This window comes from Pleurodeles waltl, chromosome 10, assembly GCF_031143425.1.
Source record: "Pleurodeles waltl isolate 20211129_DDA chromosome 10, aPleWal1.hap1.20221129, whole genome shotgun sequence".
NCBI classification, from domain to species: Eukaryota; Metazoa; Chordata; class Amphibia; order Caudata; family Salamandridae; genus Pleurodeles; species Pleurodeles waltl.
In genome coordinates this window covers 890,667,060-890,739,148 of record NC_090449.1, presented here as the reverse complement: position 1 = coordinate 890,739,148, position 72,089 = coordinate 890,667,060, and the positions used below count along the sequence as shown (strand labels likewise).

Here is a 72,089-nt window from a genome sequence, read left to right as displayed (position 1 = left end):
AATAGGAAGGGAACACCCCTTCCTATTTGCGAGTCGGAAATGCATTTTGCAAGTCGGTTCTGACTCGCAAAATGCATTTCTACATAGCAAAGTGGCTTTAGCGACCCGCAAACGGCAATTTTCACCGTTTGCGACTCGCTAAACCTTTGCTACATCTGGCCCTTAGGGCCATATGTACGAACACATTTTCCCATAGACACAGAATGGGTAAAACCCTTTGCTACATCCGGCCCATAATAACATGGATTATGACTGTGGAATAAAACTACATTTAACAAGGATGATCCCATTCCATGTGACAACCAATAGAAAACCGATCAATTCTCAGAACAACTGAAAGTTCTGGTGAACCTAAATATCTAGACATGGAATTTACAATAGTTTTAAATGATTTGGGAAACTGGCACTGGTATCCTAAGGGATGCTGTTTTATTTTACCCGACAAAGAAGGTATTTATGTTAAATACATATGTGTTGTTGTCACACTGATATATGAAAAAGTACACCTACTGTATTATATTGTTGGATTTATGGCCACAATTGGCTATATCAGATACCAGTTGACGTGCCAAACAATCAGGTGCCCTTGGATTTGGAACAGTGATTGGATAGAGGTCTTATCAATCGCCTAAATTAGTACATTTTTTGTATAATTACGTCTTCAGGAGCCATATTGATTCTTATAACCCTACTGGCAGTTGTATGTATATGGGTGCAACATCATTATATATGAAATAAAGTATCCCCTGCCATACATTCTAAGGATATTGCAAGTCACCAAGGAGTTCTGAGGTCAAAGGTTAAAGGCCATATAGACAAGCCAAATACTGAATTCCTTTATAAGGTTATGGACCACTGAGGTGACTTGCAATATTCTTATCATTTACGGCAGGATGTGTACTATATCCCCTTATAATGCGTGCTCACACCATCAGCCTTTTTCATAAACCACTTAATTCCTTGGGTCCAGGTTTTTCATATGTTTGCAAACATGATAAATGAAAAATGGAGTCACTAGTGAAAAAGTAAACATATCAAAAAAGTTTTTAGCAAATTTTTGACAAAAGATATTGCTGACAAAAGGTATTAGCAGTTGAATAGAAGTCTGTTTAAAAAAAAGGTGCAACAGAAACATGAAGACTCTAACTTTTCTATACTTTCCCAAGGACTGAAAAAAATAAAAATGTTGCCATAAATAACTTGGCACTGGAGAGAAAAAATAACGGAGCAGATGTAAGTAAAACAACCTTTTATTTTCATTGCTTTAAACAGCTGCTTTGTGACCTGAACTGCCTTTCATTTGGCTCTGGCAGCAGGCACTGTGACATCAGACGTCAACTGTAATAAGTTATTGTGGTTGACTTCTGACGTCTTTTTTTTATAATCGGCGACTGAGTGCATCAAAAGATGCAATTATAAAGAAATTAGACACAGGCGTTTATACAATGATTGTGTAATCCCATGTATTATGCAAGGGATTAAGTATTCCCTACATTATAAGGACATTGCAGGTCATCGAGGAACTCCATAGCCATATAGAGGAACAAGGCCGAAGGCTGAGTTTCCTCATACGGTTATGGAACTCAGAGGTGACTTGCAATATCCTCATCATGTATGCCAGGGGGTACTCTACCCCATATTATACATGGTCACACCATCACCTTTCCCACAAACCAGTTAAAACATTAGTGCGTAGCTCTTTCGTATGAATGAGCATGTTTGCAAACATGAAGAATAAAAATGAAACCTCTAATGCAATATTAAACACAGTAGTAATTTGTCGCAAACAGATGTCAGAAACAATTCAACACAAGTCTGTTTTCTTTTTAAAAAGATGCTGTAGCTCGAATGTGTAGAAACATGCAGAAGGATTCAAATTTTTCTTTAACTATCAAAGGACTGCCAAAAAATTAACATTTTTCTCTCTGTTTGTCATTTCTGGCTAAATAATAGAGCAGCAGAAAGAAAAGCAAGGTTCATTTTCATTGCTTTAAAAAGCTGCTTCAATTATGCTCCGTGACTTGACCTGCCTTTCACCTCGGCTGCTGGACTGGCACTGGGCATTTTGATGTCAGAAACCATCTGTAATAACCTTATAATAGTGGAGTTCTGATGTCTTTTCTTCATAATCAGTGACTTGGTGTGTCGCAAGTTGCTGATTATAAAGAAATTAGTGACTGCCATGTATATAGGGATTACAGAATCTCAAGTATTATGTAGAGATAACCCTAAACTCCTGCTCGCCAATCCACTGGAACCCTCTTAATTGTGCATTCACCGGACCCATTCAGTGATGCTAGCGCAGGTGTTTTAATAAAAATTATTAATGAGTGTTTGTCTATTTTGAATAATAAGTTTATGTATAAAATAAAATAACGTAGAAAAATAATGCACGCATTTGAAAATGTGATTACGAAGAATGGCCACCAATGTTAAAGAAATGTACTAATCAATGATTTAATACTTATGAAATGTTGAATATATGTTAGACTAATGTAGTAAAATGTCATTTTAAGGGTTATGAATTTAGCTTTAACTTTATTAATTGTAGGCCTTCACTTAGCGAGTGCCTTGGCCTATTTGCCAGGCCTCATGTAAAAGCTGTATTTCTAGGTGTTTAATAAAATGGCTGTCCTAGAGAGTTGAACTGTGAATTTCTGTTGTATTGTTTAGATGTGCTCATATCGGAAGCTTCTCATGAGATCCGACTGCTAGGAGATGATGTACTTGCTAATGCAACATTTTATATGTAATGTGTGTGAGACTGACTTTCCCAGGACAAGAACAATGAAGATACTGACTAGAGTAGAAGATGCAAAAATATTGTTACCTAACAAACCGGATGATGAGGAGATTGCAAGACAAACCAATCAACGACATGTGAACAAAGTAATATTAGAATTCATAGGTTTGGGATTTTAGTTTTATTGGACAGAGAGTGAACATACGATTAACTGACCAATAGGGATTTGGAGGATAGTTTTAACAGTTTTGACTTAACAGGATCACACGGAGAAGAGACAGACTTTTTCTGCCCTTATTTTTGCTCATATTGCGTATTGACAAGAGACGTGCTTAACTTTAATGCTTAGAGCCTTTGCGTGTTTTGAACTTTGATGCTGAATTCTGACGCCTTGCTGATTGACTGATGTCCTGAGGACGAAGACTGACTCTGCTTTGCTGATCCATACCGAGGATAGGTATTATAACCTAAATTGTGATTATCATGCATATTTGCTTTTTCTTTCTAGGTACCAACTGCGCTGTTTTGATGGAGCCATAGTTAGATGTTTTTCCAAAATTGTGTTACTAAGTTGTTTTGCATGAAGACCAACATGCTGATGCTAATCTGATGTTAATTAAGGATCCTCACTAATGAAATATGATAACAGGGACTAATGCTTGATGAATTTCTCTCCTAAGCTTCATGTATATAATTACATTGACACAGTTTACTTTGGTATTGATTTGCGCCATAACCTTAGAATGCATTGTTGTTCAAGCTTTAATTAGATTACATTTCTTACGCCGTTTTGGACAACCAGTATTGTTTCTGTATGTGTTTTATTTGATTTTAAGATTAATCTACATGACTTTAGCATTGTTAATATAGGGAACTAAAAATTCTAATTTTTAGTAAAAGGTGTGGTTATTCATGATCGAAAGGTCATGGTGTGCTACAATTACTGACTCCATTGATTATTGATGTTATTGATTACTGATGATTATTGATTATTGTATATTGATTATTGATTATGTACTGGAGCTATGGTAAGAACATCTTAATTGTGAGTCAAAAGGTTCATCGATCTATTCACGTCCCCTTGTAAGTTTACTTACTAAGGTCAGACGCGCTAACAGCAATGGGTTCTATCACCACAGAAAAACGGAGAGGTGATAATGACCATCCCTCCTGAATGCCCCTGTCCACCATAAAGGGAAAGGACAGCACTCCATTTACTCTGATGCTGGTCCATTTGGCCATGTATAAAACAGTAATGTATTCAATGAAAAGTGGAACACAGTTCATCCTACCCAGGACTTGAAACATAAAATGCCAGTGGACTGTGTTGAAAGCCTTTTCCAAGTCCACTGACATCCTGACATCAAGACAGCCCGACCTCACAATTCATCAACTCTTGCATGCGCTACCTGCAAATGTCGTGGGCAATAGTGGGTCCCCCTTCCCAGCATAGATGTTTTGGTCACTTTTAACCAGCAGGCGTATCACTCTGATTAGTCTGCTGCAAAGGATTTTTGTTAGGAATTCGGCCTCTATGTGAATTAAAGAAATATGGGGGTTTGAAGAGCAGTTGGTGGTTTGCCAGGTTTTAGTTTTACTGTAGCCCCATGCAAGTTTGCTGATATTTTGTGCCTAAGGTCTCTTCAAACAATGTCTTGAAGCATGGTATTGCTAGGGAGGCATATTTTTTTGATACGTTATAAACAAATTACATTTGGGACAAGTGTCTTGCCTACTGGTATTTCTGAAATGGCATGTTGAATCTCCTCTTCTGTCAAGGGAAAACACCCATAATGCAAACACAAAACGACTCTCGAAGGAGTAATTATACAATAAATCACTGTTAGGTATTGAACTCTATCCATCCTCAGTTTTCAGTTGATAAAGTGTGTATGATCACATCTCTGGGATCTTTCAAACTGCCCAAGGGTAATGTCTATGTGTGAATGTAGCAGGTGTGTTTCTAGAAGGCTAATGCGTTTGTCTAACTTATGTATTTCACGCTGCCTGTCCTTGGTTTTCCTGCTACAATAGGATGTAGCATGTCCCCTGATAACTGTCTTGAATCCTCTCAAAGAGTGCCAGGTGAGGAAACTGAATCAGTGTTCAGTTTGAAGTATCCACTGATTTTAGCCATCGGGAGGTCTGAGAGTTTTTCAACTGTCAGCCACCAAGTAGTAAGGCATCAGACACCTCTTAGGTCTTGTTATGTTCCACTGGATTCATTGTGGTCTTGAAAACCGACCCACCTTAACTGTGACGGATAGAGCACCCAACACCAGCTCAGCAATACTGTCAAGGCTGGCATTCTGCAGTCCAGTCAGGGCATAGACACTAAGTGCCTCATTACAACCTTGGCGGTACATGCCGCTGTGCTGACGGCCGCCAAAATACCGTGACCGCGGCGGTATACCACTACTGGTATTATGACCCACACAGAGAAATCCGCCACTACACAGACACCCACACAAGTCCGCCAGCCCAAAAGTCAGTGATAAACTGGCGGTACCAAAACCCACACCGTTATGCCAACAGGAATACGGCCACAGTATCAGGACCCACGAATCACCATGGCGGTCTTTCAACTGTGGTAAACCACTGGCAGTACACACCGCTGCCCTCAAAATACACATACACTAACAAAACTACACCACATTGGACAATTCAAACTACACACACATGACACACATACACACACCACCCACTCACACCACTATAAAACACACACCCACATTACCCACAACCCTTTCAATGAAAAAAAAAGATTGCCAACAGAGAGAGAGACAAGCCAGGAGCACCCACTCAATCTGAGCCACAGAACACAATCACCCATACACCATCCACGCACCTCACAGCACACACCCCAACACATCACCCCACACATCACCCCACACATTCTCACACATTTTACTCACACCACATCCATGGCACCCCAAAGACACCCCAGGTTTTCAGAGGAGGAGCTAAGGGTCATGGTGGAGGAAATCATCCGGGTAGAGCCACAGCTATTAGGATCACAGGTGCAGCAGACGTCCATTGCAAGGAAGATGGAGCTATGGCGGAGAGTCCTGGACAGGGTCAACGCCGTGGGACAGCAGCCCAGAACAATGGATGACATCAGGAAGAGTTGGAACGACCTACGGGGGAAGGTGCGTTCTGTGGTTGCAAGACACCAGGTAGCAGTACAGAAGACTGGCGGTGGACCCCCACCCCCTCCCCCACAACTAACAAAATGGGAGGAGCAAGTCTTGGCGATCATGCATCCTGAGGGCCTCGCAGAAGTAGCAGGAGGACTGGACTCTGGTAAGTCAAATCTTTACTACTATATCCCCCACCCTACCTGCATGCCATCACAAACTCCTATCCCTACCCTCACCCTCATCACACCACCACCTCAAATATACCCCACCATCACAACCCACCCATACCAATACCAAGCCCTGCATGCCACACCAATGCATGGACCCCCATCACAGACCTGTATGGACACCCATTACTAAAGCATGCACATTAGAGAAAATCACCTAGCCCACAAAACCACCACTCACACAAGGCAAAGCTGACAGGGCAATCACAACCATACAGGGAAACACACCCATGCACAAGATGGCACACGCAGATACAATAACACTGCATTTGCATACCCACAGAACCCCCACTCAACGCCACCGGAGAGGAGGTGCCACCAACATCCAGTCTCCCCAGAAAAGAGGCCCACAGTGATGACAGCAGCTATGCACGTCTAATTCACGATTACCAACCTGGCCCATCAGGGACCTCTGGACAGTCGGTTACCCTGCCACAGTCCCATACCACCACAGAGCCTCCCCCTCAGGAAACACCAGCACAGCACCCATCCAGCGGGCCCATGCACCTGTCCCCAGGGCACGTCAATCAGCAGTGTGTCCACCACTACAGGGACCCTAGGCAACCCCACAAACCCAAGGAAATCAGGGACCTGGGGTCAGTGGCAGTGGGCACACGGTTCAGGGGACAGAGGCACAGGACAACAGGGAAGCTGGGAGGACTGCTGTGCGACAGGGGGAGGACAGGACTAGGCAACCCACTCTCCATGAGGCACTTGCAGGGATCATGGGATCATACCAGCATTCCCAGGAGACCTTGGGCCAGATACTGGCCAAGTTGCAGGAGACCCAGCGGCTGCAGGAGGGACAGTACCTGGGGATCAAGGAGGACCTCAAACACATCCACACCATCCTGGGAACCATTGCAGGGGTGCTGGCTGACATGACCAACACCTTGAGGGAGGCAGTGGCACAACAACGGGCCCCTGACACTAGCCACACCGAAGATCAGCCCTCCACCTTCGCCGGCGCTAGTGGACAGGAGGCCCCGCCACAGGACCAACAGGCCACAAGCATCCCACGCCCTGCAGAAGGAGAAACACCCAGCAAACGGTCCCTGTGATCCAGGCAGAAGCCAGAGAACATAGCCAAGACCCCGCCAGGAAATAAGACTTGCCTGATTGTCACCCTTGCGTCCCACTCTGTCACCCTGTCCACTTTGAACTGCCATTGCTCCCCTTCCTATGCCCCATTGGACAATGCACCTGTGATACCAAGAGACTGGACTCTAACTGGACATTCCTCTACCATCACCCCAGCCCATTTCACATCCCCCTCTACTTATTAGCACTTTAATAAACACCCTTGGAACAAAAATAAATATGGAGTCTGTCAATTGATTGAAATATGAATTAGTACAACATTCTGAAAACATTGCAATTCATATGTACAGTAATTTATACATTGGTATGACCTGTAGTGGGCAGCAGAAAACATACCAGGAGCCAGAGTGGGGCACAGAGATCTGAAAGTAGAGATGCCAAAGGGTACAGTAAGTGGCCAAAGACATAGGGAAATCATGCTGCCATGTACAGTGTCCATCAGAAAACTGTAAACTAAAGTGAAGTTATAGTGTCTTACCTGTGTGTCACTGGAAGTACTGCTGTATAATATTACTTCTGTTGTCCACATCTTCATCCTCTGCCTCCTCTTCGTCACTGTCCACAGGCTCCACCGCTGCCACAAGACCATCTCCAGGCTCATCCTCCTGCAGAAAAGGTACCTGGCATCTCAAGGTCAGGTTGTACAACATGCAACATGCTACGATGACATGGCACACCTTCTTGGGTGAGTAGTACAGGGATCCACCAATCAGTGGGAGGCACTGGAACCTGGCCTTCAGGAGGCCGAAGGTTCTTTCAATTATCCGCCTTGTTCGCCCATGTGCCTCATTATAACGTTCCTCTGCCCTTGTCTTGGCATACCTCACTGGGTTCAGTAGCCATGAGAGGTTGGGGTAACCAAAGTCACCTGCAAATATCGAGGGATACCTGTTAGACACACACTCACCCTTAGGAACAACCCCATACCCATACACCAATATATATACTGGATGGGGACCTGGGGCTCACCTATTAGCCACTCCCGGTGCCTCTGGAGTTGAGCCATCACATATGGGATGCTGCTATTCCTCAAGATAAAGGTGTCATTCACAGAGCCAGGATACTTGGCATTCACATGGGAGATGTACTAGTCCGCCAAACACACCATCTGCACCTTTAGAGAGTGATAGCTTTTTCTATTCCTGAACACCTGTTCATTTCTCCGGGGGGGGGGAACAAATGCTACATATGTACCATCAATGGCACCAATGATGTTGGGGATATGTCCCAGGGCATAAAAGTCAGCTTTCACTGTGGCCAAATCCTCTACCTGGGGGAATACGATGTAACTGCGCATGTGTTTCAGCAGGGCAGACAACACTCTGGTCAGCACGTTTGAGAACATAGGCTATGACATCCCTGATGCCGTGGCCACTGTTGTTTGGAAGGAACCACTTGCCAGGAAATGGAGCACTGACAGGACCTGCACTGGGGGGGGGGGATACCTGTGGCGTGCCGGATAGCTGACATCAGGTCTGGCTCCAATTGGGCACACAGTTTTTGGACTGTGGCCTGATCAAGTCTGTAGGTTAGGATAATGTGTCTGTCCTCCATTGTCGCAAGGTCCACCAGGGGTCTCTACACTGTAGGATGTCTCCATCTCATATTCATCCTCAGCAGTTGAAGCATAGGGAGGTAAACGGTGAGCAGAGGGTCATATTCACACATCTATTGCAATAATGATGTATCTTTTCATTTACAGAACCAGTATGTGAATCCGAGAGTCAGTTGATGTGCCAATGTCTGCTGTGACGCAGTTAGGTGCCATCGCCTGTGCCCCTCTGAAATGGCGGCTGCCTGACCAGTGAGGAGGGACAAGTGGAAATTAGGTAATTCCGCTGGCGTTGTGCACCGTTGCATGTAACATCCTGGCTGGGAGCTATCTCAAGCCTATTGCATAGATGCCAGAGCAATGGAGGGTAAACAAGGGAAATGGCTTGTTATCGCTTCACAAGTACTGGAAAGAAACTACGATTTGGAAGCATGCTTTTGACTTTTTTCAATCTTATATAAAATAGATATGAATGCACTGGAATGTCAGATGTATCAGTCTGTACAGATATGTGCATGAATAACAATTTAAATGCCACAATTGTTTTTAATTTAATTCTTTCATTCACTACTCCTCCCAGTGTTGAGTATCAGAGAATCAGAGCACTTTACATCACATGCACACATTATACATTGGCAATAATTCATACATGTGTTACATTTGACAATGAGAGATGAGACCCTGGAATTATCTGCATGGGCAGTTTAAATTTTGCAGCAAGGTTGACTAAATTATGTGCCAAGAAAAGGGAAATTATTCCACATAATGTAGCACATTTAGTGCTAGTATCACCTTATTATTTTGGAATTTTTACACATTTTAGCCATCTGGGCAAAGGTTCCACCTCATTAGTACTACTTTGACATCCAAACACAGAAGTAAACAACAGAAAGGTGACCAGTCAACTTTTGCAAAGGACCCTTTCACTGCGCGGCAACATGTGTCGCTGCGCTTTTAATAACTTTTTACCTGTTTGAGCTAGAAACAATTTTTATTGAAATCTGCAGATTATGTGGCAGATGAGGGATTATGTTGCAAATGCTGACATGCATAATTATGTGGAAAATTCTGCATCTGCAAAATGGCATAATTCCATTGGCCCTTAAAGAGGGTTACAATGTGTAGGAGTCACACATTGTCAAAGTGCAAGCGCTCCAAGTGTAAATTGTATTGGTGATTGGTTTATCCATGAATGCCGTATTTGATTTACTAGTAAGTCCAAGTAAAGTGCATTATGTGTGTCCAGGGCCCGCAAATCAAATGCTACTAGTGGGCCTGCAGCAATGATTGTGCCATCCACATGAGTAGCCCTGTAAACATGTTTTGGACCTGCCACTGCAGTAGCTGTGTGTGCAGTTTTAAACTGCCATTTTGAGCTGGCAAGTGAACCCACTTGCTAGGCCCAAACCTTCCATTTACTACATGTGAGTTACCCCTAAAGTAGACCCAAAGCAGCCCCATGGGCAGAGTGCAGTGTATCTAAAAGGTAGGACATGTAGTGGTGTGTTTTACCTGTCCTAATAGTGAAATACTGCTAAATTTATTTTTCACTATTGCAAGGACTATCTCTCCAATAGAGTAGCATAGGAATTGCCTTGGAATATTTCCCATGGGGAGCATATAAAGATATGGAGTTTGGGGTCACTGAACTCACAATGTAAAAATACATCTTTTGGATAAGTTGTTTAACTGTGAGTTTGAAAATGCCACTTTTAGAAACTGGGCATTTTCTTGCTTGACCATTCTTTTCTCTTCCTATCTTCAGAGCACACGTCCGGGTCAGGATGAAAGTTGGGCTGTTTGTGCATTCACTCTAGATAGTCACGCAAACGGGGCTGACGACTGCCCTGCATATCCTGATGGCCCATCACCAGGCTGATTGGTCTTCCTGAGCTAGAGTGGTGGAAGGAGCTGACACTTGCACCTGAATAGGGCTGTGCCTGTCCTCACACTAAGCAGTCTCCAACACCCTGGAGTGTGTCCGGGGCCAGTGTAGGGAAAGGCAGGATCTTGTGCACTAGAAAGGCTTCTCTTTGAAGTCTGCCCGCTTCAAAGACAGAAATGGGTATAAGTACTGGACCTCTGAAACCACATAGTTAGAATCCTTCTGGACTGAGGAAATTCTGCCAGGAAGAAGAGCTGGATGCTGAAGGAGGAATTTAAACCCTGCCTGTTGCTTTTTTGTTCTGCCCTGCTGCTTGCTGCGTCTGTCCTGGGAGTGAAATGACTGGACTGGACTTTCCCGCTTTCAAAGGTTCTCCAAGGGCTTAGACTGAGCTTGCCTCCTGTCAAAGAGTCTTAGGGACATCAAAGACTTCATCTGGCTGACGAATCGACACAGCACCTGTCTCATGGCAGCAGAATCAATGCAGCATCTGTTTCACCATGGTCCCACCAACACAGCATGCCTGGACTTTCCACCCATCATCCCTGGGAGCCAATTTTTTATCATCCCCCACCACAGGAAGGAACTGAGGTGACATGTCCGGAAACTGACACATCGCCTTTCCTTCAAGGAAAGATTTTATGCATTACCTCCCCTGCCAGTAAGGAACTTGCGCATCGTCTCACCTGCGAGGAAAGAATCAACTCATCACCTCCCCAGTGAAGAACCAATGCATTGCTTTGCTTTTCTGTTGACTCACCTTCTCTGTGTGCCGCATTGTCTTTGTTTTTGACCACATCCCAGGTACTTTGTGCTAAAGAGATACATCCATTGATTACTATTTAAGACTTGCTTAAACTTTTAAAAATAGATATTTGGACTTGTGTATGTTGGATTTTTGTTGTTTTGGTCTTGTTTAACTCAGATAAATATTGGCTGTTTTTCTAAACTGGTGTGGAGTCCTTTTGTAGTGTTTTCACCATGTTACTGTGTGCGTGTATGCATGTGTGTGTAGAGATAATTTACACATTGCCTCTGAGATAAGTCAGACTGCTTGTGCCAAGCTACCAAGGGGGTAACCAGGGGTTATCTCAGCTGTGTGATTCCCCTACCCTGACTAGAGTTAGGTTCCGTTCTTGGACAGGGTGCAAACCACTGCCGACTAGAAACCCCATTTCTAAGTAATATTATTCCCTGAGATATAAAGGGCACACAAAGGCTACTTTAAGTATAGTGCTTTATTTCTGCTGTTTTACATTAAAGATTAATGCTTTGTCTCTAATTCTTTGCATATTAGGTTGAAGTGTTGTTTGATGGCAGAAACAACATGCAGGTCAATTGTCATCTGCATTCTATACATGGCCTAGGTTCCTATTACACAGGAAACAACATTATTGTCAATGAAATCACTCAAAAAAGTTACACGTCTACTACTAATAGCTAAGCCCAAGTTCTGTTTTTACTTACTACTCTGTGCTTGTGGAAGTGCTTAGTCTAATGTATTTATGTTACACTTGTCAACTTGTTTAACTTTTAATCAGTACCATAGATTTATGCTCATTTATTTGCCAACTTGTATAAATCACATGCTTGTTTCTTCTCTCATCCATGCTGCAATTGTGCATTTTTCCCTTCAAATAAGGGGTGTCTTGCATAATCCTTCTTGCTCCTCCATTACCAAAATATTTCAGGTTTGTGAAAAAGTATCCAAACCCATCACTCCACACCACAAAATGATTTCCAAACATTTGAATATATGTGCTTTAATTACTAGTTCCAGTCACTAATCGTTAAAGAGCAGCTTTCCTTGAAAGGAAGAGAAGTTGTTGTTTTTAGCTATGGAATTCGAGAGAGTTGGCTATGGCAGTGGTAAAGTGACCAAGTTGTTACCCTGTCTGGGTATGGCTGGTCATGTCCTTCTCACCCCTACCTACTGCAGGGATGCACCCCAGTTTGTGATGTAATGTATCATTGCACAATGACACAGGGTAGCTTTGCTTTTACAATGCTGTTAGGTCTGGCAGGCTGATGTAATACAGAGTATTGTATGAGATGGATGAGATGATAGATTGTGTGTGCTTGCATAGGGCTGTGCCCTTCAGGATGATGTTAGGGTGAGTCCAGTTTGTGATGTAATGTATCATTGCACAATGACACAGGGTAGCTTTGCTGTTACAATGCTGTTAGGTCTGGCAGGCTGATGTAATCCAGAGTATTGTATGAGATGTATGAGATGATAGAGTGTGTGTGCTTGCATAGGGCTGTGTCCTTCAGGATGATGTTAGAGTGAGTAGGCGAGCCCACAGGTCAGTATTATTGTAAACAAGTGGACCTCCACTGCACCATGAGGGCAGTGTAACATGTTTAGGATGTGCAAAGTTCTTATCCGCAAGAATAGTCTAATGTAGATTATGATCACTGGCCATTGTTTGTGGTGTATCTCATTGTTCCTACATCTCCACAAAACAGTATTTTGTCTATGCATACTAGCAATATTTCCTTGTGAAGGCCAATAGTTGGGACTGGAATTGCATGTGCCCTTTTCTTGTGGTTACCTTTATCACCATTGTCTTCTCTCCCTTGGACACTGGGCAGCTTACACTTATTTTTATGTGGAGCTGATACCTCCTACTGTGAAACTTATGGTCCATTCTCTGTGTGGGTATTCTGTGGTACTGCTTCCAGTGTGAGCTGTCTTTCAGTAGCACTGTGAATGTGAGGGTAGTTTAGTTATACTAATGACAACAATAGGATCATGAGAGATGTCTGCTTCTAAATGTGAAAATGGCAACCAAGTGGCGGGGGGAACTATGCAAATTGTAAAAACATAAATGCAGTGCCTCAAATGTTTTCTGACGGTCCCAAGGCTGAATTCCAGGGTTGCCATTACCTTTTTCGTCCACTACCCTGCACTTGCATTGACTTTATATTGTTCTTGTAATTATTTTTTCATCTACTTTTCTGTCCTCATCATTATTGTCCTACCTCTTTCTGTCCTTCTTTCTGCGCATTCTGTCTTTCTCTCTTGCTCTGGGCCATGGTCTGTGATAAATGAATCTAAATCTCATAAAATGAGTTCATGTGCATTCCACCGACACATTGAGTACTGGTTACAATTAAGTAAGCATAATTCATGTACAGAGTGCAGGCAGCTAAAGTAATCATGTCTACATGTAAATGTGCTGCACATGGAATAGTGCTAATGGTGGTGTGGGCTGGCAGCGGAGTTAGTTTGGCAAAAGCCAGAATTGTTTTACATGTAGCTTCCAAAACGTGAGTCTTCTACGTAAATCAGGACTGTTGGCATATTTAATTATTGTCCCTTGGGGTCATAATCCACTTTGAAAGCATGCTGGATAGTTTCCAAATAAGGCAAGGGTAGTGCTCACTTTGTGCCACATTCCTTGCCCACTGATCTGTCTGACAAGTTTCAGCACTATTGTCTATAGTTAGTAGGGTCGCCCTCTAGTTAATGTACCTACCTCAAAACTTTACATGTGGCTAATTCAACTCTGGAGTTCTAACAATAACAATTTTTCGCAATGGTGAAAATTTGAGGTGGCATTGCTATAATTGAAACAAATCTGCATGCTACACAGAGATCTGAGCACTAGTAGACTTTTAACTCAGACAGCTAAATGATCAGTTCAGGGATTTAAAAATCCCCAAATGTTTATCTTTTTTTTTTACTGAAGTTGACCACTTGATTCTTGGATGCAGAATTGTTTCTACTGTATTCTTTTACTACTTTTGTTTAGAACATTTTACTTTTTTTTTTAGGACATTGCAAGGTGTGGGATTAAAGCTGAAGGAATAGCACCCACTGAGAAGACACGGGCCACTTATGTATGCTCAACAAGTGCTGGCTGCCATGTACCTAAGGACCCTGGCTACACTAATACCTGCAGAAACACCCTCCTAACAGGTCCCTCAAACAAATACACAAGATAGTACATTTGTGTGTGTGTGTGTAGTTTGTGTTAGTGTCTAGACATGTGCTGGAGATTCTCTCTTAATTATTCACGCATATCAGAAGGTTTCAGAGACTATTTTGACAATGGCAATATAGACATTGATGGGAATGAAATTACAGAACAACTGCAAGCTATTTTAACGGCAATAAACAAACTACCAGTGACTTCAAGTGACTGTGAAATGAGTTTCAGCAGCATGAACTTGATAATGTTACTCACACAAAACTATCTTGGTATGCACATCTTTCTTCGCTAATATTTGTAGGTCTCATGGGCCCTCTGCTGCTCCTTTGGAATCCATTGCCATATTTTAACAGATGACTGACTGTTCATCACCATGTGGTTGCTACTCAGTCTAGGAAGTTGGGGCCAGATGTACGAAAATGCTATTTTGCATTTCTTAAATAGCGACTTCATAGAAATCGCTATTTAAGAAATGCAAAATGCATTGTACAAAGATACCAATTTCCTAATAGCGATTCCTACAAAGAAGGAATCGCTATTAAGAATTCCCATTGTATTTGAGCCAATGGGCAGTTTTTGCATTTCCCAAATAGCGATTTCTTATTAGGTAATCACTATTTAGGAAATACAAAACCAAGGATGGCAATTGGCAAAAGGACAAAAGTAGGGGTGCACCTGTAGAGCACATATATGGCCAAGGGGCGTGTATGTGCTCTATTGCAGTTAAAAAAAACACTTTTGGGTGCTTTTTTTTCAAATTGCACCGGGTTACCACTGACTTTAAGTCAAACAGTAATTGCATTTCCTAAATGCCCAAGTTGCATTTAGAAAATGCATGGTACATCAAAATAGGAATCACAAATAGGAAATCCCTGTTTGCGATTTCCTATTCTGAGAATCCTAAATTGTGATTTCTACAGGGTAGAAATTGTAATTTGCACTTCCTTCAATGATTTTGTGCATAGGAAATGCCCATTTGCACTTCTTAATGGCAAGAAAAAGTGATGTGGGCCATTAAGAAATGCAAACTGGCTTTGCACATCTGGCCCGTAGATCCTACTGCCCACCACAACAAAACATACCAGATGCATTGGAATTTTTAAAGTGATTTTGTTACCCATATATTAGGGATTCAATAATGTAAAAGGAATCACTTATTACTTTTTTCGTATGGTTAAACATCATGTGGCAATACATGTCTACAATGTCTGAATTCATATATTTGGAGAATATCCAGTTATACCTGTATCTATCTTAGGCAATAATGTTTGCCATGCTCACAATACCAAGTGCAGTGTGCATCTTTCATTTTTTTATAGTGGCCAATATGCTAAAATTGTAAGTGTATATAATGGTATATTTGGTAGGTTAATACATTTCATAGTTTTGATATTCACAATTGCATTGTTTAGCATCTTAATACAATGCGTGTACTGTGCTTTGTCTTGGTGCCAAGATTGCTATGCCTAGCTTGTAGAACTTATTGGCTTGTCTACTGTAATTAGTTAGGCACCAAACTTCATCCACATTTGGGATGCTAAATTAATCAGATGGGGAACTCAAGTCACATGTTTAAGTACTGCTTTCCTTTGTTAAATCTTGTAATACTCTCAAGTATACTCATGATAGACCTGCTAATAATATGTGAGGTTTTGAGATCTTGTGATAGCACTTCCTGTGAGATGGTGATGTCACTTCCTGTGATGCCACATGTGACGTCTCACACTGTGATGCCACTTGCATACTGCCTAACTTTGTTAGTCCCTCCACTTCTCTATTTAGGACTTGTATATTAGTATGCTGCATGCTAAAGAAGTGAAAGTCCACTGGCTTCTGAAAACCATACAACTTCTGAGGATGTCTTGTAGGTCAAAAGTTGTGTCTTATAGTTCATCCTGCTGCAATTTTTATGTTGGGTCTTCTGGCCCTAGCTAAATAACATAAATGATTCCACACTCGAGCAGGTGTCCAAAGCTCATCTGCACTTGTTTAATTTATGCACGAGTGGAGCCACTAAGCCCATCCTCACCCACTCCTTAAGGGGCCTGCTTCCAGAACTCAACAGTGATAACAGTAAATTCTCATTTATTCCCACGCTTTAGATTTTGCTCTGCTTCTGCTGAGCTTGTGAAATCTCCTGTAAACAAAAAAAATCTTATAAACTGTTGGAGCCTGCCCATTACTTACCTTCTCTTACCATTGGTTGGCTTTTATGTCACTCTAATTTCCTTGCTTCTCATTGGCCAGAGCCACCTCCCCACCTCAGCTTCCTCCTGGGCTTCGAGTCTTCATCGATGCCATGGACCATGGACAAAGTACAGCTTCCTGCCTGCAGCCAGTGTCCTTGCACTGGTCCCACGCTCCACCAGGTACTCTTTTTTACTTTTGGACATGCACTTATAGAGTGCATGCCCCTACAGTCCCTCTCCTTCACTGCACGCTCCTACTGCTGATGTTCTGTTTCACCACCCCTCTGTCTGTTCTGTAGAACCCATCCGCTGCCCTCCTTCCACTGTCCATTCTTTTTAACCCACCCCACGCTTCTGCCGCTGTACATTCTCTTTAAAGTAACCCTGCCCACTTTTCTTTTTAAACCACCCGCTTCTCCGGCTGTCTGTTATTTTTAACCCGCTTCCTCACTTCACCACACCTCTTTAACCCACCCACCATCCTCCTCAAGCTGCTCATTCCTTTTTAGGTCGAGCATTAGCGTTCGACGTGTTGTATACTTTTAGTATACTTATACTGTGAACAAAAACTATTTGATTTGTTAGTTGCAGTGTCCTTAAAAAATCCTTGCTTGCTAGTGGTCAGTTCTGCCGCTTTGTCCTGCCTTTTTTCTCTTTGGGTCCAGCACAAACTATTGTCTAATTATGCTGTGGCCTGTTTATCTCTTCTGAAGGGGGCTTTTTCTTTCAGTATTGGCCTGTTTGTCTGACACTGTGGGTGTATAATTAGCCCCTCCTCCCCACCAGCTCCCTCTGTAAATATAAACCAACAGCAGTGAGGGGCTTTTGCAGGGCAGCTCGTTCTCTTCCTCTTGTTATTTTTAGTCTGTGTGGCAAGAAAAGTCCAGTCAGAAATGTACTACGCTAAGAGCTCTAACTCGAGCAAACACGAGATATTGCATTCCAAATGCTTGTTTTCCTTTCTTGTCCTATGGTCTCTTTAGTCACTGGGCCGAGGAGACATCACAAACCTACCCACTCCACCCTTTCTGTGTCAGTAAGGCAGGCGCCACTTAATCAAATCTCGATTTCGAAGCAGCCCTTCCAGGAGGTGCCATTACTCTATCACTGTCAGACAAACTTTGAGAGAGAAGGGTCATGCTGCGAGGAACAGGTACCAGAAGGGGGTTGCTGAGTGGCAGAAAGGGAGCTGCTTGGTCTCCCCCATGTTCTTTGAACCCGCTATCTCTCTCTCTCGGCCTTGAAGGTGATGACGCAGAAATAAAGGTTTTACATTTATTAGCGCTTAAACGTAGTGCTGCAATAATCAAGAGTGACTTTAACCGAACTAATAAAGATTGTACGGGGATAAAATGTGCCCTTAGAGTAGTTTGCCAACATTTATAAGCGTGCTTTATGTAACGTGATGTATTAGAAGTGCACTAATCTGACATAATCGTAAACGTGTGCTATGATTTGCTTGTTTGAAATGTTTTAGCTTAGCATTACTTTAATGGAGGCTTCGGCCTAGTCGCCTTGTCTCACGATTTAGATGCTCGTATTTTTCCAATGTGCTAATAAACGTGTATTTCTGCTTGAAGCTGTACTTTTCCACTGAGATCGTTCACATGCTTATCTTAAGGTTTCGTGCCAGCCTGGCATTTTTCTCTTTGCTCCAAGGTCAATCTGCAGGTGCGGACAATGGAAGCTCTGAAAATGAGTTAATTGGTATAAAATGTTGCAACTTGCGTACCCGTCTCCAAGGATAATGTATGCTTAAGTAAAAGCTTGAGAACTGTTGTTTTTGATTGGACAATTTGAAGCCAACCTATGAACCCTCCAATGGAAGACCCTACTGGATTTGAACTGTTGTCTATTTAAACCAGGTGCACGAGAAGAAAGCATCCATTGCAGCCATTATTGCCGTTACCCGCCATTTTGCAGCTAATATGGCCCACCTTGCTGCGACGCCATTTTGAAAGAGACTTTGATGCTTTCTCTAATCGAGAGAAAGAGACTTTAAATGATTCTTAGCCTAGAGACTTTAACTTTGAACTGCCCATTGCATGAAGTAGTAGTTTATCTTGCCGCCGTGAGGCAACTGCCCCGTCCACCCCTGCCCCTTTGCCCCGTCCCATGCTGATCGAGAAACGGTACCTGTGAGACGAAGACTTCCTTGAATGCTGATTGTAATTGGTAAATATGAAAGGAAATTGTATAATTGCATTGTGTTTCTTTTAGGTAACCAACTGCTGATTTTTGATAAGAGCCCTAGTTAGGAGTTTTTCTAAATTAATGTTGCTAAATTGTTTTTGCATGAAGTCCCACATGCCGATGCTAATTTGAGGTTAGATGAGGATTCCTTTTGTTGCACGATGCAATTTGAGACCTTGTTATGCTGACTAAATGTATGCAATTAGCTCATTACAGATTATAGTTTTAGTGATTTGCATTGCTATCATCGAATGCCTTGTTATTCAAATGCTGCATAGATTGCACCTGTTTCGTCGTTATGGACAGCTATTAATGTTCATTTACGTTTATCATTTGGTGTTGAGACACATCTATATTGTGCTAGCTTTGTTAATATAGGGAAATAAATTCATTAACTTTGAATAAACTGGTGTGGTTATTCATGACCGAAAGGTCATGGTTCGCCGAAATGTATTCTGGATTAATTGTTAAGTGTTATGTTGATCAGGGCATTGCTTACGTTCGTTATTGATTATTGATTTGATTAAATTGACTGATCTCGGGTGAAGAGAGTCCCACTTAGCCAAAAGATTCATCGGCCGAAAGAGCGTCCAAGTACAGGTAAATTATTAGTACGGAACGCTCTATCAGTAGATGGTAGCAGAGGACGGTTTCGCCTTTTGGGACCCCTCACTCTTAAAGTACATGGTGTTGAATTAACGGTTTCGACTTTTGAGATCCCACTCGAGAAGCTGAATTAGATTTTCTTGGGTAAAACAGATTGAGAAAATGATGATGGGCTAAGTCCACCGCGACTTTCCCGGGATCTCGGAGCTTGCGAATGAAGAGAATGGAGGTGTGAGATCAGCGTTGGCGGTACTAGTGATGGTATGAGTGAAGTTAGGATTTTGCGCTTGCACAGCTTATTGCCGCAGATTGTGTGAAAAGGTTGCGAGGATTTTAGAGAATAGCGGAGGTGCGACTCCGAGTGTAGAAGTAGGGAAGTCGTCGAACTTCATAGAAATAGCGGAGGTGCGACTCCGAGTGTGAAAGTAGGGAAGTCGTCGAACTTCATGTGCATGTGGCGCTTCGTGCATAAAAAGGTCCACGTGGTTGTTGTTGTTGAGACGGGCCCTGCGAGGTCAAGAGACTCCGGAGTATGTTGAAAAGTGTATGAGACACTTGTTTTATGTTGTGGTCTGGTCGGTTTAGTAGGTTGATCGGGCGTGGTCAACGAGTCGGTACGTGTGTTAAGGGAGTGAAAGAAAACTTCGACTTCGGGCTTTGACAAAATTCTAAAGTGCACTAGAATAGATCACTGACAAGTTGAGAGCAGTCTGCGGGTCAGATTTGCTTGCGAACGTGGGGACCGAGAAAGATGGAATAACTGCAGAGGCTAGTGAAAAATCCCTAAGGTCCTGAAGCGATTGTGTTACCCTTCCTGTAGTAAACCGACAGATCTGTTTTATTATAATTTTTTTTAAATATTTTTTTGGTTGCTCGCGATATATGCTAGAAGTTGTTACGAGAGGAGCTGAGTGAAGGAGGACTAGCCGCGAGGCTTTGTCAGCCGCAGTGTGTGAGTGTGACGTCACTAGGAGCCGCGCTGGGATAGGTTGGTTGTAGAGAAGGGTCGCGCACGGATTGGACGCGTTCCGTGGGGCTCGATTGGAAGGGGAAAGGCAAGCGAAGAGTATTCCGGGAATTAAAGTCACCTATTGATTACAAACTTTGTGAAATAAAAGACGAGAAAATGAAATTTTTTAAAGCATTAAGGAGTGCGATGAAGGGGGAGTCTTACATTAAAGCGAGCGTAGGAGAGGAGACGCCGCCCGAAGGTACACCAGCTTACATTGTAATGGAGGAAAAGGGGGTAGCTCCGTGCCTTTGGCTAAAGCAAAGGCACAAGCTGACAGAGAAACATGGGAGCGTAGCGTTCCCGGTCCATGGGACATTCAATATAAGGATCCTAGAGAATTTGAGATTCGCGATGTACGACATGAAGGTACCTCCAAGGCCAGCACAGTTTGAGGCTCTAGCAATTTGGGAACTGATGGCTAGACAGCAACCGCAAAATAAGTTCGAGACCAGGATAAGAAAGGTAGAAAAGACACTAGCGGACGCTAGGTGGGATAATGCACAGAAGGTGTGGAGGTCAGATGTATTGCAGGGGATAAAATTGTTTCCCGCAATTACTGAGGAAGAAGAGGAGACAGGTAAGAAAGCTACCTGTAAGACAAACAGGAGGTGTTCCAAGGATAGAGAGGACGAGGAAAAGTTGAGAAGAGAAGAGGAGTTAGAGGATGAGGAGTTAATCATGCAATTGCTGAACGACCGTCCACCACCTTATGCAGAGAGTGGACAAGGTCCAAGTACCAGTTCTGCCCCTCCGGCACCAGTACAGAACAGTGAAACTCAGAGTTCAGGAGCATCATCGGGATCTAAGGACCCGAGTTTACTGTTCACCCCGCAGATACCGCAGGTTAGGAGAATATATCCAGATGTGCCCATATTGAAACCAGCAGAAAATTATCAGCCGCAGGTCCCAAGGTACTACAGCAGTGACAACAGTACGGGAATGATTCTAGATCCAACCGTAATGGGAGGACAGAATGGTCACAACCCAACACTGGCACAAGCTGAATCAACCCAGTTTTTGATGCCTCAAAAGCAGATGCAGGGGGGAAACGCACATGCTCTGATGACGGGGAGTCAGATGGGCATGCCGGCAATGATGACCCATAGTTTGGGAATGAACATGTCTCAGAACATGGGGAATGGACAGAACGCAGATGCGATATCCCTACCCATTACTGTAGGTCCACCGGTACCTTTGTACATTCAGCCTAATTCAGGTATGAGCAGTCAAGGATCAATGGTGCAGAGCGGGATGGAAAGGAGGTGCATTCAAAACACTCCAGAGACAACTCTGATAGCGGCCCTGCCAAATGGATCTGGGTCCTTGATGAAGTTTAGTCCCATATGTGCTCAGTCAATACTGGTGAGGTCGAGTCCCCCACTGATGATACCGCTATCATCGAACACTGAAAAGTTGCCGCAACCATCAATGGCAGTCGATGTGAATGCTACACTGATGGGGTTGAATGCGCAACAGCTGACACAGTGGTTCAACAGTCTGAATTCCACACAAAGCTCAGCCAGTGGGAAGGGAGAAGACTATCTGAATAGGGTCAGGTTGAACATGGAAGCACAAGAATTGGTGGAAGGGACTATGGGTGTGAATAGGTTAGAGTCCTACTCGGAAGAAGAGCTGAGGTATCTATGTCCCAGGATTACGAGAGAAGTGAACAAGGTACATAGAAGCTTGCAAGAAATAGCTGACAAAAACGGGGTTGATATAGACAAGACGAAACACTTGAGCAGGAGCTACAAGTTGGATTTCGGGACCACAGATTTTGAACACATGAGGTCAGCAGGCATGAAGGCGCACCTTAGAGAATTGTTGCAGAGTGCACAAGTGTGGAGGTGCTTAGACAAATGGGAAAGCAGATGGGTAAAGAGAAAGGAAAAGAGGAAAGACAGTGTCCCAGAGCTCAACGAGAAAAGACCATAGAGTAGTGATGCAGTAACCATGTTACCAATGAGGGAGACAGCAGGGGGAAAATTAATACATGTACCATGGCACAGAAGCGACATTCAGTCTTTTACGGATGATTTTCCCAAACTGATAGAGAAACCGATTGAATGGTATCAACAGACTGATAGGTTTGTGAAGCTTGCAAAATGTCTCTGGGAAGACCTGAACACTCTCTTTGAGATTGTGGTTTCGGCAGATTTGTGGGAGGATTGCAAAAGAGCTGTAGGTTGGCCGACAAGTGAACCAGAGAGAGACAGGGATACGGGTGCACCATCACCTATGGTGATGAGCCTGTACTATAAGGTGATTGAGCATTTGAAGACGAAGGTTGCCGCGAAAAATGTGGATTGGCAGAAGATCGATCGAACTGCCCAAGAGGCTAAAGAGTCGATTCATAGTTACTATGAGAGGTTGTTGAAGGCGTTCAAGAACTACAGTGGCACGGAAACAATAGAGGCGAAGGACATGCTTCATTTTGTGTTTAGATTTGTGGAAGGGCTGAGACCAGAGATAAGTCAGATGATAAAGACGCATTTGATTTGTTGGCAGTCGAAACCGATTGATGAAGTGTTGAATTATGCGAAATACTGTAGCGACGAAATTGAAGTGAAACAGAAAAAGTTGAAAGAGAAAGTGATGATGGTGCAGCTTAAAGCAGCTCAGACAGGTCTGCAAGGTTTGCAAGGGTTGCAAGGGTTCCAACAACAGGTACCGCAACCGCAGCCGCAGTTGCAGGGAAATATGATGTTTCAGCCACAGGCCAGAGGCAGAGGCAGAGGAGGTTTTGTGAATAATGGTCCGGATTTGAACACTGTTGTGACTCCGAATGGTGTGCAGGCATTGAAAAAGGTGATGCCGTGTCACGTGTGCGGAATTGTCGGTCATTGGAAACGCGAGTGCCCAATGGTGGTGCAGGAAGGTGCAGATGTTGGTCAGCAAAACAATGATGTCAATGCATTTCAGACAATGAGGGGACCGAAAATGAGAGGTCCAAACCCAAATTTTCAGACCATAAATCAGCTGCAGGGATTACAGCCCATGCAGCCGCAGCAGATGCAGATGCCCCGTATGCAGATGACGCAAATGCAGCCAATGCAACAGCAGTTTCCCATGGTACCTAATCAGCAAATGCAAATACCTTTGGCACCAATGAGTCAGCAGCAAGTGATGGTTCCTCCACAGGTCTCGGGTCAGGTAATGAATACAAATGGCACCGTACAACAGTTCCCATTACACAGTGAGAGTGGAATAAACAATGTATGGGAGAGCGAAAGTTCAGGAGAGGAAGGAGATTGTGTGCTTGCAGCATCCTTGGAAGTTGATCAAAAGGGTCCGTACGTGGAGGGAAGAGTAATGGGTCATCGTGTCTCATTCTTGGTTGACACAGGAGCCACACGTTCAACTATTAAGAGCATTGAAGTACCAAATTTGCCACTCTCAGGGAGAACAGTTCAAGTGGTGGGAGTAGCAAACAGGCACCTGACAAACCCAATTACAGATCCGGTACCAGTCAGCATTGGTAACTATCAAGGGTTACATAAATTTGTGGTATGTGACTCAAGCCCGATAGCACTGTTAGGGAGAGACCTATTGTGCAAATTGGGTTGTTCGATTATGTGTTCGAACGATGGAATCAAAATTCAGACGAGCAGTGATGGGGAAGAAGAGGACAGTGTAGAGGGGGATGAGATGGAAACTGTCGATGAAGAGTATCCTCTGATTTGTCTTTTCCCGATGATAACTGAAGAAGATATTCCAGCTGAATTACGGGAAACAGTCGGAAAGGAAGTGTGGGATATGACAGGGAAAGAGGTGGGATTGATGAAAAGAGTGGAACCAGTGAAAGTGACTGTAAAGCCCAATGCAACCTTTCCCCAGACCCCACAATACCACATGGCACAAGACACCCTCATGAATGTTGCCCAACTCATTGACGAATTTGTAAAGCAGGGAGTACTGAAAGAAGTGTTAAGCAGTCCATGTAATTCACCAATCATGGGTCTAATAAAGCCGAGTGGAAAGGTCCGAATTGTACAGGACTTGAGGAAAATAAATGACATCATAATTAAATGTTGCCCTGTCGTACCAAATCCAGCTGTGATAATGTTTCAAGTCCCTTGCGATGCCGAGTGGTTCTCAGTCATCGACTTGTCACAAGCATTCTTTTCGGTGCCTCTTCATGAGGACAGCCAATTTCTCTTTTGTTTCAAATTCTTAGACAGAGTGTACAGTTGGTGTCGAATTCCTCAAGGGTTTTCTGAGTCACCGTCAATATTCAATCAGATTCTAAAGAAAGACTTGGAAGCATTAGAATTGCCATTCGAGTCAACCCTAGTACAGTACATCGATGACTTACTGATTGCATCAAAGACAGAAAGTGGCTGCACTGCCGATACCATTGCTCTGTTGAACCATTTGGGAAGGAATGGACACAAGGTGTCTCCTTCCAAATTGCAGTTCTGTCAGAAGAAAGTGAAATACTTAGGTCACCAGATAGAGAAAGGGTCACGGAGAATAATGAAGGAAAGAATAACGAGTGTACTTCAAATGAGTCCACCAAAGACAAGGAGGGAGGTGAGGAAGTTTTTGGGAATGGTAAGCTACTGTCGTCAGTGGATTCCCAACTTCTCAACTCTAGCAAAGCCTTTACTGAAGCTGACCCAGAAGGATGCCTTGGATCAAATTGAGCTGAAAGGAGATGAGATGGATGCTTTTATCGAATTGAAAGAATGCATGTGCAGGGCTCCAGCTTTAGGTATGCCTGATTACACAAAGCCTTTCACATTGTTTTGTCATGAACGTGATGCATGTTCTTTGTCTGTCTTGACTCAAGCCCATGGTGGCATAAACAGACCAGTAGCGTATTTTTCAGCTACTTTGGATCCGGTCGCAGCAGCACTTCCAGGGTGCTTGCGCACCGTAGCAGCAGTTGGTATCAGCCTCACTCAGAGTGAAGGAATAGTGATGGGACACCCAGTAACAGTCATGGTCCCTCACTCAGTTGAGATACTTTTGACCCGCTCCCGAACGCAACACATGACTGGAGCAAGACTCACAGGGTATGAAACGATAATTCTGGGCTCACCGAATGTGCAGCTGAAAAGGTGCACTACGTTGAATCCAGCAACCTTGCTTCCCGGTGAAAATGCTGAAATTGAGAACGCTGAAGACGTCGAGCATGACTGCCTTCAGGTGACTGAATTTTGCACAAAACCTCGACCTGACATTAAGGATAGTAAGCTTGATGAAAATGACCAAATTGTTTTAGTTGATGGTTCATGTCTAAGAGATGGGATGGGAATTTTGAAAGCAGGATACGCTGTATGTACTGTAACAGGTGTCTTGGAAGCGTCCTGGCTTCAAGGAGTCTATTCCGCACAAGTAGCAGAACTTGTAGCCCTTACAAGAGCATGTCAACTGTCGTCATTGATGAAAGTCACCATTTACACTGATAGTCAGTACGGGTTTGGAATTGTGCACGACTTTGGACAACTATGGTCACAGAGAGGTTTCCTGACTTCTTCAGGATCCCCAGTGAAAAACGGGGAGAGAATAAGGGAATTGTTACACGCCATTCAAATGCCAGCCGAAGTTGCAGTGGTAAAGTGTAGTGCTCATACAAAAGGACAGGACTATGTTTCTCTGGGAAATGCATATGCGGATCAAGTCGCAAGATTTTGTGCCTTGAACTGTATATTACTCAGAGATGAATGGAATTCGATAAGTGAACCAGAACTCGAACCAGCTGAAGCATTTGCCTTGAAGGTCGTAGATACAATGGATGAACTAAAAGCATTACAAAATAACGTCAGGGAGGATGAAAGAGATTCCTGGATTAAGTCACAATGTATAAAGAGACCAGATGAGTTATGGGTTTCAAATGAGGGAAAATTTGTTTTGCCAAATAGTCTCTTATCGCAGCTAGCGCGCTTCTATCATGGGCAGGCTCACCTAGGGAGAGATGCCATGATAAGATTGTTCAAAACTGATTGGTTTAACCCCAGATTTCGTCAAGCTGCAGAAGCAGTTTGCCATCGATGTGTCATTTGTCAGCAGATGAACCCAGGGAAGGGAACGGTTGTGAACGCGAGCCACATTGGTAGGGCAAGCGGCCCGTTTAGTAGAATGCAGATGGACTTCATTGAGATGCCTGTGCATGGAGGTCTGAAGTATGTGTTGGTGATTGTGTGCATTTTTTAGTCACTGGATTGAAGCATACCCCACACGTAGAAATGACAGCCTTACAGTTGCAAAACTATTGTTGAGGGAGTTAATACCACGTTTCGGATTCCCGATCTCTTTAGAATCAGATAGAGGAAGTCACTTCAATAACGAGGTGATAAAGTTACTTTGCGCAGCGCTGAACATTGAGCAAAAACTGCATTGTAGCTATCGCCCTGAAGCCTCAGGACTGGTGGAACAAATGAATGGTACATTGAAATCAAGAATGGCGAAAATATGTGCATCGACAAATTTGAAATGGCCTGACGCATTGCCCTTGGTGTTAATGTCAATGAGAAACACCCCTGATAGAAAGACTGGATTGTCTCCGCACGAAATTCCCATGGGCAGGGCTATGAGACTTCCTGCAGTTCCCGCAAACGCGCTTTTGAATATTACAGATGATATGGTGTTAGACTACTGCAAAGGTCTGGCTGACGTGGTTCGCTCTTTCTCTCACCAGGTGGAAGCGACCACCTTGCCACCGATCCAAGGTCCAGGACACACACTGAAAGCAGGTGACTGGGTCGTGGTAAAGAAGCACGTGAGAAAGTCGTGTCTGGAACCCCGTTGGAAAGGCCCTTTCCAAGTGATCCTGACGACCACTACCGCTGTGAAGTGTGCGGGAGTTCCCAACTGGATTCACGCCAGTCACACAAAGAAAGTGTTGTGTCCCACAGATGAGGAAGTTGAAGCGCTGAAACTGCCAGTGCCTGATAAAACAGTGCTGAGCGCTGAGACAGAGCAAAACCGAACTGAAAGCGAACAGGCAGGAACAGAAGAGAGAGAAATATTCTCTGAGGACGAAACGACCGACTCACTTGGGGAAGACCAAGGAGAAACCTCAGACAGCGACGAAGCAGCTGAGGGTAGCAAAGAGCCTGAAGTAGCTGAAGGTGACAAAGAGCCTGAAGCAGCTGAAAGTGATAAAGAGTCTGAAGAAAGTAACGGTGACGAAGGGCTCGAAAGAGGTGAAAAAGCAGGAGAGCCTGATCAGAGGAGGGCTTTCCCAGAAGCAGACGATACAGAAAAAGAAAAAGAGAACGTGATTGATTCCCCAGAAGGAGGGGACAAGGCAGAACAGAACGAAACAGTTCAAGCTTCCACAGAAAAGATCGCAGGTCCATCAAATGGACACGGTGCAAAGAGGAGACTAAGTATATCACCAATAAAACAAAGGACTAAAGAAAATTTGAACGACGGAGAAAGGCCAAAAGTGAAAGAGAAAAGAAAGGAAGTGACTGTCGTGGTACCATCCTCAAGTGAAGGAAAAGACTTGGCCAAAGAGGAAAGTACCAGTGAGGCAGAATCGAAAAGAGAAGCAAAATTGAAAAGGAAAAGGATACCAAACAGGAGATATTCTGGTCCAGAATGGGCATATGTAGTCAATGACGATTGGACTGACGAATTTGTATCTCTTAGCCTCGAGAACGAAGAAGAAGAGATACCAATAGAAAAGAAAAGTTTTATGGACACTGTTGATTGAAAGGGTAATAAATGATATTGCTTGATACAATCTAACGTGATACAAACAACCAGCTGAGACATTGCTAAACCGGATAAGACACTTGCTGAACTGATAAAAGACTGAGTTATTGCCGAATTGAGACAAATGCTGCTAACCGATAAGTGACTGGCCTCTTGAAGAAAACTGTGTGAACATTGCGCTCGTTCAGCTTTGTAACTGAATTGCTAAATAGTTTCTTTATAGGTGCTTCTAGCTCTCTGATTCTATACAGATCATGGCTACACAAAACAGTAGAGTGAAATATTGTAAATATGCGTGTATAGGCTTGATAATTGCATGTGTACTAATAATAATGGCAATAGTGCTTGCAATGCATGGAAAGGGTGAGAATGAGAAAATTGATGCTTCTACTTTTGCTCCTGTTACTGTCACTGAACTAACCGCATTGAAAAGACTAGAATTAGATGAGAGACACTTGCATGATAAGAAAGAACTTTCGTATAATGTTTTCTATCGCTTGCTAACAGAATATGTTGAGACTATGGATGCGAAAGATTGTTATGTGTGTACACAGATACCGACATCAGTAAAGGAAGGGGTGACTTATCACCACATGCCTCTTACATACGGGATTACATGTAGTATAGTAACTTCTAGATTTTATGGTCAAACTAACATACAGTATTTTTACTCAAATTATGACGTTACCTTTGCATATGTTCCTATAATAGCGCAGCTAAGCCAGATTGCTAAAGATTGGGATGCTAAAATAATGAGGGAATTTTTCGAGCCAATGCAACCTTTTGAAACGGCTCACGCTCATAGGGAAAACCTTACCTGCTCGCTCTCTGCAGTAGAAATAAGCTTTTTAGATCGCACAGATGATAGAAGGGCACAAATGAATGCGAAATTAGAAAAAGAGCTAAGTAAGAGGACTTCAGTAGATCATTATGATTTTGCCGCAATAAAGACACAAGGGAGAATAGCTTTAGATGCTTGGCATGTAGGGAAATTTTGTATATATCGAGGTGAATCTTATTATGATAACATTTTCGTAGGAGCGAGCGAGTGTAAACATACGTTTATCTTTAAGGCCAAATGGACATTCATGATGAACGGACTTGACCCTGTCATACCAGGTGTATATTACATTTGTGGGTATAATGCCTATTATCGTCTTCCGAAGGGATGGTGGGGAAGATGTTATTTGGGTATAGTGTTCCCAAAGGTTTATCAACTGGATGACCTATCGATGATTCCAAAGACATCTGGATCCCATCGTATCCAGAAAAGAGAGACCGCAGCTGCTGTGGTAGGAGATATATTTGGAGCCATGATTCCTTCATTGGGAGTTGTGTTGAATTCCATCAAAATAAGAAAGTTGTCTACTATAGTGGATAACATGTTGACAAAGTTTTCAGGTGCTATAATCCTGATAGATGCTGAACTTGCAGCGGAAAGAGCTATGACTCTTCAAAACAGGCTTGCCTTAGACATTGTTTTAGCAAAGGATGGTGGCGTTTGCAAAATGCTTGGTGCGCGCCACTGTTGCACGTATATTCCAGACAACAGTGTGAAAATTAAAACTATGCTTGCTAATCTAACAAAAGAGAGTGCAGACTTGAAGGAATTGAAAGAACCAGGAGTGTGGGAGAAAGTTGGAAAAGGACTTGCTTCAGTGGGAAATTGGATTGGTGGAATTTGGAATGGAATATTACTAAAAATAATACAGGGAATATTAATAGTACTGATTTGTATATTTGGAATTTGGGGAATAAAAAGGGGAATAATAATGATTATGGCAAGAATTAAAAGAAGGAAGGAAGAGAAAATGATGAAAAGAATGGCAGAAGAATATAAAGCGAAAACTAGGGGAACTAAAAGGAAAAGAGAACTGACAGAATTTTAATGGAATAAAATTTGTGGGAATAGTTTGTGTGATGACAAGTAGTCATCAGAGGAGGGATTGATGACGCAGAAATAAAGGTTTTACATTTATTAGCGCTTAAACGTAGTGCTGCAATAATCAAGAGTGACTTTAACCGAACTAATAAAGATTGTACGGGGATAAAATGTGCCCTTAGAGTAGTTTGCCAACATTTATAAGCGTGCTTTATGTAACGTGATGTATTAGAAGTGCACTAATCCGACATAATCGTAAACGTGTGCTATGATTTGCTTGTTTGAAATGTTTTAGCTTAGCATTACTTTAATGGAGGCTTCGGCCTAGTCGCCTTGTCTCACGATTTAGATGCTCGTATTTTTCCAATGTGCTAATAAACGTGTATTTCTGCTTGAAGCTGTACTTTTCCACTGAGATCGTTCACATGCTTATCTTAAGGTTTCGTGCCAGCCTGGCATTTTTCTCTTTGCTCCAAGGTCAATCTGCAGGTGCGGACAATGGAAGCTCTGAAAATGAGTTAATTGGTATAAAATGTTGCAACTTGCGTACCCGTCTCCAAGGATAATGTATGCTTAAGTAAAAGCTTGAGAACTGTTGTTTTTGATTGGACAATTTGAAGCCAACCTATGAACCCTCCAATGGAAGACCCTACTGGATTTGAACTGTTGTCTATTTAAACCAGGTGCACGAGAAGAAAGCAGCCATTGCAGCCATTATTGCCGTTACCCGCCATTTTGCAGCTAATATGGCCCACCTTGCTGCGACGCCATTTTGAAAGAGACTTTGATGCTTTCTCTAATCGAGAGAAAGAGACTTTAAATGATTCTTACCCTAGAGACTTTAACTTTGAACTGCCCATTGCATGAAGTAGTAGTTTATCTTGCCGCCGTGAGGCAACTGCCCCGTCCACCCCTGCCCCTTTGCCCCGTCCCATGCTGATCGAGAAACGGTACCTGTGAGACGAAGACTTCCTTGAATGCTGATTGTAATTGGTAAATATGAAAGGAAATTGTATAATTGCATTGTGTTTCTTTTAGGTAACCAACTGCTGATTTTTGATAAGAGCCCTAGTTAGGAGTTTTTCTAAATTAATGTTGCTAAATTGTTTTTGCATGAAGTCCCACATGCCGATGCTAATTTGAGGTTAGATGAGGATTCCTTTTGTTGCACGATGCAATTTGAGACCTTGTTATGCTGACTAAATGTATGCAATTAGCTCATTACAGATTATAGTTTTAGTGATTTGCATTGCTATCATCGAATGCCTTGTTATTCAAATGCTGCATAGATTGCACCTGTTTCGTCGTTATGGACAGCTATTAATGTTCATTTACGTTTATCATTTGGTGTTGAGACACATCTATATTGTGCTAGCTTTGTTAATATAGGGAAATAAATTCATTAACTTTGAATAAACTGGTGTGGTTATTCATGACCGAAAGGTCATGGTTCGCCGAAATGTATTCTGGATTAATTGTTAAGTGTTATGTTGATCAGGGCATTGCTTACGTTCGTTATTGATTATTGATTTGATTAAATTGACTGGTCTCGGGTGAAGAGAGTCCCACTTAGCCAAAAGATTCATCGGCCGAAAGAGCGTCCAAGTACAGGTAAATTATTAGTACGGAACGCTCTATCAAAGGCGGCACCGTGCCCCACCCAGAAAGGTAAAAGGAGCTGTCTGCACACAACCGGGAAGAAGTGCAGCTGAGACCCGTGCAGGGAAGAGGGACAGAAAACACTAGGGGGGCTGCCCTCCTCGTGGCAGAGGCAGTGTGTGCTTCGCAGACCACCGCATGCAGACTGAACGCAGTTGCAGCAGTTTGTGAGGAGGAGGCGAGCACGAGAATCCCCGAGCAGCTCTTTTGTTGCCGAGCTCGCAGGGCGGCCGCCCTTCTCTACCCACCTGGAGCCATGCATCTGGAAGGCAGGTGCTGGATGCTCGGGGGCTGCCATGGTACTCGTCATCTGTCTCATTTTCACAGAGATCTCAGAAATTGAAGAGGAAGTTGGGTAAATATAAATCTCCCCTTTTCTGTTTGGGTGGGCACGCTGTGCCTCCTGGATGGATAGGTGGCTACAAGGAGATTTTCTTTCTCTTTCTTTGTCATTGCCTTTGCATGGGAGTGCGTGTGCATTCCATCTTTTTGGTCTCTGAATAGTTGTTGTGCAGTCTTAAACAAACTACTGTGCTGTGCTGCATGGGAAGGGTGAATGTCGGCGTTCAACTCCTGCCCTGTATCCCCAGTCCCAGCCCTTTCTCTCTAAGAAGAGCTCCTGTCTGCTTTCTAAACCTAGAATTAACCATTTTAATTGAAGTTTTTCCTCCTCTCTGTGCCGGGCCTTTATGTTTATTTGCATTTTAAGGCCACTTAAAATGTATTCATAATTTTAATGAATGATGCTCGCCTTTTCAACTTTCTGCTGTTGGAAGGTGTGTCTGGTGGGACATATCTCAAGGGACAAAGGCTAATCTGAGCGGAAATTAGGCTGTTACAGTCAAACTGTATCCATCCACAACATGCATCGCAGTCCAGACAAAGACCCACGCAAGTTATAGTGCAGAATTCTCAAAAGTGAAAAACACTGGAATCTGTGACACATTCAGCCTTTACACTGATCAGTCTACTCGCCTTTGTGACAGGAGGGCTTTATCCGCCCTTTGTATGTTACTTTCCATCGCGTGTGCATGGGACGCTCTATCTCTCTGCTGTTGCACTTGTTTCATTTTTTTTGTCTGTTTACTCTTTTTCAAGCTGTATTTCCCCTGGTACCACACAATTGACAAAAGCATCTAATCATCGCCCCACTCCTGTTTTAAATAGCACACACAGTAAGGCAATTATTATCATGTATCAAGAGATTCTTGCCTTTTAACATTCTGTAAACTTCAATCATTCGGAAATAAAATGTGGACAGGAATCTTTTTCATTGTTTCAGAATTTCCAATGCATTATGTTATAACTTATGCACTACTAGGTAGAACCATGCAGTTGGAGTTTTAAGTGCCTTGTCTGAAAAATTTCTGATTGAGTAATGCTGTAAACTCCTTTTCCAGTAAAGTAGTTTGCAATGAGGATTTTTTGGTATTAACACGATCCAGTTGCATTCACTCTTTATTTGCGCCAATTCGCAATTATATGAATACAAAAAATGAATCTCAGTAAGATGTTAGACAAACGGGAGGCCGTTATGGAAACTCCAACCTACTTTGCTCCTGTATTCTCCAACAAAATATATACATAAAAAAACGACTGAAATACCGCAGCCAGCCAATCACAAGAGAGTTCTCTGCGACAAATCATGAGCCTGCTTTTGAGACCAATGAAAACCAGGTTTGAAAGATCGTCTAACTCTTCAGTTTCGTTTCTGCAGCATGGATGTGAAACATGGTGTCAGGTTTATGTAGCTGTACGGGTGTTTCCCTATGAATCTTGGTAAGAAAGGCGACGTTCTGCACACCGCTAGGCGGTACATCAATTCGAATCTATTTGAACAGCTCGGGTTTTCTTTATGTTCGTAAATGAGATGAGTGATAGAGCAACTCGTATGTTTTGCGACAAAATTATTTTCCCGAATAATAAAACGAGGCTATCAATTTGGAAGCATGAGATTTTCTTATAGAAGTAATATGAAAACGGAGTATGGAAACTACTTTTTGAGCTAACTGCTATCCCAGCGTATTTGAGTTTTTACTCCACGATCCAAAATTCAGCAAATAGAAAACGTACAAATCTTCCTGCAGGTGTGTTCGAGACATTTTTTTCACAACGATAGTATAATAATTTTTCCAGACCACTGCTCTGGAAACGTAATAATAAGAGCTGTTCCTTAACACGTGTTAGGTATCGTTGCAGAGTATCCCAAGATTTCAGGTTAACTCCGACCACGGGGGTTCTGAGAATGGAACTCGTGTCGACACCTGTTCATGAACACCTAAGCAATAGGGGTGGGCGAGGCAACAGATTTGTATGGGAGAGCCCGTCCACTAGCAGAACACTGAGAGTGTTTGCTTTTTAACTCATTCAACAAACATCGTGTAAAACATGATAGCGTATCTTACAAATTAAAAAACTTGTATTTCTAGAACATGTGGAAGCTTTGACGTTAATAGTTTCTGTCACGACACTGCAGTGATAAGTACTACTTATAAGTGGTAAATTGTAGACATAAACCACGAGTGAACGAACAGGCTAGACAGTTGTCCTGTAAATCATGTACATGGTCCAGATTATTATATAGAGCAACAGTATAGTCTAAGAAATCAAACTCAATAGGTTTTTGTACAACTAGTATTTTAAATTCACATATTTGAAAAGTGCTTACTTAAGTGCTCCTGAAGAAAAAGGAGTTTGGGTGAAATAAAATAGTTGCCTAAGATCACACAATTTATGCGGGGAAGCACTGATTATCCATGTCTTCTTGTTTCATTTTGTACAAATCAGCACTAAATGAATATCTCTTTTCTTGTTTTTGTTAACACCTTTTTAAAACCTCTTAGTGCATTTTTAGGTCTCACATGAAACAGTGTGCATGTGCTGTTACTTGAGAGAACTTTTGTTTACTAAAATGGGCTTGGAGCCAGCCCATTGCTTACCATTCATCAGTTTCATTGTTAGTCTTATTTTCTGCCTCTTTGTTGGCCATGGTGTGTTGATGTCACAACCTTTTCGTTCGTTTCTGCTTTCTTGTGGAGCTTGGACAAAGTACTGATTACTTTATTTTGATTAGTATCCTTCCACTGCTCGAGCTCCGATTGACAATTTATTTTTAGTGTTGCTTCTCATTCACAGCCAAGCCTATGCTTTTGGTGTTTGGCACCATTGCATGTGCCATGCAGCTTTCTATGTGTCATCGGACATACTTTTATAGGAAGTGTTTTGTTTGCACATACATTGCATTTTATTTGTATATGTGTTACAGTATAATAGATGCGCTCAGGCATACAGCATGTTGAATTTTTGTAGAAAGTGGGGTATGTGTGTTGTGATGTACATTGCATTTTATTTGTATAATTGTTATAATACAGCAGCTACACTCACAATGCACAATCTGTACAGTAGTGCTTCGTGTCATGTGACATTTACAAGTCTGGGTGATTAATCTGTGGTATGCCTATCTTGTGCCCATTTCTTTGATTGTACAGTGGTGCATACAACTCATAGAGCCCTGATCTGTGCCCAGTGTTGCACGTTACTATTACTTACCACAGATTTAATCTGGAAGCATCGTTTCTGCCTGGATCTCTTTTAAATATATGGACATGTGGATCAGGAGAAGGCGTGAGAGAATACCCTATCTAAACACAAAAAGAGAGTTGGGGAGAAGAAGAGGACCACCCCATACTGTCTCCTTAAAATTTAAATCACAAACACAAGGAGTATGGGGGTCATTTATAAGACAGGGCAGTTGAAGAAGGATTTACCTATGGCTCCCTAATCTCAGACTATGTGTATCATATAACGTGCTGTGGGAATTTTGTGGTGGGGGAGAGGGAAAAAAAGAAGGGAAGTTTCCTTTACTGACTAGGTGGTCTCACACACTATGTAATGTCATGCTTCATCATATGACCTCCTAGCCCCACCCAGGTCGGACAGCGCCACCTGGGAGGACTCAACCTCACTGTTAAAAGAACGGGAGGGAGTGCGGAAATTCTAATTGTCTGGAAATATATGGGATCCAGCTGCGTTAGGGAAAAATATAAAAACACCTAGTCAGTCACCTGTGTAATAGTACACCTTTATTGGTGGTGACTGCTGGTGAGAAGAACAGAGGATGGGGCCACGACGTAAGAACAATGACTCACTAGGTCACCTATCTAATAATTACTGGCCAACATGTTTCTGCCCGCTACAAAGAGCCCAGAAAGGTCTAGGGGCATTCTTCAGGGCCTAGGATCCCTAATTAGTCATGCATTATTGCGACAAGAGAAAGACTACTCCACTAGGAGGAGTGAAGGTTATATAGAAGTACAAGTAGTATAAGGCCTACCTGTGGGGGATGCCCTCAGGTTGCCTGAAGGAAACAAACAAGGAAATTACTTATAACATTTCCATAATCCACTAAAATGCACAGCACACGTAGAGGTGACACAGCAAACAAAAGGTCATGCAGAGTAAAAATGAGTAGTAAGTGTCCAACGGGTTCCTCACCCTAATCCTGGGTTGCTACTTGCCCCAGGTCAAAAGGAGGGGGAGTGTCCCCTTATAGTCACACACTGGAGAGGAGAATAAGGCAAAACTAAACAGGAAACAACCTATGAGTAATTCCGGTCGAAAGAGGTCCATTAAATGGTCGCCCTACATGCTCTATGTTGGAAACACAGGGGGAGCGGTGTACTAGATAACATGACAAACTCAAGTACATTTATCAAAAGAAAAACACTAGTGCATAACAAGGGTTCATAAGTAATTAAACATTCTCAGGCCAGCGACTTACGGCCATATAGTCATATAAGAGACCTGTGCACTCGGCTTGGGATGCTTTTTATGCTCAGATAGTCATCTAATCTTCATGTTTCTTCATTGCTATCTTTCTGACCGTAAGAGTGCCAGGGTCGTAGAATAACAGACTAGTGCACTGCACAACAGCATCTCCGGTACTTTATTCAATAGGTAATAACTAGTGAGCAGCCCACACACCAAAACATTTCATTTCAGGGGGACATCAACAGAACTATTTTAGGATGCAGCCTACCAGACAGCCGAGCTGTGTGGTTTGCTAAAGACATCTTGGGGACTTTCAGAATGAGTAAGTGTTAAGTGACAGTTATTTTAAAAATACATTATATACAGTCTGGGTATTTCCAAAATGTATTTTTTGGAAGCTCCATTTTATTGTAAAATGTTTTGCACATTTTGTAGCAGTCTCTTATACTGTGTGTGCGTTGCTGGTGCCATCTGCCTTCTTTGGACGGTGGGAGCTCCTGTGATCAGCAGGCAGACAGGTAGAGTTTAGAAAGTGCTTCATGTGAAAACTGATATTTTGCCTCTTTAGCAGGTTTGTTTTTTTAGGTCGAGCATTAGCGTTCGACGTGTTGTATACTGTTAATATACTTATACTGTGGTACAAAGCTATTTGATTTGCTAGTTTCAGTGTCCTTCAAAAATCCTTGCTTGCTAGTGGTCACGTCTGCCTTTTTGTCCTGCCTTTTTTCTCTTTGGGAGCAGCACAGACTACTGTCTAATTACGCTATGTCCTGTTCATCTCTTCTGAAGGGGACTTTTTCTTTCAGTATTGGCCTGTTTGTCTTACACTGTGGGTGTGTGTTCAGTCCCTCCTCCCCACCAGCTCCCTCTGTAAACATAAACCAACAGCAGTGGGGGGCTTTTCAAGGGCCAGCTCGCTCTCACTCTCTTCCTCTTGTTATTTTTAATCTGTGTAGCAAGAAAAGTCCAGTCAGTAACTTACAACGCAAGAGCTCTAACTCCAGCAAACATGTGACTATTGCATTCCAAATGCTTGTTTACCTTCGTGGTGGCCCTTCTTTCTCTTTACCCTTGGTGCTTAATGTGCCGTTCTCCCCTTAACTTGGTTTTGCAGGATTTTCGTTTATTTATCTCTGTGCTGGCTCCCTCTTTCCTACCCCGATGCATGGCCCCCTTTCTTAGCCCGGTTCCCGAAGATTTTCCCTACCTTAGCACTGCACTGGATCTGTCCTCATTAGTCCAGTGCTGGAATTAACACGCTCCCTCTTAGCCCGGTGCTGGATCGCCTTTTCTCCTCTTCAGTCCGCTGTTGGATTCATCACTCTTCCTCAGCCAAGTGCTGGATCTTTCCTTCACCTACTTAACACAATGCTAGATCGCCCAGGTTTCTCCGTCGGGCACTGAATCGCCCCTCTCCTTCCTCCGTGCCCGATCTCTTCGCTTCGGTCTTTGCTGGCTCTCCCTTCCCCCTTTCTTTGCCTGCATTCTCTGCTCTCCAGCTCTGTGGACTCGCTGCTACCCCGGGCGTGGACTGGCTCTAGTCCCCGCAGAGAGCGGCTCTTCCCCCGTCCCTCCATCCCACTCGCTCTGTTCTGCCTCCCCCTCTCTTCCATCCAGCCTGCGCCGACCCCACAGCAGAGCAGCGGAGCCAGGCGGACGGAGAGGGAGGGCTGTGCTACTGCCTGCCTCAGATCAGGGGGCATTGCTGTTTTTGCCTGCTCCTCGTGATGTAGAGTGTAGACAACCAAGGAGGAGGGAAGGAGGGTTTGCTGTTCGCCTCGGAGCGGGAGCCAAAAGATTAGGAGAGTCTTCGCTACCTATCTCACGCCAGCTAGTTTACTGCAGTTCAGTCTCCAGCTTGGGAAGACATGCAGCGCTTTGTGTTTCCTAAACTTTCTAGTGTTTGTCCTGGAATAAAGCGCCAGGCACAAGGGGAGCTACCAGTGCTGCTTACCTTTATAGACGGGCTTAGAGAAGGAGGGCTTTACACATTCTTGAAGAACTCGGTGCCTGCCCACACCCATGACCAGCGAATCCTTCAGATGTCTTGCATAATAACATCAAGTATGAGCTGGTTGTTGCTTGTCACTGTTGTCTGTTGCAGGCAGCGAGCTCCTACTAGCAGGAAGTTATAACTGATGCCAGGCCATTCTGTGCCACAGAACACCCGTAATTAATCCCTATTTCTAATGCTAGTTTCTGGCCTCTCACGCACATTTCTTTTTCTATACCCGCAATTTAACAGGACTCCACGCACCACTTGCCCAAACCACGCTAATTCTGACTGCTTGAACAAATGCCAGCACTGGCAGAAACAAACATTTCTTCTATTGCAACCTTCCTGTAACTCGCAGACACAGCACAATGCGGCTTGCCAGGCAGCCACACCAAACCTGGTTGCTGTGCCCCTATATCTGCTCGTACCAGATACCGGACTACAAATATCGTTCCCTAAATGGTCTTGACTTCCTTCAGACTGCCACCCCACAGGCAGACTAATCACTGGCCGGACGAACTGACATTCTTGGCTTCACCCACAGCTTTTCAGAATGCCACCCTGTCATTGCATTGCATAAGCCGCCCTTCTGTGGCACAGCTTTTCCCACACTTTCTCAGTGCGAGCGGGTGGTAAAGGCGATGCCCAGCCCCTCTCATTTATTCACAGTGCCCCTCCTCTCCCAGATTCCCGGCTTACACACTCACAACTCGCACTACCCTTTGTCGTGTCCTGCCATCGAGTGCCTGTATGTTATCCCACTTGCTTCCTTAATTTGCTCTACTGTCTGTCGCCCCGGTGCTTAATTTGTGGAGGTACATAAGAACAGGTCAGCACCAGCTGGCCTCACCCTCTTCTTGCCAACCGAAAACTGCTGCTACTAGATCGCTACATTTTATTTCTAGCTCTGTTGGTATTTAAAATGCCAATTCTCTACTCAGTTGAAACTGACGTTAGCAGTGAGGCAGGGGAGGAGATGTGACGTTTGCCTCCCTTTTTCCACGAACACTTTATTTTTTTATCAGATTTTTTTCCAACTCCACCTTTGTTGTCAGGGGCGTCATGGTGCGATTGCGCTGTGTTTTTTTTTCTTTTTCATTTGTGTGGCAAGAAAAGTCCGGTTAGGAGTTTACAACGCTAATAGCTCTAACTCGAGCAAATGCGAGACCAGTTGCATTGAAAATGCTTGTTTCTTTAGTCATGTGTAAGTGGTCACAGTTTGCTTTCCTTTGCATGTTTTCTGATGCCTTTCAGTTCTTTCATTCAACCCCCGTTTATTCTGCGTCCAATATTTTGGGTTCTCCGACGCGCCAGTCACCACTTGCTTTAACACCCCCTTTTCGTTTACTCTCTTTATTTCCTTCAAATGAATTCTATATTCAATTGTTTTTGTGTGCCACACCGTGGTAAATATAAATGTACATGGTCCTTTCACACCTCACAGTCCAGGGTTGGGGCTGGTTCCTTTCTCTATTTCTCTATGTTAATGGAGACTCGAGAAGGACAACTTCTTGGTGACATTTTGGAATAATAGAAATAACAATTCACCCATTCCTTTGTTGTCTTGGTCATTTGTTGGTCCATTCATTTGCCTGTCCATCAGTACCCTTTTCCCCCATCCAGGCATCCATCCACTTCTATCCCCCTACTTGCAGAGCCCTCCCCCACAGCCCCCACAGAGTTCTTCTGTTTATGATGCAAACTAATCCACCGGAGAAGTGTTCTACTGCTGTGTAAATGAAGGGAATGCACGTGACACCGACCACAAGAGATGCTAAAATACAAGCTGAAGACCCTTGACGGTTTAAGAAAGTGAACTTCCTAGTGAATAGCACGAGCACTTGTGCCATTTAGCCACAAACTCCTTCGAATGTTGTTTGGTTAAGTAATCCTGCCACCATTGTTTCTAAGAAGTTCCAATTATGATCTATATTTTGGTCACTGCTTGCACACTAGTGCTTAGAGCAAAATTCACTAAAGCATTTCTCTCTATTTTAGCCTAATGTAAGTAAAGTGGGGCACATATAAACAACAGATAGTGTTTCAGTGTATTTGGTTCTTTGCAGCTTGTGTTTTAGCCTGTGTCCACAAAATAAGTTAGAATTGAAAGGGATTTGTGGTACTAGGAACTGGATTTCTTCACATTTTGGCCTACTAAAGGAGACAAAAATATAGCAATACAGGGGCAACCCTGACTCTTACAGGATCTGACTGAACTAAGCCCCCCCACAAACCCTAATTAAAGCATGACTAATCAATAAATTAGAGGACCCTTGGCTCTCGGAGACCAGAAGGAGGAGGAAGGGGCTGGTAGATTGATGTGATGCCTACGTTTGTTGGCATTTGAGGGGATGTGGTAATTGGTGTGTGTTGTCAAGTGCGTAGCAGCAGGGACAGGTTATGGACTGGTGCATCTCAGTAGGCCCAGTGATGCGTTAATTTGAAGACCAGTTTAAACATTCTGCTCCATTGCTATGATACAAAAACTTGGCTATGGCAGTTTGGTGCCTCCAGGGTGGTGAGGAAGGCCCAGGTGAGTTGTCGTGTGCATTGGTGGGTTTCCGGTGTGATTAGCATCTATGTAAAAGGGTGTGTTGCTGGGGTAAATAGAAGCATCGTCCTGAGTCCCTTCTATGTTGGTGTCAGCTGATGGTCCTGGTGGCTGTGCTAATATTCGGAAACACACTGTAACTTATGATGGGGAGGGTTGATCATTGCTGTGAGATTTTCTGCCTAACCCTGCAGACGCGGAGCTGGAAGACAGCTGTGTTCTTCCTCTGCCAAGGCAGAAATGTGCTCTTGTAGGAAGCTTGGAGCCAGATGTAGGTAGGTTGACAATTGCGACTTGCAATTTGCGAGTCATAGCGACTCGCAAATTGCAACTCGCAATACGTAATGCAGAAAGGTGTCTCAGACACCTTCTGCGACTCGCTATGGGGTTGCAAAGACCCACCTCATTAATATTAATGAGGTGGGTCGCAGTTTGCGACCCCATAGCGAGTCTAGGCACTCACAGGGATGGTGGCCTGCTGGAGACAGCAGACCACCATGTCCGTGACTGCTTTTTGAATAAAGCAGTTTTTTTTTTCTTTTTGCAGCCCATTTTCCTTAAAGGAAAACGAGCTGCAAAAAGAAAAATACCGAAACCATTTGGTTTCGGTTTTTTCAGAGCAGGCAGTGGTCCATAGCACCACTGCCTGCTCTGAAAAAATATTTTTATTGGTATTCACAAAGGGGAAGGGGTCCCATGGGGACCCCTTCCCTTTTGCGAATGAGTTACCATCCACTTCAGGTGGATGGTAACTGCGAGTTGGTTTGCGACCGCATTCGCGGTCCCAAAGCAACTCTGCATGGCGATGCAGTCGCAAATAGGAAGGGAACACCCCTTCCTATTTGCGAGTCACAGCCTCAAATTGCAATTTGCGGTTGTGGATCGCGTTTGGCCTTTTGCGCCTCGCAAACTGCGTTTTTCGCAGTTTGTGAGGCGCAAAAGGCTTGCTACATCTGGCCCTTAGTGGGGTTGCTACAGCAGGACTTGTGAGAGTCTGGCATAGGTCGTTTTTAGTTCTTGCCTATAGACAGCTTTCAGCTGTTTGCTGTTGAAGAACTATTGTGGAAAATAGGAACACTTACAGTGAGCTTTGTGTAAGCTCATTGACAAGAGAACCAAAGAATTGTAAGCAATCTCATTTGCTTGCTTCTTATTCAGTGGCTTTCTTTCATCTTTTGTTTGTTTGTCCCCTGCAGCATAGCTTTTTTTTCATCCTGTGATTGGAGAACATGTACATTTTCACTGCTTATATTCAGGGAACTATTTTTCTCTTTTTTGTTTCAGCACACACTGGGAGTGCACATGTTCTCTAGCTGTCTTCCTCAAGTGCTGCTTTCCACTCAAATCCCTCCCCTCTACACTTTCCGTGTTGCTTCCTGCCTTCCTTCACTCAGCTTGTCCGTTGCATCCTCATCCCTCCCCATCCAGTTTTTGTTATATTTTTTTGCAGTTCCCTAAACTCCTCTGTTGCTCCCATGCCTCCTCAACCTTACCTGCTCCTCCATTGCTCCTGACCCATCTTTAAAAAAAGATTTATTTCTTAGCACCAGTCTGGTAGAGACCTGCTTCTTTTTTTCTTTAATGCACTTTTGTGCATCTTTTTTTAATCAATCACTTAAAGCGGGCAGTCGCCCTCTTGGAACGGAAAATCAAAACTTACAAAATTAAAAAAGGCTCCTGCATCATGACTAAGGATTCTTGTTTTCCATTTTTACTGGTTTTTACTTTCGTAGACAAATACAGACCGAAACAATGTGTTTTCTGTCTGCATTTATTTTTTAAAGAAAGCGTAAAAATACAGAAGATTGGACTGTTTCTCTTGAATTCCGGGCCAACCCAGCAGATAGACAGCAAGGGGAATCAAAAACAGGCTGACATTTCGTTCAATAATAGCATATGTCAACATACATTTGTAGTATAATGCTAACGTTTACCTGTGGGTGTACTGTTATGTTATAATTGGCTTCTAAATATGCTAAATCATGACAGGCATCAAAGTCTGAGTACGCGGTTATCAGTTAAACAAATGTGGCCATATACAATTTTATAGTTTCATTTATCACACAAACACAAAATAAATATGGGTAAATACAGGCAACATGGCCAAAAAAATAAATGTAGATAAATACAGACGGAAATGTTAAAAAAAAAAAATAATTACCATACAACAGGGAGCCCTAATCATGAGGTATACATGCATGTGCATAGATATGTCATCTATCTTTGGTGGCCGGTTTTTGTTTTTGCTGATGCTGTTCTCCTTTAGCAAGCAAGCATTTTTTAAAACATTTTCACTGATAGTGAACTGCATTGGTAAAAAAACATTGTCAGAGTGAAAAGGTCAGGTAACAAATTTGAATGGCGACACATATTGGTTATGCCAATACTTGTTTTTTCCCCCTTTTTTGATACCTCTGACTTAAGTGCTTGCAATGGGATTTTTGTTTTGCCTTGCATCTCGGGCAGAAGGTGTTTCTCCCCTTCCCAGGCGTGGCAGTGGAAGTTCGTTTTCACTGATAACAACACGAAGCAACTCATTTTCTGGCGTGTCACCCGCCATGCGAAAATACACAGAATTGGCACTACTCTTGGCCTAAGGGCATGTGGCGATGACCTGGGGAAGGGGTCCCTTTGCTGTCGCAAATGACTGGGTTGAAGATCTGATGTATTACAGTGCTATGTCTGATGATTTCATCATGCTAATACCCATCACTCAAAGATATATGGAGGTGAAGATGCTGATTGAAAAACGCTACTACTACAGAAGGCTTGCATCTGCCATTTTTACCCATACAGAGTACACAATCTATCATGAATAGTAACCGTACTCCTGAGACACCGGCTATATTATATATCCAAAAATGTACCATGTGATACTAGTACTTTTCTAAATACTACTGTTCATTTACCTTTACTATTAAGCGATAATAATGTTGCTCGCGTTCCCTGAATTTATTATAGTACACTTATTGTATCTCTCTGCTTCTTTTTCTTTGTGGCAAACAAATAAATAACTAAAATAAAGTTGTGTTTTGGAAGAACATCAATGTAAAGTTTAGCCTTTATCATTTAGAGCCTTTTAGGTAATGCTTACAAATGAACCAGCAACACATTTAGCACCTAACTTCTCTATTCTACCCTATAAAAAATAGTTTGATGAAAATCGTTTTGTGAAAGTCTGCATTTTTTCAAACATTTTAAAATATATATTATGTGCATTGTAAGCCCTTTTTTATTTGTCTGACTCTAAAATGTGGACTATAAAAAAAATCCATTTGTTATATGAAATAAAGTATCACTTAAGATGGATTTCTTGTTTAAATTGGGGTTTTTCTGTTTTTTTCTTACCTGCAGATAGAGATTTCACTGTGTTGGTGTAAAATGGCAGCACGAGGACTGGTACAGGGTACCGCTACCCTGCTGCTAGACAGTGTGAGATGTTCTTGTTTACTGAGAGAACGGACATTGCTCAATACCGTGGCCTGCAGGTTCTTTAGTCGTCCACCCCGAGCCATTAAGAAACTGTCAAAAGAAAACAGTAGCTTGTTGGATAACCTGATAAACATTGGTGTAGATGTACAGTCTGCACGGAAACGTCAGCCGGGTGTCTTAAAGAAGATGATCACATACGAGGATGGACTTATTGGGTTTCTGCAAGCCAAGGGGGCGAGTAAAGTCTTTGTTGCCGGCATCATTTCAAGATATCCGCGATCTATCACTCGCACAGTTGAACATTTGGAAAAGAAGTGGGAGATTTGGCATGGAATCTTAAAGTGTGACTCCACAATACTGAATGTATTAGAACGGTCTCCTGAAGCTTTTTTCCGTTCAAGTAGCATCGCCAATTTGGAAAAAAATGTTACATTTCTGTCTTCTCTTGGCTTAACTCCTACTGATCTGGCTCGATTACTTACAAAAGCACCTCGAACATTCTCCAATCGCATGGAGTTGAATCAGCAAATGGTGGACTATTTACACGACATGCATGTGAGCTTAGGTGGTGAAAATACAGAAGAGTTTGTGAAACAGATCCTAACCAAAAACATATTCGTTCTCATTCAGAGTGTTAAGAGAGTGAAAGCGAATATTGAATTCCTACAGGCCTCTTTCAGGCTGACTGATAGGGAGCTGTTGACCTTACTGCAAGGCCAAGGTGCTGAAATATTGGATCTTTGTCATATGTACATCAAAAGAAACTTCCGAAGTATTCATCAGAAACTACTCCCCTTAGGTTGCAGTGATGAGGAGATTAACAGCTTTATTTTACGTTACCCAGCCCTGCTCTACCTGTCACCCAAAAACTTCACTGACAAAATAGATTGCTTGCTGAAAACAGGAATCGAAGTAAAACAAATACTGGAAAAACCCAGAGTATTTGATGTAAGTATCAGCACTATGGCAAGCAGAATTGCCCGGCTGCAACAGATTGGCTACAACTTTCAAAGTGCTGGAGTAGGCATTTTGGATTTGAGTAAAACACGATTTGAAGCTAAATTTGAAAAACTACAATAAAAAAGCTTTACCAGAAAGGTTCTGGTTGTAGTTGCTTTGTGTAATTTAATGCAAATAGCACATATGTAATGCATTTTGTGGTTTGGAGGTAGGTTATGCACTGATCACTGTGTCTTGTTAAGAACTTTCTGGGCTCCACTGATGATTTACAAATAATATCATAAATTGCTGCAGTATTGTGAAGCTTAGGTCATGTTTTTCTTCTTCTGAAATCGAAGGGTTTTTTCTAATCGCTACACGTTACTGTCTAGTCAGCATAGTGCTCAGGTCCGATGAGGTACGCAGGTAATAAAGAACTAGGACTCGATGATGTAAGACATCGCCTAAGATGATGAGTCTTCTCGCAAGTCTGGAAAATCGACTTTTTGCACAGATGATATTCAAGCTTTACAGTAAGAAGCAACTGTCTAGAGACCCTGTAGAACCATCATTTGTGATGGGTAACAGGAATAGTCTAAAAGGATGAATATAACCAAATATGTTTTTTTTAGAATTAGTTAGAACCCTCATTCAGAGTGAGCTGGAAACTCTACAAACCTTCATTAAGCATGTATGATATACAGAGTGTATACATATCTTGTCTTTTCTGTACACTCTTTCATAATAGGTAGCAAACCGGTAAAGCAGCAGTGGTGAAACAAAGAGCTACATCAGAGCAGTACCTTAAAAGTTGTTTTACTTTTTATAAGTGAGTAATACTATAGTCTTGTTTCCTCTTCAGCGAGTCCAGTGTGTTTAAACGCATATTTACAAGCTCACATTAGTTTAACCTACAGATAAATTTAGAAGATAAACCTTCCTAACATGTTTGAAAGAGTTTTGGGTTTACTGGTAACTTTGGACGTCCCAGGTCTGTTCATATATGTGACACATGCTTACCTATGCTGCTGTGTGCTTTGATACCCTTTGATTGAGTGACAAGAAGATTTCTGTAGCTTCTGGTGCCTAACAAGCACTCGAATCGAATCGAATAGTAACTTTATTTCGGCTAAAAGCCATAAAAGTAAACAATAAAACACCATATCATAAATGAGCAAGCTAAATAAGTTATACAATCACATAGCTATTGAAAACAGTGCAAAACAACCATTTTTCTTAAAATCTAAAAAACCTAAAATATTAAATATACAATTGTTAGACCATTATATCTTAACTCCAAACAGTTAAAACTTGTTTTGCTGGATAAATATAATCTAAGACCACTATATTAAAACACGCAATTATAACAATTCTCTGGTTCTTCTAGCCCATTCACTTTGCAGGAACCTTGCAACTGAAAGAACTATTTTGTCATGTGTATCAGTTGTCAAAAGGCGTAATACTGTATTCCATTCCCTAATCCCCATTGACCTACATAACGGAGCAATCCACTTCTTCCTGGGTGCCAAATATCTAGGGCAAAAAAACATAAAGTGCGCAAGTGACTCTATTGTCTTTTGGCAATAATGACAAAATATTGAGTTACTATCCTACGCTCTCCACCGCGCTGTAAATATCTTGAGCGGGAGCATCCCTAATCTGAATTTGATGAAAAGTGTTTTAGTATAGGGAGGATTTACATTGTCCATATAGGCCTCAAATTTGGGGCTACATTTATGGTCTAGGAACTGTAAGGTCAGACTGCCTTGCTTTTTAGACCAGATTTGAACCAGGATATTCTCCCAGTAGCACCTTTTTAACCGCTCTTTTACTTCCTTGGTCAAATTATGAGGAGTACTCCAGACCTCCTCCATCTTGAGGAGTTTACACATATCTCTGATGTGTCTGAACCAAGGGATCTTTAATGCACAATCACCTATGAGAAACTCATCAAATGCTACATGGAGGGTAGACAAGTACTCCGAAGTCCAAAGACGAACCCAATACATGAGAGGTCTTAATGCAATTTCATTATGGATCTCGTTTAAGGCTAGGTCAAATCTAAGGGGGGTGAGAGGGGTACTCATCGGTAGCCGCAAAAAAATCCGTATGAAACGGTTTTCTACCTTAGTCAAACACCTGGAGTTAGTGTATCCCCAAAGCTCAGCGCTATAAATTGAAGCTGCAACTGCCACTGCTTTATAAACAATAATGGAGGGTGATATCTCCCCTTCCAAGGTACTGGCAATTTTCCTCCCTATCGCTGTTGGCCTCTGCCTGAGTACTGTCAGACTCTTCCCAATCTGCGCCAACCAGTGTTGGTCATCACTTAGCCTGATCCCCAGATAGTCTAATTGGCTGACTCTCTCCACTGGTTGGCCTGCTATGGTCATTTTCCCCCTAAACGATTTATGTGGGTTAAAAGCCATGAACTTTGATTTTGTTGGATTTATTTCAAGACCTCTGGAAAAACAGAAGTTATAAAAAGCATCCAGTTCATTTTGTAAGCCCATAGGTGTTCTCGAGATTAATAAAGTGTTGTCAGCAAACATTAAAATGGGGACAGGGGATCCAGCTAGCATTGGGGCATCATGGTTGCAGTGTAGCAGTAGGTCCGCCGCACCTTTTAAGGAGAAGATTAAACAGTGTTGGTGCCAAAATGCACCCCTGCCTAACGCCCCTGTTGACAGGTATAGCTTCTGTTAGATCGCCACTTTGTGACCAACGTACTTGAGCGTAAGTCCCTTCATGTAGGTACCTAATCAATCTTAGTAATTCTCCTTCAAGTTGGTAACTCTCCATGACATTCCATAATAGATCCCGAGGTGCCATGTCAAAGGCAGCTTTTAAATCAATAAAGGCTACATATAGATGGCTCTTTTAAAGTGACAAGTATTTCCAACAGAGAAGGTTGAACCTAAATACCTGATCTATTGTACTCATTCCTTTTCTAAAACCTGCCTGGAAGTCGGAGAGAATATGAGAATCCTCTATCCAAGCCTGTAGTCTGTTCAATACCTGCTTGCTGAATATCTTTTGACTAACATCAATTAGGCTAATAGGCCTATAGTTGGAAGGTTGTTCCCTTGGCCCTTTCTTGTAAATAGGAACTATGATTGCTCCTTGCCACGTGGTAGGAAGACCTCCCCCTCTCAGTATCTCGTTGCTGAGCGCATTTAGATACAGAGACCACGTTGCCGGTCGGGACAAATATAAATCACCTGGGATGCCATCAAGACCAGGGGCCTTCCCTTTCCGTATTGATTGGAGAGCCAGAGTTGTTTCTTTTAGGGAGAAAAGATCCAGGTCGAATTTGGGTGAAATAACTCTCCCGTCCATAGAAGTATTGGGAAGAGGTTCATTAGGTTTTAAAGAAAGAATAGTGGTACTACTATTTTGAGGTTTTCTATATACATTTTTAACAAGCACTCAGCAAGAGAGCCAAACAATACCTGGTTGTTCTGAGATTTCCTTCAAAGGCCTTCTGTGCATTATTTACTTGGGTTTTGATTAAGCACACACACACTCCTTAGAATAGCATTGAACAGCAGTTTGAGATAAACAGTAATGTATAGAGGGGTTAGCAACATATTCAAGAAGTGAGTAAAATGTGAGAAACGGCTTCTATAGTGACAATTGCATGAAAGAAAAAGTAAAACATTTGTAGGCCATCCAAAAACAGACAAGACTAAAAATGGAAGCAGGAGAGTGAACATAAAAGTAGCAGCTTTAAGTAGATATATCTGACCGCCTCAATAAGAACCAGCATTCCAGTTTTAAGAGGCGGTCATGGAGAAGATAAAGTATACAAGAGTGAAAACCAATGACAACAAATTAAGCATTCAGCTTAGCAAGCAAGTGGGGCAAGTGCAGAAACAAGCGATTAGATAAAATATTTTAAGAATGCAAAAAGGAGGGAGAGTAGATGGAGATTAGGAGGCTAAGAAGCAAAGTTATAAGAATTTCAGGTGAGATTGGTGCAAGTCAGCATAACATAAAAGAAGAAATAGTGTGGGACTAAACCAGAGACGTGATGATTTGGCAGAAACAGCAGAGACGAAAATGTAGCAGAAACTGTTTCAGGCCTCTTTTAAAGACACAGGGCCTGATTCACAAAGGTAAACTTACATTTTTGTATACATTTTTGATTGTTTCCTCGTCACAAATGGATTTACGAGTAGTATCGCAACGAATGCCGTGTCTCCACACATAAAAATTAGGACTGTTCTCTGCTTTTAGGAGCGAACATTCCGCTCTCGTGAAGATACTACTCATGAATCCCTTTGTGAATAGCAAACAGTTGTAAACTTACACAAAAGTGTGTAAGTTTACCTTTGTGAATCAGGCCCTAGGTGTGAGGGAGAGAGGCACTAGTGGTATAGGATCCAAAGTGAACCAATTTAGGGGTATTTGAAAATGTAATCTGTATCGGACCTAGTGGCAAGTTAGTCCATAGACTGGAGGGCAGTATTAAGACTAGCAAGGCAGATCTTGGATAGGCCTGTAGGACAGCATTTCCATAATCCAAAACGATGATGACCCTTGCTTGGATTGCTGCCTGAAAGTCAATGGCCTAGTGTAGCTTTTGATACCTATTAGGAGGCTCAGCTGATAGCAAGCATTTCTGGCTGTCTGCTGCACAGAGGTCTCTAGGAGTAGTTTATCTTGAAAGATGAACCCAAAGACCGCTTCGTCAGAAAGAGTGGCACCAGTGTATTGATTGCACAGGATAACCATTTCGTGAAGTGGGCGCAGGGTAGAGGGTGGAGGGGAGGCATAGAGGAGAAAAGTGGCCTTTTGAGTTTTAGGCTGAGATTATATTGTGACAACCCGAATTGGAGGGAGTTCAGGACTTGGGAGAGTCTGAGAATATTGCCCTCAGAAAAAAACATCAAATAAAGGTGTGCCATTTCCGTATATAGGTGATAAGGCACTCCAAGTCATGCAGCACTTTACAAACAGTCGAAGCAAAGTCTGAACGTAGTGGAAGTCAAGAATGAGCCTTAATGGACTTCATGGCACAAGGACAAAGGAAGTCCTGAATCCTTACTTATTGGGAGTGGATTTCCAGGAAGGAGAAGAAGCAATAAACTCAGCCTTTATAACTCAGACGTGATGTCTTGGAGGCCTTTGTGATAATTCATAGCACAAATTGAGTGTAAATCCATAAGGTCTAAAGGCAGGTTTCTCCTTTGTTGATCATGCCAGAGGTAAAAGTGTTGAGTGTCTTTTCTTTCATTATTTAAGCTGAATAAATTCAGAGTTGCTTATGTCTTTTGATGTTTTTTCATTCTTATTATTTCACATAGTTTTTCACAAATACTGTCTTTGTAGATTATGATCTCCAGAGGTATAATTCTTGAAACCTTTACATTCAATGGCCATTTTACTATGTTTTCCACAAATAACGTCTTAGAAGATTATGATTTCCAGAGGTAAGATTCTTGAAATCTTCACGTTCATTAGCCAGCCATTTCTCATACTTTTTCACAAATAACATCTTTATTGATTATGATTTGCAGAGGTATTCTTGAAATCTTAAAGTGCATTAACGAACACGCGTTTCACCCCGTACAGTTCCTGTGAGATAGGGGCTTTTTCAAGGCTTCTCGCAGAATTTGTAGATGCAAAGTTTGGGTCCTATAGCACATTTCTTTTTTAGAGAAGAAATTATTTTGAGTCTTCGGTCTAAGCTGAGAAAAGTGAGTGTAGTCTGTGTTCCTATCCTGGTTGTCCTAGGACCCCAAAGACTATGCTCGCTTTTCTCTGTGGTCCTATCCTGGTTGTCGGGGATTAGAATAGGACCACAGAGACTACGCTCGCATGTGGGTTGTTCTCTGTTGTGGTAGTCACCTGCCTAGTGGTTTCACAGTGGTTCCCTGAGTAGTAGACATGCAATATACTGAGACCAGTATATTAGTACAATAAGGCAGATATAGGTCACCTACTCTCTCATACTCCATGAAGGCTCTGCAAACGTATGTGAAGGAGTTAAAGATAAAATTGATGTTGTCAAGGTGAAGTAAATTGGATCTTAATGGTTACAGTGACAATTAACCTTTTTTTTGTCAAGAAACCGTTTCCCAAGTGTTATACATGTATTAATAACTTAAGTGTACGTTGCAACATTTTATTGTGCAAGCAGTTGAAGCGAACTTTGTTAGATAATTAGATTGGTTCAAAGTTGACACCCCATTCACAGTCTTTTTTGTGAAAAACGAAAGTTCAAACCTCCAAAGGAGGGTTTGAATGGACTTCCTGTCCTTAAGAGTTACCATTTATTCTGCATGAAGCTAGATATTGGCTGTATGCAATTGATTCAGACCTGCCCAGCAGGGTCTCAATAAAAATAAAACACTGATGTCATCCTGGTTAATACTTACAATTTTTAAAAAGAGCTGATACATTCAACGTTCAGCCTCACATGCCCCATATTATGTTACATATGTGCAAATCTTAAGGAGACCACTCATATGATCTTCAATTTGGGACAATACTGAAATCTACTCTGCAAGCAAGTGATTACAATGGCTAGAGTAAGTAATAAACAATGGTTTTGTCATACTTGGCGTTTTACCAAATTAAAACTTACCTCCCCATAAGTGAAATATGGAACTACATAATTTTGTGAAAAACTATAAAGCCATAATGGAATAGGTCTAAAAAATCACTAATAACTTTCTCAGATAACAGGATTACTAACAGACAATTTTACTGGAATACTTCAGCTCTCAAAGTATACAAACTCATTTGGAATGATAACATATGCTGATGAGGAAAAGGTAGGTTAGAGTAGAAAGTTGCTCCTGGGATAACTTACATGGGAAGCATTTAAAGTAATGACCCAGGCATGGCAACAATATAGACTCAACAAAGGATCACGCTGTGAAGGGTTTGGCAGTGGCGACTGGTAAGTACAAATGAGAGGGGGCAGGAGTGGACACTTACACCCATGCATTCACATGCAGACATGCGCACACACAAACACACACACAACACTCACTCACAAATACACATACATTCATACATACATGCATGTACCAAACAGTCAATAAAACAGCACTTAACCTGCTGTGACTCTCTGGAAGAAAAGCCTTGATGGTGTCAGGAGTTTTGGGACTGCTGCCTCCCCTCATTGGCTGACCTAGGGGAGGCAGCAGTCCCTACCTCATCATAGTGTGGGATGGAGTCAGATAGACTGCTGGTCCCACCCACTCCTTGACGAGGTTTCAGAGATACACTCCACCCTGGGCACTAAGGCTATCACTGAAGCTCTTCCTCATCAGGAGGGTCTTGAGGACCTTTCCTAAGCTAAGGAGGTCATGCTGTGGCCTCAGCCCAGGAAAGTTCAGCTCAGGCAGCCAGGAGCCTGAGCATTTTGCGCATGTCTTGCTTCTGACTGGCTGACATGAAAAATAAAGAGTGTCTGTCAGGTTGACCTTTGCTCACCCTGACAGACATTCTTTAGGTTTAAAAAAAAAAAGGTGCAGGGGCATGGCCCGTCCACCCTTAAGGACAGGCCGCTGCAGGTTATTGGGCTCCTTCCAAAATACAAACCTTGAATCTGTCTGAACATGTAATTTCTGTCAAGCTAAACTCCCGCTTATGCTGGTAATTTGCAACACAGCTTTGAGAATGTTTAACTGAATGTGCTTCATTGGTTTTAAATTACAAGAATGGGGTTTAGGTGGAGGGCCTACCACAAACTAAATAAGGATGAACTCAACTGATAAAAAGGCTGAAATAAAGAAATAAAACAGGCCCATAAGGGAGAAGTCACGGATGTGCATCAGACTGTCATCCAGGAGCACTTCCAAGCTACAAATATACTCCAAGGCTTCACCTGATGTCTAAGCTGCATAATGCATTGTACCGTGAAGCAAAACAAGCATTCCACTGACAATAGAGCATGAAAGTAAACCCAAAAATACACAACTGTGTGTGGTGTGGCAGACCACCTACTGCTGCGTTACCTGCTCTGTGAGAAGGGTTTGCAAAATGCAGGAATTAGAATTATGAAATGGGAACACCCCCACTGACAAGGCGGGTTAATAATGAAACCAGTAAGTACTACTAGTGGCTACACTCATTTAATCCTGTTCATGATACTTTGCATTTGTACAGAATATTAGGTAAGTGTAATCTGCCATGTCTGAATAGAGAATAGACTATGGGACAAAAGTATATTTTAGACCATGAGATACTAGTGACATTGAAGGGATTGGTCTAGGGAGAAAACCAGGTATTTGAATGGAATTTTACTCTCAGTTTCGAGATCTTTTACTCCCGATTTTGTGACTAGTTACTTCTGTTGGGAATCCATAATTGCAGATTTACACACACCAGGTAAGAACCTGAGATTGTGGTATTCCTAAAGATTCCTTGTTAGAGATGGGGTCTTTGGTTGGCAGTCGGGTTACCCCCTGTCCAAGCAAGGACCCTCACTCTAGTCGGGGTAAAAGAGAATCACCATCAGCTAACCCCTGCTTACCCCCTTGGTAGCTTGGGACGAGCAGTAGGCTTAACTTCAGAGTGCTAGGTGTAAAGAATTTGTACCAACACACACGGTAACTTAATGAAAACACTACGAAATAACACAAGACAGGTTTAGAAAAAAATAGAAAATATTTATCTAAACAAAACAAGACCAAAATGACAAAAATCCACAATACACAAGTCAAGTTATCAATTAAAAAACAAAAAGAGTCTTCATTTAGTTTTAAACACACACTAACACTGTTAGTGGGAAAATGTACCTTGAGTTCGTAAATAATAACCCCACACGGGCGAGTGTGCGTCAAAAAGGGCTTGCGATGCGTCGATTTCACTCACGAGCGACACCTTACATCATTTCCCCTTTTGTCGGTTCGGGGTGCACCGTTTCTTCTCTCCGCAGGAGAGCGATGCGTCAATCCGGTCAGCACTCTCGAGTCCGAGTAGGCCTTGCGTTGGAAATCCAGCTGCACGATGATCCGAAAACTACGCAGCGCGGGTTGTGATTGCACCAGCCTCCGTCAGCAATGCTGCGCATCGTTTCCACAGCTCCGTGCATCGATTCTTCGGTTGAGTTACAGCTGAGTGCAGATTTTTCAGCCGCGAAGCCAACGGCATGTCTATTTTTCAGCCGCAGATCGGAGTCGTGTCGATCTTTTCCCTGCACGGTGTTCTGTGCGTGGATTTCTTCCTCTTAGGCTGACAGCTTCTCCTTTCAGGGTCCCAGGAACTGGATGGGCCCCACTTGGCAGAGTAGGAGTCTCTCCAGAGACTCCAGGTGCTGGCAAAGAGAAGTCTTTGCTGTCCCTGAGACTTCAAACAACAGGAGGCAAGCTCTAGATCAAGCCCTTGGAGATCTTCACAAGAAGGAAGGCAACACAAAATCCAGTCTTTGTCCTCTTACTGTGGCAGAAGCAGCAACTGCAAGATAGCTCCACAAAGCACAGTCACAGGTAGGGCAGCTCTTCTTCCTCAGCTATTCTCCAGGCAGAGGTTCCTCTTGGTTTCCAAAAGTGTTCTTAAGTCTGTGGTTTTGGATGCCCTTCTAATGCCCATTTTGTCCTTTGAAGCAGGCCTACTTTATAGGAAAGACTTTCTTGATTGTTAAATCTTGCCTTGCCCAGGCCAGGCCCGGCCCCAGACACTTACCAGAGGGTTGGAGACTGCATTGTGTGAGGGCAGTCACAGTCCTTTCAGGTGTAAGTGACCTCTCTTCCCCTCCCTCCTGGCAAAGATGGCTCATCAGGAAATGCAGATTTGCAAAAGTGAAAAAAGAATTTAGCAATATTTCACTGTCAGGACATATAAAACACATTACTATATGTCCTACCTTAACTATACACTGCACCGTGCCCTTGGGGCTACCTAGGGCCTACCTTAGGGGTGCCTTACATGTAAGAAAAGGGAAGGTTTAGGCCTAGCAAGTGGGTACACTTGCCAAGTCGAATCTACAGTTAAAACTGCACACAGACACTGCAGTGGCAGGTCTGAGGCATGATTACAGAACTACTTATGTGGGTGGCACAACCAGTGCTGCAGGCCCAATAGTAGCATTTGATTTACAGGCCCTGGCACCTCTAGTGCACTTTACTAGGGACTTACTAGTAAATCAAATATGCCAATCATGGATAAACTAATCAACCATACAATGTACATAGAGAGCATATGCACTTTAGCACTGGTTAGCAGTGGTAAAGTGCTCAGAGTTCAAAAGCCAACATAAACAGGTCATTTATCTGAAAAAGGGCAAAATCCAACATCCCTCTTATTACTAATTTGTGATGTGAAGATGCAGTCTAAGTAATATCTAGCAGATAGGTACCTAAGCTGGTATATCTGGATTAATCTAATTTTGTACTGTGTGTGTTTGGAATGTTACATAATTCGATGGCCCTTGATGAGGGACGTGACTCAGAGCCTGGTATAGTCTCTTTGGATGCGGAAAAGGTTTTTGACAAGAAGTGGCTACATGGGTTTCTATGACCCAAGGGTACTGATCAACTACTGTGGGCATGTCAGACCTTTTTATATTTATATTATTGTAATAAGGTGACACGTATACGGTAAAACACCAATTACCCTCAGAGGTCGACTCGGACAGGAGTGTTAAATCATCCAATCACACACTGTAAACCAATAAACATCAAATAATCAATTGGTGTCATTAATTTAAACACAACATGACCTATGTGGCTATGAATCACCACACCAATTAAGGATGAGTTGAGGGTCATGGTTGATGAAATCATTCGGGTAGAGCCACACTGATTGGAGCACAGGTCCAGCAAACATCCGCAGCCAGGAAAATTGAATTATGGCAGAGAATCATTGACAGGTTCAACTCCGTGGCAACCATCCACACACAAGGGAGGACATCCTGAAGAGGTGAAAAGACCTACCGGGGAAGGAGCGTTCCATGGCGCCCAGGCAACGAATTCCCGTGATGAAGACTGGCTGTGAGCACCCACCTCCTCCTCCATAGTTCGCATCGTGAGAGTAGAAGGTCTTGGACATCCTGCATTCTGTGGGCCTGACTGTAATATCTGGAGGACTGGACACTGGTAATGTACCCACACGCCCCTATCACTAATTCGGGCCGCCAGCATGCTACCCACCACCTGATCACTCCCCAAGTCACCCTATCTTCCAAAACACCTCCCCACCATCACCTAAAGCCCCTTCCCTGCATGCAACCCCACAGCCCAGCCAAAATGGCCAGACAGTCCCTGGCCACTGCACGGATAGCACAGCCAAATGCTATCAATATGAATCCCACAATGCACCTGCGCATCCAAATGAAAAGCTCATCTGTCCACGTCACAGTGCAACCCCTGCATGTACAACTATTGCATCTGCAACACAACAGGAAGCTATGACTGAGGAACTATACATGGCAATAACAAATACAATCCTCGTACGAAACCCTTAATGGAACATGCTATCCATTTCACTGTACATTACCCACAAACAATGTCCGTAGGGCTGCATCTGTCATTGCCATAACTAGGAATCAAGTTAAGCCACTGTATGCATCAGACACAGAGACCAACATTCACATCTTCACCATGTGATACTCTCTCATTTAATTTTCAAGGCACCCCTGCCACTATGTTTAGTTTACTTTTATGAATTTATAGAGTGCGTAGCTATCCTAGGGCATCCCAGCGCTAAAGGCACAGGAAAGCTCTTGGGAGGAGCAAGAAGGACAGGCTAACGACTGAAGAGAGTAGTTTTCAACCTCTTCCTGTATGTAGAGGATGCCAGAGGCAGCTAGCCCTCCCAGGATGAAGGGCTCAGTGACGACAACACCACAGTATGTCTGGACATAGATAACTTACCTGGCTGATCTGGAACACCTGGTCAGTCCACCACTCCCAGCCTCACCCTGCCCACAAAAACCTCTGGCATCTACACCTCATCCAGACCCTGCTCCCCAAACGTGTGTCCCAAGGACTGGTCAATCAGCACTGTGCATCACAGTACAGGGACCTGAGTCAACCCCTCACACCCAAGGCAATGACCTTTCTGGGATAACTGGGAGTGGGCACACTTTGCCAGGGGGTCAGGGGACATGGGAGGGCACCTCTGGGCCAGGGGATGGGGCCCCCGTGGGACTCAACTGGCCAGGAAGGCATCTCCCAAATCCTGGCAGCATACAAGCAATCCCAGCGCAAGATGGGCCAAATAATCGCCATTCTGGAGGAAAACCAAAGGCTGCTGTGGCAATACCACCAAAGGGCCATGCAGCAGCGGCAGGCCCACAATGCCACCCTGGCCTCCATTGCAGGGGTGCTCAAGGAGCTCACAACTATCCTGCGTGCTACCTCCACCCACCAGCAGGCCCCTTCCACTAGCCAGATACCCACTGAGCCATCAAAATCAGCCTCAGCTAGTGAAATGGAGGTCCTGCAGAGGAACCGCAGGCCACTGGCACCCCACCGTCTGCAGCTGAGGAGCCCCCCCCAGAAACGTGGTCGTCCATCCAGACATCCTGCAAGAGCAGATTCCAAGACCAAACCCACTGCCATGAAGTGACCCTCTTCTGAAAATACTCCCTTGCCACTGAGAACCTGTTGGCTGTTCAATGTCATTTTCACATGGCCCTTGGATACTGGACCTGTACTGGCCATAGCTAGGGCACCTATTCTGATGATTACTCCAACCATGACCCTACTCATCCACTCTTCCACACTTTGTGCACAATAAACACCGTAGAACACAGCTTTGTGTCTTTTTTGTCACATGTACGAATGTCAATACTAGCGAAATGCAATGTGTGGTAGTTCCCCTTCACAAAAGTATGTCACGTGGACAGCAGAGGAAGCCATTCCCTGCAGGTGACACCCTACATTAGACAGGGTCCAAATTTCAGTTGCAAGCGAGCCACTAGCCCAGTCACACAAGAGTAGGTCCACAAATCCAACCTGCAAATAGGCCAAGTCAGGGATTCATATCCGGATAGTAGACAGGGTGGGAGGCACAGCACATATGCATTACGTTGTTGCCATGCACAGTGTGGATTTGCAACTACACAGGGGACAACTTATGACAATGCCACACCCACAAGATCAGGAATCACATGACTATTACACAGTAGAGCACAGCTGAAATGGGTACATAACTACACTTACTACTGTTAAGAAAGGACAGTACCCATGAATGCCACAGCCAACAGTTTTGATAGGGAGTGAGGCACACTACACAATCTTCATTTGGGAAAACATCTGCACAGGAGCCTGCAGGACACATGCCTGTACATAGAAATTGTCAACCTACCAATCTGCATTCACCACACGTCAGTGAGATTCTATCAGTAACACAACTCCTGATAGGCAATCTGTCTCCCACTACAAGTCACACCGAGGAATAGAGACACTAAATATATCCAACGATGTACCTGACCATGAGCAGCACTGTCATAAGGCAATTTGGAAATAATATACCTGACAATACACACACAACATACCTGTATGTTATTCAGTCCTAGTTCCAGCTGCAACTTACTCATCAGCCTCCTCATCACTTTCCATGTCCCCATCATCAGCCACTGGTCCACCCGCCTCCTCCTCATTAGCCATTAATGGAATATGACGTCTCAGGGCCACATTGTGTAGCATGGTGCAGGCAACTATGATCTGGCATACTCTTAGGGGATTGCAGAGGAGGGCACCTCCAAAGACGTGGAGGCACCTGAATCTGGCCTTCAGGTGCCCAAATGTTATTTCTATAACATGCCTTGTTGTGCTGTGGGCCTCATTGTAACGGTGTACCCCTCCATGGTAGGGTACCTCACTGGTGCCAGCAGCCAGGGAAGGTTAGGATAGCCAGAGTCACCTGTGTGCACAAAGGTAGGACCTGTCACAATAGCGATAGAGGCACAGGGCTGAAAGGGATGACAGTTGACATTACAGTGACACACATCCTATTGCAAACATACCAATGTGCCATGCTCCTTCTCTCTGTAATTGTGCCATCATGCGTGGGACATTGCTGTTCCTCAGAATGGAGGAGTCATGCACAGATTCTGGATACTTGGCCGTCACTTGGGAAATGTACTGGTCCGCGAGACACACCATCTGTACATGGATGGAGTAGTAGTTTTTCCTATTGTTATAGACGTATTCATTGGCCCTGGGAGAGACCAAAGCAATATAGGTGCCATCTATGGCCCCAATCACATGAGGGATGTGTCCAATAGGATAGAAGTCAGTCTTGTTGCGGGAACCCGATGTAGCTGACCATGTGTTTCAGTAAAGCAGACAGTACATCTGTCAACAAAAGACTGAACATGGGCTGTGACATCCCTGCTGCCAAATCCACTGTAATCGGGGAAGAGCCAGAGGCAAGGAAGTGTATCACAGACAAGACCTGTACTGTGGGAGGGATGGCATAGGGATTACGTTTAGTAGGCAATAGATCTGGCTCCAACTAGGTACATAGTTCCATTATGGTGTTACGATTCAGACGATAGGTCTGGATGATGTGTCACTCCTCCAGGCTTGAAAGGTCCACTAGGAGGCGGTATACTGGTGCATGTCTCAGTCTCCCCAATACTGGGTATCTAGGATTGAGAGGAGAGAATTTACAACTTGATGACCACTCAACACATGCTGGCTAACAAGATCCTTGTTGCACACAACAAACACTTGTGAAAGGCCCCCATAGTCACCACATACTATTATGGCCATGTAGAAGGCCCTTGTAAACCAACCTAGCTGCCCTTTATGGGGCCTGGACAACAGCATGTCCCGCACATCACACGTCAAATGGTCCATGTAAAAGCTGCATATTTTTCCGGCATGTCTCACGTATGTACAAATACCACTGCCTCATGTGGTTACACCACCTATGAGGTACCGAGCTGCTGGGCATGTCCTGGATTTGACAGCCGCCCATTTTACACAACTATGGTATGATATTCACATTTATGGGACAAGCGATGATGGCTGAACATAGGCCTTCACTGCATTTGTTACATATGTCTAGCATGAGGCACTTCTTTTTTTCATTACAAACCATCATATGTGCCTAAAATTGTATCCGATAATCTGTGTGAACTGGACAAATGGCCTAATTCCGCTGGCATATGTCGTCATGGCGGTAGAAGGTCTCAACTGACGTTCAACTCCTCATTCGATCACATTGCTGCTTATGGGGGACTGAAGCCAATGATGATCACCACCGCTGGTGACGATCTTTTACGCTGTGGCCGTAGCCGCCATTTTCTGCTGCCTAACTCACTTGACTCCTGACACTTGTGCAAGCAAGACCTTCTCTACGTGAGCTGCTGTGTACTGTCTCTGGCAGCCACCATGCCATGTCTTGCAGGAGATAGGGCCCCAGCCCTCAACCAGGAGGAGCTCAAGAAGCTTGTGGACAGGATGCTACCCGTGTATAAACAGCTCTATGGGGCACCAGAAGAGCAGGTGAGCCCAATTCCATTGGCCTGTGTGATAGGGGTGTGCAAGGCTGTAAGGTGTTTCCACGCCACACAGAGAGTGGATGCTTGCAGGGGACATGTAGTACATGCGCTTGTGCCATGAAGACACATTAGTGTGAGCATGTGATGTGTATGATGTGAGTAGTCCACTGCTGCTGATGTGTTGCACTTCTACATGGTTTTTCAGTCTGTCTGTGTCACCCATGCAGGTCAGTGCCCATCAGAAGATGGGGATATGGCGTGCCATCGGCAAGCAAGTGCAGACCCTGGGGCCAGAGCACCCACTTCAGAAAACGGTGGGAGGACCTGAGACACTGGGCCCGGAAGACCACGGAGGCCCAGCTGGGGACATCCTCCCAACGAGGAAATGATGCCTGTCGGATCCTGACACCCCCCTAATGGCCTGAATTTTGGCGGTGACCTACCCTGAGGTAGATAGGCGCTTGAGGGCAGTACGGCAGCCACAAGGGGGTAAGTATAGGCTCCCATCTCCCACATGAAAGGCATTGTTTGTGGTAGGGGGGCTTATTTGTGGGCAGATGTGCATGTGATCATTGGTATATGCACATCGACAATGAGTATCAGTCACCCTGCCAGGCTGTGAATCAGTTACGTGATGCAATACAATGCTGTCAGTGTATATCCAATAGATATTTCGATGGTTGGGTAAGCGTGGACACCGTACGCATTGGGTCAGACCAGCTTCTACATTAATGTACCTGGGGTGTAAGTGCCATCACATCAGTATGTGTCTCCCACTGTGACCGAGGCTATCTCTATCTTGCACAGTAGCTACCATGGACTGATTGTGGGGGTGGCATCAGGGATTCTCAACATGGATGGCCTCAATGGGACAGTATTTTGGACATTATTCCTTACCATGCTGACATATGTTGACGTAAGAGTGTAGGATATGTGTAGGGAAGCAACCATGTTATTCTGCTACTTGTGACTCCATGTGGGCAAATAACACAGCAAAATCTATGGTAGCAGCTACCATTCTGTGCTCTAGCCTTTCCAACTATGGTATTGTAGTAGATGTGTTAAGTCCCCTGGGAGGTCCCTGGAATCTAACCCTATTGTTTAAATGTCATGCATGACAACGCCCTGGCAATCAAAATGCTGCTATGCAGTGTTTTAGCCTTGCCCAATTCACTAAGTCAAAATGTTCCCACAATAGCTGGTTTATGAGTGTATTTTATTAAATGAAGTGTCATTGTAATGGCATGGCATGCCATAATGTAATTGGAGAGATGAACATGTTGATCAGTGTTAATGGTAGGCAGGCATTGATTCTTTTCCACCCTATCTTTCTCTCTTTCCCTCCCTTCCTCTCCTCTTCTGTCTTTGTGTGCATCAGCAGCATCAGGAGAAGGAGAAGAGGCACCAATGATTGGGGAAGCAGCAGCCCATGGGACCCAGGAGGCTGACACTAGCAGAGCTGAGGGGACCAGTGGGATGGAGGGCGAGGAGAGTGCCACGGGGAAGATGGGATCATTTGCATCATCAATGGATTTTTCCTCCAATGGAAGCTCCCTGGTGATCGTTGGACCTATCTGGGACCAGCCAAGCACCATCCTTGTCCGCCACTCCCCTTACCAGCACCGCCCTCCCTGTTGCTTCCTATTCCCACTAAATTGCCTGTGCCCGCTCACCCAAGAGGGTGGGTCATCTCCTTCGCTGCAGGCACCTCTGCCTCTGCCCCAATCAGCCCTGCTGCCCTCAGTGAGGAGGCTGTTGACCTCTTGAGGTCCATCTTTGTAGGTTAGTCAACCATCGTGAATGCCATCCAGGGACTGGCAGCTCAGGTACAACAGAGCAATGCATTCCAGGAAGGCATTCACTGTGCCATGGCTGGCCTACAGAGAAGCTTTCAGGCTCTGGCTTCCTTGTTGATGGCAGCCAGTGTCTCTTTTTCTCTCGAACCCCCTCCAGCTGCCTCTGCCCAATCCCATACCCTTCTACCCACACCCATCCGGAGCATACAGTCAGAGTGTCATTCATCCACCTCAACAGACACGGTTCGCAGTGACAAACAGACACCACATGACCACCTCCGGCATGCACGCAGACAACACCCACCTGCACACACAACAACATCCACTCCCTACACTGACCCCCACACTACCCCCTCCTTCACAGACACTATACCACCCACACCTGCTGGCACAACACCATCACTCCCTGATCCAGGCACTAGTCCCATCATACCCACAGTCACTTCACTTCCAGACCTGCATACATCCACCACATTCACCCACATGCACACTCACCACAACTACTAACACCCCCACATGAAGCACATCCAACTTACCTGCAGGCACCACCCCAACAGACAGTCACCCACCCACCATGGCATCTCCCTGCACCTCCTCCCACCCTTCTCCCAAGACACATACATGCCCCAACAGACACCCAGCACACACATGCCTTCCACCCCCGCACCTGCACCCAAGACACCTACTCGGGCACACCTCACAACCACACCTTCTCCCTCCACTCCCAAACGCTTTTCCCATCACCTGTCCCTAAGACAAGATTCCTATATGAGTTTCCCTTTTCCCTACCACTCTCCCACCCCGTTATTCCCCAAAGTGCACTGTGTCCCTCCCAGACCCCAGCCCTTCTACCTCCCAATCCTCCCTTGCCCCCCGGTGTTGCCTGTGCCACTCCCCTAGCCAAAACATCAACCCACCCAAACCCAAGCTCCCCCCTACCAAGGACAAACCTAAAGAGCCTCTGTCTAAGGCAAAAGCCAAGCCCAAGTCCCCCCACCAAACCCAAGGACAAACTCAAGGACCCCTTCCCAACCCCCCCCCCCAACCATCACCCCTGAGGTGAATGCCTGCCCCCTTGATACCCCTACCATGTGGAGGCCACTTTGCAGTCAGGAGTCAAGTTGGGGCATTCACAAGTGCCATATGTGCCTGGTGGCACTTGGACTGTTTGGACTAGCCAGTTGGCACAATTTGTACATATTGATTCTCTTTTTATATGCAAGCCTAATATATATGGGCCAATCGCCTCTTGGTCTCGAAGGAGACATACTTGTCCTGACTTTCCTTTGTGATGGATGTGTTGTATTTGCACAATTTGGTTTGTGTTAGTTTTGGGTATGTGATGTGATTGTGTTGCAGCGTGTGTGTGTGGTTCCTTGTGCATTATACTCGGTGTGATGTGATGGTGTTGTGTGGCATTGTGCGGTTGTGTGTGTCTGTGCATGTGTGTGGTAATAGATTTGTCATGTTCGTTGTGTGGATGTGGTGTGACATATGACACGTTGTGTGGCAGTGTTTTGGTTTAAATTGGTTGTGTGTTTGTTGTTCCATGTTGCTGTCAGTATGTGTTTTCATGTTGGAGTGTGCAGTGTTGTTCCTTGACAATGCTTTTGTGTGTTTGCGGTAGTGATGTCGTTGTGTGAGTCTGTGCTGTAGTGTATGTTTGGGTTAGACATTGGCGGTGATGTGTGTGTGCGGGGGGGTGTGTGGATGACACTTTTATGTTGACTGTGCTGTATGTAGTTAGTGTGTGTGTGTATGTGTGTTGTTACAGGTGTTTGTTTGCGTGTGTGTGGCCATTGCTAGCCATCCCAGATATGTGTGGGTTGTGTGTGGGTGTGTAAGTTAGTTATTAATATTAGTTTTAGTAACAGATTACTGCCCTGCAACAGGGAGTTTAGGCTTAAATTAGTAGGAGGGATGGAGAATTATGGAGGAATATCGTTTTTCAGACTGGTTCTGGGCCTGTTCAGTCGATCCAGAGCAGAGATTAAAACACAGAATTCCAACTATGAAAAACAGGCACCAGACAAAAAAAAAGGTGGAGTTTTTCATGTCCACTTTCTAACTATGCAAGTCTTTACAATAGACTTGATTGGCTGCATGCCCTTTGTTTGTCCATGACTGGGTGTGGGTACCTTAAGTACATTGAGATATGTGGCATCTTAAACTTGTGCAGACAGGCTTCAAATATTTTGACCATCAGTTCTTTAAGACTATAAGACCGTAGGAAATATTGGAATTTAGACTGCAGTGGACAGGATATCCATCACCGTTGTGGCGGAGTAATCCATCCGCCAATATCTAAATCAGGCCCTATGTGTGAATCTGTACATTCACATAACATTCACATAACATATTTACTCAGGGATCAAACAATATTAAAACATAATAGGATAAAATAAATTATGGTAAGAACTGTAATACTTAGTTATCAAGTGTGATTCCTTTATTTGTATACCAACACTTTCAGTGATAGAACAATCTTATAAAACGTGTGAAAATGTTTTTCGTTGTGTTCGTGTTACATGTGGCCTCACATTTGTTTGAACTTGCACCCAAACAATAAAAACACAGAGTTTCAATATTATGAATAACATCTGCAGATGAATTCGGTAAAGCACATTTTTTAAACGTCAAACTTCGTTTAAATACCTTAGCTGTTCCAGAGTTTAAGGAACAGGCTGCTTTTATACTTTGTTTGCTTGCTCAGTGGTGGCTGGTGACATTGAAAAGTGGTGGTAAGTAAAAGTTTGTAATGAGTGCCCAGTGGCGAGCAGGAGGGTACTCCCCAGAAAAAAATTAGAAAAGAGAGTGGGCAAACAGTGCATTTTCAGGCATGTGTGAGAAAGCAAGAAGTTTAATAAAGCAATTGTGATAGTGTAGTTATGACATCAATAAATAGATTTCATATTATGTTGATGTAGGTAGGTGCTTATTCAGTGTCCTGGTTCAGAGTTCCACTGCAGTCATCTCGCCATGACTATCATAACTCAGGTCTGTAGCTTTGTTGTAAGTGATCTCACCATCACCACAATGCATTTTTGTATGGTATTGATGCTGCATTTATATAGCACTTCCTACCATTGGAGGTGTCAGAGCGCTTGAGGCTGGGTAGAATACTATTCCCGAGGCACCATGGATGGAAAAGAGTGTGTCTTAAATGGCTTGTGAGGGTAGTGCATGTGCCTTGGGGAACAGATGTGTACCCTTGCTGAATTATGCATGGGCTTCAAGAGAAATAAGTGAGGGGCTGCTGGGAGTGGGGGTGTGAGCAACCTTTGTGGAGGCAGATGGGCCTTTATTACTTCCCTTTGATCAATGAGGTGTCATTCCTAGTCTCACGCCGGGCCAGACCATTAAAGTATGCAGATTGAGCAGGGGTAGGGAGCGCCACTGGTCAGTAAAGGCATGCACAAACGTGAGAAAGTACTATTCACTATCATATGAAGGAACCCTTACCCCTGAGAATGCAGAAGCCGAGGTTCTCTACTGGTGCATTTTTGGAATAATGCTAATCAGTGCTTTTTGGACAAATACAATACAAAACACATTATTGCTGTTTGTGTGGCACAACGGTGCTGTATTTTGGACAAGTAGCATTCATATTCAGGGGTGGGCAGTTTGAAAAGAAATAAGTCTCCTCACCTCTTTACATAATTGGAACACTATAGAGATTGTCTCTGGTGCTATTTCTTCATAATGCTCATTGACTTTATAATTGACTGTCGATATCCAAGTTGTTTACATAAGAGCAACATGAACAGAGGGACAAAGACACAACATGCAGAAAGAAAAACAGACACCAAAACGCAAACAGGTTGAAAAACTCATTAGAATCTCTTGCAAGAATACAAACAGGGAATATTGTCACCAGCCCATTAGAATGGATGTTATGACTGGTATAAAGTTTACACACTTAAATATAATGTTCAACAAGCAAAAATGACATACTGAAACCTCCAAGGAGATCACAACAACTCACTGTGACTATGCTCTTGAAACGCCTCACTAATGTCAAAAGGCAACTTTTTACAGAATCTAGCAAACTGCTGCATTGCAATGCTATGCATGCTCAGAAACAGCTCTGGAAATTAATGCACTCTGCAGAACATGTGCATGATTGTAAGTGCTGTTGCAAAACCATTTATACAGCAGTGAATCTTTGGCAGTATGTACCCATCGAAGCCAAATCTGCATTTCTGGCTTTTTTGGTACCATTGATTCAACCCATCGATCTCCTACCTTTATTATACAATTCAAGTGACTCTGCAGAAGCTATACTATTAATTTAAATTTCTCTATTTAAATGAAATTGCACATGCTGATTATTTTGCATGCCTTGCATTTGCGGTGGAGATTTTAAATACAGATAAAGCCCAATGGTGTTTGTAGAGCAAGCAGGCTGAACGGCTGTCTGCAGCGAAGAGTCCCAAACATCTATCTGCATTAGAGAAGAACATTGCCATCAAATGCTGTTTAGCTGAGGTGCAGAGCACTGAGAGCAGTACACTGCAAGGACATGAAGACCTTGTGTTAGAGCTCCCAGTGAGGGAAACAACGGTTCATACTGACCTTTATGCTGCCTAAAAGACTTCCTGTAGCTGTTTATAGTGGACCTGGGGGTGTCCCTAAAGAGCGTTGAGCATAGATGCCTGTAATCCAGTATGAGTTGTTCCTCTGTCACTGGAGTAGGCGTGATGGGAAAACACACTCTGGCTGCCGTTATACAGTGCACTCGCACATTATTAATGAGTGTTCAAGTATTCTGAATAATGGGTTTGTGTAGAAAATAAAATAAAGTAGAAAAATAATGCACGCATTTGAAAATGTGATGACGATGAGTGGCCGCCAATGTTCACGAAGTGTACTTATTAATATTCTAATACTGTGAAATGTTGAATATATGTTTGACTAATGTAGTAATATGTCATGTTAAAGGTTATGCATTATGTATTAGCTTTATTAATTGTAGACCTTAGCTTAGCCCATTTGCTAGGCCTCATGTCAAGCTGTATTTCTTAACGTTTAATAAATGGCTGTCCTGGAAAGTTAAACTGTGATTTTCCATTTGCATTGTTTAAATGTGCTAATAGCTGAGATATTTTCTCGTGAGAACAGACTGCTGGAAGATGCTGTTCTTGCTAATGTAACATTTTGGGTGGAAACTGTGTGAGACTGACTTTCTCAGGAGAACAATGAAGATCGTGCCTGGAGTAGAAGCTGCAACAATATTGTTACCTGACAAGCCGGATGATGAGGACATTGCAGGATAACCAATCAACAACATGTGAATGGAGCAATAGTAGAATTCATAGATTTGGAGTTTTAATTTTATTGGACAAAGTGTGAACATGCGATTAAGTGACCAATAGGGATTTGGGAAATAGTTTTAGTAGTTTTGATTGAACAACACTGCACTGAGAGAAGATCAATTCATTGACTATTTTCTTGCTGGCCGAAAGGTCAATATTTTCTTGTGCGTCTTGACAAGAGACGTGCTTAACTTTAATGCTTAAAGACTTTGGGGGTTATTACAACTTTGGAGGAGGTGTTAATCCGTCCCAAAAGTGACGGTAAAGTGACAGATATACCACCAGCCGTATTACGAGTCCATTATATCCTATGGAACTGGTAATACGGCTGGTGGTATATCCGTCACATTTGGGACGGATTAACACCTCCTCCAAAGTTGTAATAACCCCCCTTGTGTTTTCTGAACTTTGAAGCTGAATCCTGATGCCTTGCTGATCGACTGATTTCCTGAGGACGAAGACTGACTCTGCTTTCTGATCCACACTGAGGATAGGTATTATGAATTAGACTGTTGATTATCATGCTTATTTGTTTTTTCTTTCTAGGTACCAACTGCACTGTTTTGATAGAGCCATAGTTGCATGTTTTTCCAAATTCATGTTACTAAATTGTTTTGCATGAATCTCAACATGCTGATGCTAATCTGAAGTTAATTAAGGATCCTCACTAATGAAATGATGCTAATATGGAATAATGTTTGATTAGGTTCTCTGCTGAATTCAACTGTATTTAATCACTTTGACGCAGTTGACTTTGTTATTAATTTGTACCATAACCTTAGAATGTGCTGTAGTTCAAGCTTTGATTAGATTGCGTTTCTTCCGCCGCTTTGGACAGCCAGTATTGTTTCTTTATGTGTTTTATTTAATTTTGAGATTGTTCTCCATGACCTTAGCATTGTTAATAGAGGGAAATAAATATTCTAATTTTAACTAAAAGGTGTGGTTATTCATGACTGAAAGGTCATGGTGCACCACAATTACTGACTATTGGTTATTATTGATATTATGTATTGGTTATTAATTATTGATTTGCATGTACTGGAGCTATGGTAAGAACATCTTAATTGCGAGACAAAGGTTTATCAACCTATTTGTGTGCCCCTGTAAATTTACTTATTAAGGTCAAACGCGCTAACAGAGATGGTAGCAGAGGTAATGGTTAGTCTCCTTCAGAGCTTATCATAGACGTCCAGTACAGGGTAACAGGTGTTAACAGTGTTGGTAAAGAGAGGTGAAGGTTTGAGCCCATAATAGATGTCCAGAGATAGCAACAGAAGTGAAGGTTCATTATTATTGAGATTTGGATATTTTTTTTTCAATGATGCTAATTGGAAAGAAAATGTTCCCTTAAGTCCAGAAATGACTTTCCCAGAATCTAATGGTGGTTTGATGATGTTCTCGGCATTCTAGTGACACTGTGAATGGGGTAGGTTGCGCTTGCACAGCTTATGCAAATCGCAAGTGAATTGTGAGGTTTGTGAGGCTTTAGGGAGTTTGCGTACTCCAAATGAAGTTGCTAGAAGCAGTGTGTGTACTCCACAGTGTGAGAGTAGGGAAGACGTCAAACTTCATATGTGTGTGGCGCTTTGTGCTAAAAAAAATTCCACATGGTTGTTGATGTATGGACCCTGTGTGGTCTAAGACTCCGGAGTATATTGAAAAGTGTACGAGACACTTGGTTTTATGTTATAATCTGTTTGGTTTAGTAGGTTGATCGGGCATGGTCAACAAGTCTGAGTGTGAGTCAAGGTGAGTGAAAGAAAATTTTGACTGAGATTTGGCGAGTCCTATGGGCACCAGGACAGGCCCACCGATCAGTTGAGAGTAAAATTTGCAGTCAAATTTTGCTTGCGAATCTGGGATAGAGAAAGAAGGAGTAGCTGTAAGTGCTGGAAGAGCCATCAGTGAAATTCTGTAAGGTTTCTGAAGCAATTGTGTTACCTTTCCTGCAGTAAACCAGGAGATTTGTTTTTTGTTTTTTGATTAGTGCTTGCAATTTTTGCATTAGTTTGTGTGAATCAGAGTTTGGGAGGACAAGCCGTAAGAATTTGTCAGCCGCAGTACATGTGAGTGTGATGTCATTGGAGCCGAGCTGGGATAGGTCGGTTAATGAGAAGGGACGCACATGGATTGGCAGCCGTCTGTGAGAGGCAATTGGTTGAGAGAGTAGGTGAAAGGAATCTTGGGATTAAAAGTCACTTCCTGATTTGATTTTGAATAGCAAAAAGGTTGAAAAAATTGTTCAAAGCTTCAAAGAGCGCTTTAAGGGGAGATATGTATATTACGAGTATAGGTGAGGCTACAACGCCAGAAGGTACACCAGCTAACATTGTAAGGGAAGAGAAGAGAGTCACCCTATGTGTTTGGCTAAAGCAATGGTGCAATTTGACAGCGAAGGATGGGTACTTAGCGTCTCCGATAAATGGTGCGTTCAATTTGAGGGCTTTTAAGGATGGTGCTATATGAATCGAAGCCCCTTCCGAGACCAGCACAGTTTGAGGCATTAGTGATTTGGTAGCTAGTAGCCAGACAGCAACAGAAATTCAAGAGTAGGATGAAAAAGGCAGAAAATACTTTAACAGAGGCTAGGTGGGACAGTGATCAGAGAGTTTGGGAGATGGGAACTTTGCACAGAATTAAGTTATTTCTGGCAATTATGCAGGACAATGAGAAGGAAGGAAAGCTACTAGAAAGACTAACAGAAGTCTGTCCGAAAGTAGGGAGGCTAGAAAGTCTTCAACACTGGAGGAGGAATCAGATGATGATGAGTTTATTACACAGTTATTGAGAAATCGCCCACTACCATGTACCGCACAGGAGAGTGGTCCAAGTACCAGTGCTGATCTGACAGCCCGACACAGGTTAATGTGACAATGAGTCTGATGCAGGTTAATGCTAGCCTGAAACAGAATGTGATGCAGGGTGGTCTTAATCTGCCTACTACTCCTGTAGTGCAAAATCAGGTGCAACCACCACAGGTTCAGAGAATTTATCCTGATGTGCCAATTATGAAAACGACTTAGAACTTAATGGTGCCTACGGACCAGGTTTACCTGAGACCGATGTTGGTACAGACTGAACCAACTCCACTTTTACTGCCCCAAGTGCAGCCGCAGTTAATGCCAATATTTACTCCAGTAACAGGGACAGACTTTTGATGGATCAGGATCACTGTTAGACCTTAGTCCATTTGTAGCACTTCCAAGTATTATGGTAGGATCAAACATTAGCCAGAGTTTGAAATTGTTGACACCGCAGACCCCAAATGCAGTTGCACAGCAGGTGCCACCAGCCCAAGCAAGTAATATTTCGCTGCAAGGATTGACAGCTCAGCAGTTGACTGAATTGTTAGACAAGATGAACACCCCACAGAGTGCTCCTAAAGGGGAGGAGTGTTTGAATTATGCTACGATGAGCATGGAAGCGGGTGAACTCATTGAGGGAACTATGGTGGTAAACAGGTTAGAATCCTACACAGAGGCAGAATTGAGATATTTGTGCCCAAAGATTACGAGGGAAGCGAGCAATGTGCATCAGAAACTAGCAGACTTGGCAGAGAAGTACGGCATAGAAATAGAGAAAACAAAGCATTTGAAAATGAGTGACAGATTAGATTTTGAGGCTAAAGATTTTGAACACATGGGATCTGCCATAATGAAGGCACACCTTAAGGAATTGCTTCAAAGTGCCCAGACCTGGGGAGCATTAGACAAATGGGAAGGCAGATGGGTAAAGAAGAGAGACCAGAGAAAGGGGATTCTGTGGAGCAGACTGCAAATGTCCAGCAGGATAAAGATCCAGTGAAAATTTTACCAATGAGATTCCAGGGAGAAATGTTGTTCATGTCCCGTGGTGCAGAGATGACATTCTATCATTTACAAATGATTATGCAAAATTGAGGGAGAAGCCACTAGTGTGGTATCAGCAGACAAACAGGTTTGTGAAACTTGCAAAGTGCCTGTGGGAAAACTTGAACACATTACTAGAGATAGTGGCTCCAGCTGATCTGTGGATTGAGTGTAAGAGGAGTGTAGATTGGCCAACAAGCGAACCAGAGAGAGACAAAATTACAGGTGC

General features: G+C 43.3%; 1 protein-coding gene across 1 annotated transcript; it reads left to right on the top strand.

The window, feature by feature from the left end:
- The first annotated feature begins 33,487 nt into the window (after window positions 1-33,487).
- On the top strand, window positions 33,488-45,641 carry MTERF1 (mitochondrial transcription termination factor 1). Its single transcript, XM_069211614.1, has 2 exons — window positions 33,488-33,574; window positions 44,467-45,641. Exon 2 carries the CDS (start codon window positions 44,494-44,496, stop codon window positions 45,622-45,624), a length of 1,131 nt encoding a protein of 376 aa, XP_069067715.1. The 5' UTR covers window positions 33,488-33,574; window positions 44,467-44,493; the 3' UTR covers window positions 45,625-45,641.
- Window positions 45,642-72,089: the final 26,448 nt, after the last annotated feature.

Bases quoted from the DNA above. Each gene is read 5' to 3' on its own strand.
- MTERF1 (XM_069211614.1), top strand. From the start codon at position 44,494: ATGGCAGCACGAGGACTGGTACAGGGTACCGCTACCCTGCTGCTAGAC.